At 35.8% G+C, this 71248-nt stretch overlaps 7 protein-coding genes and 2 pseudogenes across 7 annotated transcripts in view; 8 read left to right on the top strand and 1 right to left on the bottom strand.

The window, feature by feature from the left end:
- The window catches only part of LOC139884418 (replication factor C subunit 3-like), a 3145-nt gene extending 180 nt beyond the window's left edge, over nucleotides 1-2965 (top strand). Inside the window, exons 1-11 of the mRNA XM_071868453.1 lie at nucleotides 1-690; nucleotides 774-887; nucleotides 1081-1134; nucleotides 1232-1403; nucleotides 1503-1687; nucleotides 1789-1925; nucleotides 2036-2131; nucleotides 2224-2293; nucleotides 2384-2461; nucleotides 2561-2663; nucleotides 2892-2965. The exon at nucleotides 1-690 is cut by the window's left edge and continues 180 nt beyond it. Coding sequence (XP_071724554.1) covers nucleotides 1-690; nucleotides 774-887; nucleotides 1081-1134; nucleotides 1232-1403; nucleotides 1503-1687; nucleotides 1789-1925; nucleotides 2036-2131; nucleotides 2224-2293; nucleotides 2384-2461; nucleotides 2561-2663; nucleotides 2892-2965 — 1773 coding nt within the window. The remainder of the gene's footprint in view (nucleotides 691-773; nucleotides 888-1080; nucleotides 1135-1231; nucleotides 1404-1502; nucleotides 1688-1788; nucleotides 1926-2035; nucleotides 2132-2223; nucleotides 2294-2383; nucleotides 2462-2560; nucleotides 2664-2891) is intronic.
- Nucleotides 2966-12837: 9872 nt separating this feature from the next.
- LOC139884417 (probable arabinosyltransferase ARAD1) lies at nucleotides 12838-15024 on the top strand. Its single transcript, XM_071868452.1, has 3 exons — nucleotides 12838-13474; nucleotides 13624-13877; nucleotides 14470-15024. Exons 1-3 carry the CDS (start codon nucleotides 12838-12840, stop codon nucleotides 15022-15024), a joined length of 1446 nt encoding a protein of 481 aa, XP_071724553.1.
- Nucleotides 15025-15742: 718 nt separating this feature from the next.
- LOC139884416 (uncharacterized) lies at nucleotides 15743-19836 on the top strand. Its single transcript, XM_071868451.1, has 15 exons — nucleotides 15743-15767; nucleotides 15857-16092; nucleotides 16192-16337; nucleotides 16428-16538; nucleotides 16662-16763; nucleotides 16944-17244; nucleotides 17475-17643; nucleotides 17801-17882; nucleotides 17966-18059; nucleotides 18196-18292; nucleotides 18558-18651; nucleotides 18877-18949; nucleotides 19089-19262; nucleotides 19339-19461; nucleotides 19675-19836. The coding sequence occupies exons 1-15, from the start codon at nucleotides 15743-15745 to the stop codon at nucleotides 19834-19836; spliced, it is 1989 nt and encodes a 662-aa protein (XP_071724552.1).
- A 3913-nt stretch (nucleotides 19837-23749) lies between these two features.
- LOC139884414 (uncharacterized protein At5g08430-like) lies at nucleotides 23750-27740 on the top strand. The gene is made up of 9 exons (XM_071868450.1): nucleotides 23750-23803; nucleotides 24453-25173; nucleotides 25392-25504; nucleotides 25707-25766; nucleotides 25981-26031; nucleotides 26351-26421; nucleotides 26574-26977; nucleotides 27122-27211; nucleotides 27355-27740. The coding sequence occupies exons 1-9, from the start codon at nucleotides 23750-23752 to the stop codon at nucleotides 27738-27740; spliced, it is 1950 nt and encodes a 649-aa protein (XP_071724551.1).
- A 1200-nt stretch (nucleotides 27741-28940) lies between these two features.
- On the bottom strand, nucleotides 28941-29295 carry LOC139884424 (uncharacterized). The gene is made up of 2 exons (XM_071868460.1): nucleotides 29236-29295; nucleotides 28941-29084 (listed from the first exon to the last, which is right to left on the bottom strand). The coding sequence occupies exons 1-2, from the start codon at nucleotides 29293-29295 to the stop codon at nucleotides 28941-28943; spliced, it is 204 nt and encodes a 67-aa protein (XP_071724561.1).
- A 5022-nt stretch (nucleotides 29296-34317) lies between these two features.
- Nucleotides 34318-42405, top strand: LOC139884413 (uncharacterized; annotated as a pseudogene).
- Nucleotides 42406-46438: 4033 nt separating this feature from the next.
- Nucleotides 46439-57908, top strand: LOC139884412 (uncharacterized; annotated as a pseudogene).
- A 5341-nt stretch (nucleotides 57909-63249) lies between these two features.
- Nucleotides 63250-66009, top strand: LOC139884411 (diacylglycerol kinase 2-like). Its single transcript, XM_071868449.1, has 7 exons — nucleotides 63250-64365; nucleotides 64478-64850; nucleotides 64929-65005; nucleotides 65079-65198; nucleotides 65302-65466; nucleotides 65603-65740; nucleotides 65860-66009. The coding sequence occupies exons 1-7, from the start codon at nucleotides 63250-63252 to the stop codon at nucleotides 66007-66009; spliced, it is 2139 nt and encodes a 712-aa protein (XP_071724550.1).
- Nucleotides 66010-67491: 1482 nt separating this feature from the next.
- Nucleotides 67492-68985, top strand: LOC139884410 (reticulon-like protein B8). Its single transcript, XM_071868448.1, has 5 exons — nucleotides 67492-67705; nucleotides 67787-67967; nucleotides 68051-68192; nucleotides 68525-68594; nucleotides 68825-68985. Exons 1-5 carry the CDS (start codon nucleotides 67492-67494, stop codon nucleotides 68983-68985), a joined length of 768 nt encoding a protein of 255 aa, XP_071724549.1.
- The last annotated feature ends 2263 nt before the right edge of the window (nucleotides 68986-71248 follow it).

Raw genomic sequence — 71248 nt, 5'->3', positions numbered from 1 at the left:
AAGGAGTCTCTAGAAGCTCACGATAGAAGGCAGCAGCAGGCGGCAGCCGTTGTTGCTGCTGCTGCCTTCATTCATCATGACAGGAATTTCAGGAGCAGTCCTTACTACAAAGGACTCACCGATCAATCTTTAGCTATCAATAATCATGGCGGTAGGAATAATAATCTTCCGTCAAGTCCTGGACGCGAAACTTTGGCAAGTTCTAGTTCTTCAAGCTCTTTCTACTCTTTTATCTCTAAGATGCAAGTATTGAGCAGCTCTTGCTATTTCTTTAAGACGAATACTAATAACAATACAGCAAAAACTATCTCTACTACAACTGCTACTAATACTGCCGATCATGCCAAGTTGTCGACGAGAAGGAATGAGTCTGCCACATCATTATCATATCCATTATCGGCAGTAGAAGATAATTCTAGCGATAATAATGAATCTGTTACTTCGGCGAGTTTTGAGAGGAAGGAGATCAGAGATCTTAATGCTTTCTTGATTACTTGCAAAGAGAAGCCTTTGAGGGAGAGGATATATGAACAAGAGCGAGCACAACAACCGCCACTAAAAACCATCGAAACCATTACTAGTAAAGCGGATCCTGGTGAGAACGAGTTTGTATGGGCAAAAAGATATCGCCCTCAGGCCTTGGAAGAATTTATCTGCAACCATGACAAAGCTATTAAACTGGAAGAAAAGGTAAGTTTTCTGAATTTAAGGTGATTAAATTGTGTACGAGTGTAGTTAATTATATAATAGTCATATTTGTGTTTGATTGATAGCTGAGAAATGAAGAGTGTGGTCATTTCATTTTCGAAGGACCTCCAGGCGTGGGGAAGAGAACTATGATATTGGCCATGCTCCGAAAAGTTTATGGAGCTCAGGAAGTTAACCAGGTACTTTCAATTTGAATTGATTTCTAACATTCACAGACACCACAAACACTAGTTAGTAGTATATGAAAAACTCCTACAAATCACTTCTCATTCTATATATGACTTGGAAAACTGCCAAGTCATTAGGGAAATGATTTCTGTTATTAAGTCGGACAACATCTGATATGCTCGATTTGTTTTTGAATTCTGACAGACAAGGGATGCACGTAAGACGATTAACTTAAAGGTGATTCTTCTAGTCGTTCTTGTATTCAAGTTTTAAACCTCTATGGATAAACAAATTAAGAAAAAAAACAGTAATCACAATTGATAATTTCCATATTCGTGAACTTTTATATATACAGGGAGAATCCATAGGCTCTCTAAAAGTAGATGTAAGAGAATCTTCCCGCCACCTAGAGATTAACCTCAGTGATATCAAAGAATACGAGAAGAGTGTAATCGTGGAACTTATTCGTGGCAAAGACAGTAACGTAACCAACAATTCATCTCCCTGTAATCCTGAGAATAGCCGAGGTTTATATATATATCTATCTATCTCTTCAAACCGAAAAGTAAATTGAAAAGTCCGACATGATCAATTAATTCTCAATCTATTACTTTTACAATATGCAGCAATTATCTTAAATGAGGCAGACAAGTTGTCAAGCGAAGCATTGCTATATCTCAAGTGGCTGTTTGAACGATATGATAATAATGGATGCACTAAAGTCTTCTTTTGTTGCTCTGATGCATCAAAGCTTCAGCCAATCAGACCACTTTGTACTCTTGTTCAGCTTTCTCCGCCTTCCAAACAGGAGGTCTGAATTTTTTTTTTTTTAATGTTTTCGGAAAAGACGAGAATCTAATATTTTAACCAAATTTTGCTGATTGGAACAACATTTTGGCTACTTTTGCTCAGGTTGTTAAAGTTCTGGAATTTATTGCTGAAAAAGAAGGCATAGAGTTGCCTCACCGGTTTGCTGAAAGTATTACCGAAAATTCAAACAAAAATCTGCGTCAAGCAATCCGCTCATTTGAGGCTACTTGGAGAGCAAGGTACGTATATATAATAGATCAACATATCTCTTTTGATCTAGTTAAATTACTGTAACCATGAATCAGCCCACTTCTATTAAGGAATATTCATATTGGTTTCAATTATGCAGTTATCCTTTCAAGGAAGATGAAGAGATTTTAACAGGTTGGGAACATGACATTGCAAACATTGCTAAGAGCATTGTCCAAGAGCAAACCCCAAGACAGTAAGCTTAATTCAAATTTATATTCAAGTCATCCTTCTAATTCAAAACTAGATTTATTGTCTGATACTTTCCGTCATTTTGTTACATTTCAGGCTGTACGATATCCGAGTAAAGCTTCGACATCTGACCGAGCATGATATATCTGCTGATTACATTTTCAAGGTACGAGAATAAAGATCAGAATGCAATTTTGTTATTTATTTATATATTAACTTAACATATTTGAATCGGTATATATTCTGTGAAATGCAGTCTTTGGTCAAGGAACTGAAGAAATTTTTACCTGAGAACTTGAGACATCACGTCGATATGCTATATGAGGACTATAATGTATGATCATAAACTTGATCTGATTATATAATGTGCATTTAGTATCTATGTACGTAATGTATTCTATACTCATTAATGCTCTTAATTTGCGTCCTGCAGAGGGACGAAGGGGGAATGTTTGATCGCGAGAAGCCATTGGCGATTGGACGCAATCGATTAGAGCCACGGAGAACCAGTGCACAGCAGTTCTTGAGGATTGAAGGTAATGCCTCCATTTCCCACAATTTTTTATGTCTGTCTATTATTCATAAACTCTAAACTACAAGTTTTTTATTAGACAAGTATTAGTGAATTTTTTTTTTTTTATTTATTTATTTATTTTTTTTTTTCCTCTATCTGACCAAACACGGAAACGAAAATGCCAGATACAAACATAGAGTGAAATTGATGTACAGTTCTTATGATTTAATTAATTCCTTTTGTTTCGCAGAGTTCATAGCAAAATTCATGAGCTGGTGCAAGCTCTCAGTCCCGAATAACAAAACCATCGTCTCAGGATCATAATATGATGCATAAACTCTCGTTGAAGCATCGACATTACTATTATTATGCATAAGTTTGTAAACTTGTAACAGACAGCCGAAGATATTTTAAATGCATCATCATCATTTAGAAATGCAATAGAACTTTGACGTGCAAGTTTTATGACTTGCCTGACATGAAAATTCCAATTCTGTCTTTTACCCTCTCTAGGGATCTCAGTCGGAGTCTTTGTGAGAGGATAAAGATGTTATTTCATGCCGAAGTCATAAAATTTACATGTGTCAAAATTCTGTTTACATTTGCAAATGATAATGTATTGTTAAGTATGCATGAAATTGTAATATTTATGTGCCAAGGAACCTCAACCTCATGCCAGAAACATGAGATAGAGGAATCGAGGCAGCCAAAACTCACCGGCGTTCCTTTAATGTTGATAGTTTGAGTTGTGTTGTGTCTCTCATCTTTTGGTCAATGTGAATGGAACAAACACTCTTAGGAGAGCTACCCTTAAAAAGCCCGATGCTCTACAATAATTCGAAATGTACGAGGATTAGCGCAGTATTTGACTTACATAACAAAAACTATAATGTTTGTTTCATTTTATAGGAAAATTAAAGGACTCTCTATTTTTTTATTTTTCTTATATTCCCTAATACATAATCTACCCATAAATCCGAAATGCCGTCGGGCCACTGCCATGGTTGGCGGACTCTCTATTGTAGTCTTCTAATATGTGTTCAAGTTAAATCCTACACAATCGAGAAATCTAGTCTACCAAAGAAAAACATACAAGTCAAAATTCATGATCATAATTCAAACATAGAATACGACTATAACAAATTCCTGACCAGAAATTATTAAAAAAGAAAAAGAAAATCCTGACCAGACCATTACTCCGGTACTACTCAGGAAAAATGGGAAAACCTGGTATATTTTACAAATCAGAGATAGAATAAATCCTTTATTTTGCTCAATTAATTAATTAATAATCTAGATTCGATTAGGTATATACATCGATGAAGTCTTTAAGTTAAAAAGAATTTTGTTAAAAAATCGAATCGAATCAAATCAAATCCTTTGGAGGATGATTCTACAATTCTTATTTAGCTCAATGGACTCGTATGCTTTAATAAAATAAATCGATTAAGCCAAATAGAAAGATCTTCGGGCTAACACATTTAAACCGGAGATATGATTTTCAGAGCGATAACATTGGGCAGTTGATATAAATTTTGAAAATCATAATATACCTAAAGCTCCTTGACCAGTTGTCCCATCCCAAAATCAAAATCCACACAAGTCCGTTTTCTCTTATTATTTCCAATTTTCACACATTGCATATGTTGATGATATGTGAAGAAATATTACCCGACAACTTTTGCAGTATATGTGATGAACTTCAATCCACATTTGCTTTGCACCACACAACAATAAATAAACTTGAACAAAAACATTTTAGCGAGAGTGTACGTTACGAATGCATTACCAGTATTGCAAAATGTCAAGCAAAGGCATGTCAAAATGTGCAAAACACTTGCGGTTGCGGACATTTAGAGTTCAAAAACAAGAACATAAGCCTCAAAATCAGCAGGATTAGAGTACGTCAAAAGAAATTGCAGGAGATGAATCTGCCAAAAAACTGACACTCAATGTTCAATTGTGAGAATCATCATCATTGATCTCCACCGGAGATGAAGCTAAATTCTGCTGGAGCATACTTGTCGCCTTATTTCTAGACGTAGCCTCACTAGATTGAAGAACATCAGTTGAGAGTAGCTTTGTTTCTGCTTGACGGACTGTCATCATCATCGCTATCAAGGATCTCAACAACACCATTTTGATTAGAAAGCTTAACGTCTGTACCTGGCCGGCATGAGAAGCCAGAAATATTAAATAATTTCATCAGCATTGGTTCCAATATATAAAACTTAATTTGGTACGCCGGAATGCACTTGAAGTTTAGATTAGAGTGATCCAAGGGAATGAGATATAGTTCTTTCCAAGGTACTTAACATGACAAAAGATAACTCATGACAATCTAAGCTACCCAACATGACAATCTACTACTAACTACTACGGTATATGATAATTGAGTGAGTAACAAAATACCTGGAGTAGGCAAATTGTCTGGACTGGAGCTTGCGGCGGGTTGTCGTAGAATCCCTCCTAATTGAGCTAACTTTTGATTTTGGAGTTTAACTGTATCCTTGAGTTTCTGAATTTAAGTTTTAAACTCCTGAGCCTGTTTCTCAACCCTGTGTCTGTGTAACTTTTCAAAATCACACTCTACCCTCATAGAATAGTTTACATCCTTCAACACCACAAGCTCTTCCTCGGTCTTGTTTCTGAGAATCTTTTTAAAATTAAGCTCTATTTTCAAGGCCTTAATCTCACTTGTCGATTCTCCTTCCATGGAGATTAGCAGTTCGAGTGGTGCTGCTTCTGCTGTTGCTCAAACGCCTCGTCGATCTTGTGTTTGATGTCATCAAACGTTGAAGAAGCCAATAATACTAATCTGAACCAAAGAAAAATCAAAACTTTCCGACATATATTCCGCCACACAACTAACTTCAAATTAAAAAAGAAAAATCAAAATCAAAACGTTTCACATTTTAGGACAGATAACTTGAATGTTTTGCCACAATCATGCGTACATTAGTTTCAAAAAGATCAAAACTTACAAAACAAAAAAAATCTCAACTTTTCACGCTGAAAAGATGAAAACTTGAAGAGCATTTTATCACACAATACTCATTCATACGCATTTCAAGGAGCAAAAGATAGATACATTACTCGATCAGTGGTTGATAAAGAAGAACACAGTGAGATGAGAGTAGCAGGTTAGAATTTATGTTTTAAAACCCATAATATATTTGGCTTGCGAGACTGTAATTAAGTAAACGATAGTCTATTGGATCGCACAATAGATTGTCACGAATGGGCTAGGATTAATTTGGATAACCTAAAAATCGGATACAACACTATATATACTAGTGTTAGCCTAATTTTAGGTTGAGCCGTGTCAGACAGAAGAGTTCCCTTAGGTAATACATCCACCCAAAACTCTAGTTACGTAGACATAGACGTAGACGTAGAACTAGCATTCTGCTTCTCTTTCATGCAATTTTGTGTGAGTCAATAGAGAGGCGACGTTCGATTGTCGAGCGGAGTCTAATCATCATGAAATAGGAAGAAGATAATCTAAAGAGGACACTTTTAAGAAAAGCTATCAGGTTCGTGCAATTTTTCTTTGTATTATCGTGATTATGTCGAATCAAATGTTTCTGGATTTGTTTTATGAAATTATTATATATTTCTGCTGCTTATATGATCATGTTTGATGATTGAATCGCGTGTTAATTCCCTTCAATTGGTATTAGAGTAGTGTTTGATTCGCTTAGATTCGACATAGTTTTGCGTTTGTGTATATATGCGATATATATTGATTCTGTGTTGACCGAGAACATGATAATCGTTGTTTCACATGTTAGCTGAGATGGTTAGGATATATAATATGCTGTTTCTGTGTTGTTTGCTGTGTGATAACGATTATGCAGAGTTTGTGGTGATTTAATAAGGAGAATTGTATTGATATGATCAATAAGGATTCGTTTGTTATTAAACCCTAGAATATGATTTTAGGTTTTTACCCGTATGTTGAGAACATAAATATCGGATAAATCGTTAGACCGCCGAACTGCTCTGCGTAGGGTGGTTATGTGAGCGCTGACGATAAGTTGTTTTTGTTATATGCTCACGTGATTTGCATATTTGATATGCATATGTGTTTTTCCTCTTTAAAATTTTAAGTTCTATACAATTCAAATTTGAGACATCTATCAAGGCCATGATCATTCAACATGGTATTGCTAAGCAAACTTTAACCAACTTATCTTGATTAGGTAGGATGAGTAATAGTGCTGCTCACATGTTTAAATTGGTTGAACTTAATTTGGTTGTCAAAAATATTTTGAATCCAAATGCATATGATAAGATAATAACATGCTTAGACATTTGATGTCATGATCTCATAAATTTCTAAGAATTACATTTGATGTAATTTGTAAAGTGTTACATACCTAAATAATATAATTGTGAGTGACATGCCTTCGCTGCCTTGTGATTATATTATGTATGGATCTTAGCCCACTATGTTTAATATATATTTGATATTGAGAGATATTGAATAGTGGTTTTTTATGAAAATATTACTGATCTGTTTATTTACATATCTTATTGTAGTCATGTCGACTAATACTATTACCGTTAACTCTGAATTGTCACCGCGATATGTCCTTGAGAAGGAAAAGCAAAAAGAAAATGGAAATAACTATCTTGATTGGGTTAGGAACCTAAAAATTATTCTCAATCAAAAAAGTAAGTCATATGTTCTTGATGAACCGATCCCTGAGGTCTCTACCGAAGATATTGATAATAATGAGCAAGAGAAGGTCTCTAAGTATATTGTCGATTCGATCACAGTGACAATTCTCAATCAAGAAAGTAAGTCCCATGTCTCATGCGAGCCACCATGGTTCTAAAACTTTATAAGCATCTGGAATACATGGATGCTTATGAGATAAATGCTCATCTTGAAGAGACATTCCAACACATAACAAGTCAAGAGAGGTATGAGAATACCAAAGTTCTTTTGGCATGCAATGTCAGTGCTCATCTTTTGAAGATGAAAAGCTTGATTGAACAATTAGATAGGTTTTTAGATAGAAAAAGTTTGACCTTAGAATTTATTATGGATATGATCCTTAATTCTCTCACTGATAGTCATAGTCAGTTTATTCTGAACTATGACATGAACAACATGGATAAGACTCTCGCTGAATTGCATATGATGCTTAAGAAAGTTGAGCAAAGTGTTGTTAAGAAGCTTAAACCACAAGTGTTATTGGTCAACAAAGGAAAGGGGATGAAAAGTTCTGGTAAGCCCAAAGCAAATGTTGCTGGTAAGTTTAAGGGACAAGAAAATGGCACTAAGCCTGCTCCTAAGGAAATGGTTCTAAAGAAAAGTGTTTGTTTCCACTGCAAAGAATCCGATCATTGGAAGAGGAACTGTCCTCTCTACTTGGATGATTTAAAGAAGAAGAAGAAGAAGAAGAAGGGTAGTGACTCCTTATCTTCAGGTATTTATGTTATTAAAATTAATCTTTCTACTTCAACTTTTTGGGTATTAGATATCAGATGTGGATCTCACATTTGTACAAATGTGCAGAGATTCAAGACAAATAGAAAGGTTAAGAAGGGTGAGGTAGACCTACGAGTCAGAAATAAAGCAAGGATTATTGTGTAAGCCATAGGAACCTATGAATTAGTTTTGCTCGACGGGCTTTTGTTAATTTTGAACAATTATTTTTACGTCCCTACTTTGAGTAAGAATATTATTCCTATTTTTATTTTGGATGATGAAGATTTTTCATTTTGCATTAAGAATAAAAGATGCTCCATTTACAGTTATGATGATTTGTTTTATTGTATTGCTGATTTATATGCTGGCCTTTATGTCCTAAATATTGACGCACCTAATGTAGATGATATATATAACATAAGTAATAAGAAAGTCGAACATAATGATTTGAGTCCGATCTATTTATGGCATTGTCGTCTTGGTCATATAAATTAGAAACGTATTTCTAAGCTCCATCAAAATGGACTTTTACACTCATTTGATTATGAATCATTTGACTATTGCGAACCTTGTTTACTTGGCAAGATGACAAAACAACCTTTTACCGAAACTGGGAAAAGAACTACTGACTTATTAGGTCTAATACATACTAATGTATGGGGACCAATAGGCATTCATGCCAGAGGTAGATATCTCTACTTCATAACTTTTACGGATGATTTGAGTAGATATGGCTATGTCTATCTAATGAGAGATAAACATGAAACTTTTGAAATGTTCAAGATTTATCAGAATGAAGTACATAATCAACTTGGCACAACTATTAAGATGTTTCGATCAGATCGAGGCGGTGAATACTTAAGCCAAGAGTTTGTTGATCATCTAAAGAAGTGTGGAATTGTTTCACAATTGACTCCACCCGGAACACCACAATTAAATGGTATATCTGAAAGGAGAAATCGAACTCTATTAGATATGGTTCGATCAATGATGAGCCGGGAAGATTTCCCATTGTCATTTTGGGGATATGCATTGGAAACTGCAGCCTATTCTTTGTATCGAGTTCCAACGAAAGCGGTTGAAAAAACTCCACATGAGATGTGGACGGCCGACAAACCTTGTTTGCCATTTCTTAAGATTTGGGGTTGTGAAGTTTATGCCAAACAACCAACTAGTGATAAGCTAGCAACCAGATCTGAAAAAATTTTATTTGTGAGATATCCTAAGAATATTAGGGTACTATTTTTATGTTCCTTCAGGGAATAAAGTGTTTATATCTCTGAAATTTTTTTTTTTAGAGAAATAATTTCTCTCTAAAGAAAACAATGGGAGCACAGTAACCCTCGAGGAGTTTCGAGAGTCACAAGAGGATTTAGTACCACAAACAGACAACTGTCTTCGGAAAAATCACAGTGTACTCCACAAGTGGTTGTGGTGTCCATTCAACAACCTTCATAAGGTACACAAGGAGTTATGGTGCCTGAATAAAACCATGAATCGAATGTTCTACTTGAACTATAACCACAAATAGTTGTGGAACTTGAACAAGTCGAAGAACCTGTTATGGATGATGAACAAGGGCCACAACAAGTTGCGAAACCTGTTCAAGAAGCACAAGTTGAACGCAGGAATCCTGCTGGGAATCGACGTCTGCCTTCTAAGTATACTCTCCTAGATCAAGATGAGCCTGAATCCTATCAAGAAGGTATGTCGAGTCCAGACTTTGAGAAATGGCAAAGTGCCATGAAATATGAAATGCAATCCATGTATGACAATCAAATTTGGAACTTGATTGATGCTCTCCGAGGTGTAAAAATCATCTGATACAAGTGGGTCTTTAAGAAGAAAACTGACATGGATGGCAATGTGCAAACTTATAAAGCAAGACTTGTTGCTAAAGGTTTCAAACAGACTCATGGTATTGACTATGATACAACTTTTTCACCAGTCGCTATGCTTTTAAATCCATAAGGATTCTCTTAGCCATTGTTGTATACTATGATTATGAGATATGACAGATGGATGTTAAGACTATTTTTCTTAATGGAAACTTACTTGAGGATGTGTATATGACACAACCTGAAGGTTTCATCCATCCTGAGAATTCTGGAAAGATTTACAAACTTCAGAAATCCATTTTATGGATTAAAGCAAGCATATCGGAGTTAGAATCTTCGTTTTGATGAAGCTGTCAAACAGTTTGGGTTTATTTAAAATGAATATGAACCTTGTGTATACAAAAAGGTTAGTGGGAGCGATATAATTTTCCTTATCCTATATGTTGATGACATATTACTAATTGGAAATGACATTCTTAGCTTGAAGAGTGTAAAAACATGGTTAGGGATGTATTTTTCAATGAAAGACTTAGGCGAGACTGCCTATATCTTTGGGATAAAGATTTATAGAGATAGATAGAAAAGACTTATTGGTCTGAGTCAAAGTACTTACATTGACAAAATATTGAAAAGGTTCAGTATGCAAGACTCTAAGAAAGGTTTCTTGTCAATGGCTCATGGCATTCATTTTAGCAAGAAACAATGCTAGACATCTAATGAGCGTGGACGCATGAGTAAGATCTCGTATGCCTTGGCTATTGGGTCTATAATGTATGCAATAATTTGTACTCGACCAGATGTTCTGCTTGCTTTGAGTATGACAAGTAGACATAAAAAAGATCCGGTGAATGTCACTGAACAAAAGTCAAGAACGTTCTTAAATACTTAAGAAAGACAAAAGATGCATTCTTAGTCTATGGAGGTTTGGAAGAAGACTTGGTTGTAAAGGGTTACACTGATGCTAGCTTCCAAACTGGCATAAATGATTCTAGATTGCAGTAAGGATATGTGTTTTTGTTAAACGGAAGAGCAGTGAGTTGGAAGAGTTCCAAGCAGAACACTGTAGCAGATTCTACAATGGAAACTGAGTATATAGCATCATCTAAAGAAGCGGTGTGGATAAAAAAAATTATCACTGGACTAGGAATAGTTCCTATCATAAAAGGTCCTTTATCCTTTATTGTGACAATAATGGTCCTATTGCACAAGGTACGGTAGATCATACCAGCGATCCAAACACATATTCAGAGATTTTGTTACATTTTAATTAATAAATACTTTTATTACTTTTTGTTATTATCATTATTATTATATTTGTTTGCATGTTACATATATAATATGTCTCTAGTTGATCATTCATAATATGATTTTGAATGGCACAATACTAATACGAGTTTGATCGATAATTATGGGATGATTATGTGTATGGTACATATCAAATAAGTAGGTAGATGTTAGAGAATATTATACTGGACTTACCTACTGATGAGATTACTGCATGGTGACGTCATTAGTAATGCTCGTGATAATTGTGTTTGTTAATTCTTAAACTTGAGTATATCATAGTTCCTACATAAGAATTGTTATTTTTTGACATATTCAAACGTCATCTTTAACCGGATGATTATAAAGATTATGTTCGAATCTAATGTGATTTATGAAGATGGAATGATTATGCAAGATGGGATTTGTTCCTCTCAATAGAGCGAGATAACTATTAGGCCTCTCGATTAAGTGAAACTGAGAAATTGCATGGCCATGCGAGAATGAACTAATAAAGTGTTATTAGTGTTATTCGACTTGTCAGTTAACTTAGGGATTGAGGAAATACTATTTGGACAGTATATGGTTGACGTTCAACATGCTCTATGTCCAAATACGATATCATGTAACAAAGGGATTACAACAAAAGCTATCAAATAGGTTAACTAGAATTCAAGTTTTATGTTTATTTGGATGGTTATAATGTCTGGCTAGAGACCAATTATATCGATTAGGCCAATATGATATGAGACCTAGAGCAAGTGGGAGATTGTTAGAATTTATGCTCTAAAACCCATAACATATTGGACCTGCGACTAAATAAACGATAGCATATTGGGTCGCACAATAGATTTTCACGAATGGACTAGGATTAATTTGGATGACCTAAAAATCGGGTACAACACTATATATACTAGTGTTAGCCAAATTTTAGGTTGAGCCGTGTCAGAAAAAAGAGTTCTCTCAGGTAATGCAGCCCAAAACCCTAGTAACGTAGAACTAGCATTCTGCTTCTCTTTCGTACAATTGTGTGTGTGAGTCAATAGAGAGGCGATGTTCGATTGTCGAGCAGAGTCTAATCATCACGCAATAGGAAGAAGATAATCTAAGGATGACACTTTTAAGAAAAGCTATCAGATTCACGCATTTTTTTGTATTGTCGTGACTATGTCGAATCAAATGTTCCGAAATTTATTTTATGCGATTGATATATATTCCGTTACTTATATGATCATGTTTGATGATTGAATCGCATGTTTATTACCTTCATAACAACCAAGAAAAAGAAAACAAAAATGAAATTTATTAACACAGCTACATGAATATATATACCTTCACAGGGAAGGAAAGGTGCTAATAAATTTTTCCTCTTTTACCTTGTTGGTGTAATGGTGTTAAATCTTGTTTCTATAATCAAGGAATCAGATAAAACCTTTTTAAGTTCAAGGACTCAAATGAAAATTAGATCAAACTTTAAAGACCTACAGACCACATTTGCATAGTCATACACTGACATTCTGATAGTGTCATTTATCTATCCATCCATCGACCATCGGTATCTCGACAGTCTCATCCTGAATGAATGAAGCTCCAACTAAACCCTAACTTGACGAACAAACAACGATGAATCACTGAACATTCACACGGCGGCGATGCCTCTCGGTCCCAAAAGCAATGGCCGCGGCGCCTCCACTGCTCTGTGTACACTTCCGTCTCTCTTTGTTACACTCACATTCCTCTGCCTCGTCTCATTCTTCATCTTCTTCACAACCCCTAAACCAATACATACCCTTTATAATAAATCCATTGTTTCCTCTGAAACAAACTCCATCAATGTCTTCGTCGCCGACCTCCCTAGATCGCTCAGTTACGGCTTGATCGAGCAATACTGGGCCTCTGATACCGACCACCGGTTACCGACCGACCCGGATGTTGGTACCCGATCCACGACCGGTTTCGGAAAGTACCCGCCTTTTCCGGAGAATCTATTGGTGAAACAGTACAGTGCAGAGTACTGGATCATGGGAGACTTGGAAACCCCCGAGGAGATGCGAACTGGGTCGTCGTTCGCGAGGCGCGTGGGGGACTGGCGCGTGGCGGATGTCGTATTCGTTCCGTTCTTTGCGGCGTTGAGTGCGGAGATGGAGCTGGGAAGTGGCAGAGGAGCTTTCAGGAAGAAGAGTGTGGAGAATCAGGATTACTTGAGGCAGAGGGAAGTTGTAGATTTTGTTAAGAATACTGAAGCTTGGAAGAACTCTGGTGGCAGAGATCATGTTTTCGTTCTCACAGGTATGGTATCATCAAAGCTGTTATCTTTTTGAAATATCTATGAAGGAAGCAAAAGAAAGAAATAATTTGTACATACTTTAGGCAGCTTATGATTCAGTCTTTGATTTGAATTGTCAGGTTTTGTAAAAACTTGAAGCATTGTTTGGCAGACCCAGTTGCAATGTGGCATGTTAGAGCTGAGATAGCCCCAGCTATTCTCTTGGTGGTAGATTTTGGTGGCTGGTACAAGCTTGACTCTAAATCTTACGGTGGTAATTCTTCAGACAGGATTGAACACACTCAAGTTTCTCTACTTAAAGATGTGATTGTGCCTTATACATATATGCTTCCCAGATTGTCGTTGTCAGAATATCAGAAACGCAACACACTTCTTTACTTTAAAGGGGCCAAACACAGGCATCGGGTAAGTATTTTAATTACTGACACTATCTTATATATATGTTTTGCATACTTCAAGCATTTGGCATTACGAGATATGTTCTTTTTTTGTTTTTGTTTTTTCACGGCCTGAATTTGTGAATTATAATTCGATCTTCTTCTATATGATTTCATGTTTCAGTTTGTGCTGTTAGTATACCATGCTTAGTACATCTGTGGTAATATGAGAAGATTGATGCCTTATTTGATAACTTAACTGGTCTTAACACTACTCCAATGGTTTGTGTTTATATGAATACTTTAGTAGCTTGTTTCCTCTGTACCAAATGCTTAATGGACAAACTGAAAAATTGTGACATTTTAAAGTTCAATACTTTTATACTTGAATGATGGCACTTGGCAGTAATTTATCTCATACGGACAAGCTCTCCTTTTTTTTTTTCGTTTTAGACACCGGGGTGAGTTCCCAAATTGTGTGTTTGAGAGAGTGGTATTAATATAAATGATATCTTCTACATTAATCTTTCTCTCCAGTGCAGTTAAGCGAGCATCACGTGCATTTTGGTTGTCATAGTTGATTGCCTATGCCTTGTCTTCATCCCTTGTTAAATTTACAGGGAGGCCTTGTTCGAGAAAGTTTATGGGACCTGTTAGTTAATGAGCCAGGAGTTGTCATGGAAGAAGGCTTCCCAAATGCAACTGGGAGGCAGCAGTCAATCAGAGGAATGAGATCGTCGGAGTTCTGCTTACACCCTGCTGGAGACACCCCAACTTCCTGCCGGCTATTCGACGCCATCCAAAGTTTATGTATACCCGTGATTGTCAGTGATAATATCGAGCTACCATTTGAAGGCTCCGCCATAGACTACTCGGAATTTTCAGTGTTTGTAGCCGTTGGCGATGCCTTGAAACCAAAATGGCTTGTGGATCATCTTAAACACTTTTCAAAGAAACAGAAGGAAGAACTCCGTCAAAATATGGCCAGAGTTCAACCCTTCTTTCAGTACGACAATGGCTATCCAGCTGGCATCGGACCGATTCCGCGTAATGGTGCGGTGAACCACATATGGAAAAAGGTTCACCAGAAGTTGCCGGCAATTAAGGAATCCATTGTTCGAGAGAAGAGGAAACCGCTAGGTACATCCATTCCACGTCGGTGCCACTGTACCTAAATGCAAGATTTACAATTTTTTTATTTCTATTGTTATTGTATCAGCTCGCTTATTCACTGCGAAACAATGTGATTAACGATAAATCTATAAAATTTGTTATTAGTATTTGTCTGTATTGACAAGCGTGTGCTTAGGCTTTATTAATTGCAAAGTTGTTTATTAAAAATCGATCAGAATCATGTTCTAGTGAATTTTCTGCATTCAGTGCTACAAAACTACAATGCAATACCTGCTAGTATTTTAATAAACCAAAAAAAAAAGGTCCAAATATTATGCTGGGCTGGGCCAGGTCCGTAAACAATGGGCTTAGAGTGATAGTTTCGTCAATTTCGTAAGCAATATTTAAACTCGAATCAGGTCGATTTCGTATTTAGCTCGAATCGGGTCGATCGACGACATCTCTCTCAAACTAAAGTACTGTAATGTAATTAACTTAACGCTATGGCCAAGATGGGTCTCATTAACACGTAAACAGTTTTTAATTGTTTAAAGCAAGTACGTATTAAACTTGTTAATGTTGTCTTAGAAAAGGAATTTTATAATCGTCTGTCGAGCTGAGTGAGCATATTCTTGAAATGAAAAATATCTGTGCCTGCAATCGATTCATCAAATTGCCAGTTGCAAACTATAGATAGAGAGAGAGAGAGAGTAACTGAAAAAGGAGCGAAGCAAATAGAGAACGAACGATCATAAAGGTTAAGGAAGGACGATCACATTAATGGATACCAACAATTCAAACAATGGTCAGTCAATCACTCACTCGTTCGTTCGTTCATTCATTTTTAAAATCAATTTCCGATTTCAATCGTATGTAATTTAGTTTTGGATGCAGGAGCAGTTGTCGTGCCTGTCGAAGGCGTTGGAGGAGGAGGCACTGCTTATGGCTTCGAATCATCAACAACAGCAACATCAATATCCACCATATCATCAAATTTAGCTAAATTCAACAAGTCTGGTAATGGCATCAACCCGACAGAGATTCCTACCTCTGATCTGGTTTATGTTTGGACCATGCCTAGCACTGCCAATGTCGGTCCTCAAGACATGCCTCGACTACTCGACCCCCAAGTAAACTCTTTTTTTCTCTCCCTTGTTCATAATATCGATACTGGGTGGTTGGTTTAGCTGACTGTCTGTGTTTCCTTTTTTTTGGGTGGGTTTCTGAAGACGAATCTTCTAGCTGCTAGAAATGAAAGAGAGAGTGTCCAAATTGCTCTACGTCCTAAACTCTCTTGGGGGACAGCAGATGTTAGTGGTTCTGCTGGGATTGTGCAGCTTCATTTCAATGACTTAAGTTCTGCCTCTGGTCATAGGTTATTTCCCTTTTTTCCCGTCTTGCGAGGTATGGTAGTACTATCTAGTTAGTAATTATGGGAGTAATATGGACTGGCTGTTGATGACAGGCTGGTTATTGGGCAATCGATAAAAGCAAGGCGTGTGGTACCCATATTAGGTGTTCCTGATGCTCTTGTGCCCATTGAACTTCCGGTTAGCGAAATATGCTTATTTCCAGGGTAATTTACTCCCTCTGTGGGTGCTTCCATTGACTTGTTTATTTATATGTGTACAAGCAAATACCGTTTCCTGCGAACTCAGATGGTTTTGTTTTCTTGTTTTATGTTTGTTTGCTACTCAAGACAAACTAGTGCCATATGGGTTTCCATCGATGTACCAAGCACGCAGCCCTCAGGTATATATGAAGGCGAGTTGATTGTTACTGCTATCAAGAAAGATACAGAGTAATGATATTAACTTTCTCTTTTTTACTGTACTTATGTTTTTGAGGTTGAAAATTAGATGGGTATGGTCTTAAATACATCTTGGTAAACCTTTAATTAAGCTCTCAAGTCTCGATATCATTTTCACCCTTTAAATTAAAAAAGTATGTATTCTCACTGCCATATTTTTGGTCATCACAGTTCCTCTGCACAGAGTTTGAGCAGAGCTGATAAATATCAATTATTCACTGAATTAAGGAATTGCTTAGAACTTGTGGAGCCTGTTAATGATAACTCATTCAATGAAAGAGTGAACTCTGCTACTACATCTTTAAGAAGAGTTCTCGTGTCTCCATTATTTTCCGAGTTCTCTTCAGATAATGGATGTGTTGATATGATGGATGAAGATGCAATTTCAAACTTTCCCATACGTGTTAAATTAAGCTTGACAGTCTGGGACTTCGTCATTCCTACGACTCCTTCACTTCCTGCCGTATTTGGTGTATCCTTTAATTTAAAGGCTGATGATTCTGGAAATTAAATATGGGGAGAATCATCTGTTTTCATTAGTTGACAAGTATGCAGTCTGGAATATGTTTTGCCATCATAATAGTTCATCAGGTTCGAGGATTAACTGGAGCCAAATCAAATTGGATTCATCTGAAGTCATTTGTTGCTGTAATTTTTCAGTATTCCAAGAATTTCTGTTTTTTCTTCCTTAACCAGTATTAGATATCTGATACTGTGATTGAAGATCGTTTTGGTTTTGAACATGGAACTGAGGAATGGTATGAGGCATTGGATCAACATTTTAAGTGGCTTCTTCAGTTTAGAATCAGCCCATACTTTTGCAGGTGGGCTGAGGGCATGCGTGTGCTGACATATACTTGCCCATGGCCAGGTAAGCTAGAAATTAATAAGTGTCGTCATTGAAATACATGCCATACAATGTTTGGTCCATGCTTATATTTCCGTTGTTGTTTAGATTCTAGTTATCTGGTTCTATTTGATATGTTGACTAGACACTTGCTGATTACTCGTTTCTTCTTCTTTCCCAGTTGATCATCCGAAATCGGATGAGTATTTTTCAAATCCACGACTAGCAGCATATGCTGTACCTTATGCTCCAGCCATCACTGGGTATAGTCAGATCGTGCTCACTTCTATCAGGTATTTTAGTGATAAGTACTGATTAATTTATGTTGCTTCTTGATGTGCAACAGTAATGATGGAGCAAAGGATTACTTGCAGAAAACAGTTGATGTCCTGAAGACAAAACCTCACTGGAATAAGGCATACTTTTACTTGTGGGATGAGGTATGCTGGTGTTCTAATATTATAGTTTCTGTGTGGTTGCTACAATACTTTTAAAATTAAAACCAATTCTTTATTTGTGTCTTCACGATTGATCTTTGCGTTATGAAATTAACACGAGCTTACAACATTGTGGCAGCCTCTGAACATGGAACAATATGATTCTGTCCGCACCATGGCCACTGAAATTCATTCTTATGCTCCAGATGCACGGGTTCTGACCACATATTACTGCGGTATGATTTTCATCCTCGACTACTTTTCATCTCAGCTCTTACTATTGGGATCCTTTAATTTTTGCGTTTCAACATTATAAGTCTTCAAATCAGTTTTGCACAGTCAAGTAACTTATCCTATCAGTTATAATGTTTACATTTTGGATTGACTATTGACGGAAAGAGATACGCTTGCATTCTCCGTCAATATTTTAAGTATCAAGTAGTATTCTTCTATTCTCAGATTAAGGAGTTCTGTTGACTTCTTTTTTCTCATTCCATGTAGGACCAAGTGACGCACCTCTTGCTCCTACCCCATTTGAGGCTTTTGTAAAAGTTCCAAAGTTTCTCCGCCCTCATACTCAAATTTATTGTACAAGGTATTCATAGTTGATTCTTTAATGCCACTATAGGGGAAAGAGATTATAATGCCAGAAACATCTAGTGGGGTCAGTGAATTTGAAAAGCCTTCATCTGTTCCTTGGGGACGAAGCTTTAGATGAGACTATTATCAAATTTGCTTTACTGCACTTGCAAAAAACCATTAAGTTACATGAGTTTATCTGTAGCAAATGTCTTACAGTCGCATCTGTTTCCCTCTTCAGCGAGTGGGTGCTCGGCAATCGAGAGGATCTGGCCAAGGAAATTATAGCTGAGTTGCAGCCAGAGAATGGCGAGGTAATATAAAAATTCAGTGTCGTGTCGCATTGTAAAGTATGTCTCATGGGTATCGACATGAATCCATTAGGAATACACATGTTTTGTTTTAGCTTAAAATATTAAGTTTCACTGTGAAATTTACGGTCTATGTTTGCAGGAATGGTGGACATATGTCTGCATGGGACCATCGGATCCTCATCCAAATTGGCATCTTGGGATGAGAGGTACACAGCACCGTGCAGTTATGTGGCGAGTGTGGAAAGAAGGCGGAACTGGATTTTTATATTGGGGTGCAAACTGTTATGAGAAGGCAACGATTCCAAGTGCAGAGGTCTTTTCTTTAGTCCAGTTGGATTCAGAATAAGTGAATATTAAACTTTTGTTTCTGAACCCTTGCTTATGTGCAGATAAGATTTAGGCATGGCCTTCCACCAGGTGATGGAGTTTTGTACTATCCTGGTGAGGTATTTTCCTCGTCACATGAACCTGTTGCTTCTGTTAGACTCGAGCGCCTCCTCAGTGGCTTGCAGGTAAAGAAAAACATTTTTGCATAACTTCAATCTCACTCTTACCCTTTCTTTTGACTAAAAATCTTCTCAATCTTGTTTCGTACATGTTAGTGTATCTGACGCTTTGCGTGTTTACACTTTTGTAAATATCGAACTATATTTTGAATTCTACATCATAATAGTACAAGTTTCTGTTTTTGATGATTCTTACATTTTGATCGGCACTTTCATCAGGATATAGAATATTTGAGGCTTTATGCTTCGAGATATGGTAGGGAAGAAGGGCTATATCTTTTGGAGAGAACAGGGGTTTATCAAGGTCCGGAGCGCTACACAGTGGAGCACATGCCAATCGATGTAATGCGGGGAGAGATCTTCAAGTCATGCCGAGCATGAAAACATCATTGTCACCGATGGCAACCTTTTTTGGTATTATATACTTCTAGTAGTTTGTAAAATATTATTATGATGAAAACTTTTCATAATAAGAAGAATAGCTTATTTACTAAGTAGAAGTCATATTGTAGTAGATGACCATGAAAGTAAGTCGCCATGTAGATAGATGGTAACCTTATCGGTTCCACTTTTTTAATGTAAAAAAGAAAAAGAAAAAATTAAACTAATTTATTTCCCAAATTTTATGCCTCAAAACTAGTCTCTCTCCTTTCAATTTATTTTTTCTTATGAAGGCCTTAGTGTGAAGAAAAAATCTTAACTTTTGCTTAATAAAATAATAAAGATAAAATTGACCCATTTTCTACTTTATACTTGTAATAGAACCAATTTTCAATGAAAATAAAATAAACAGACTAATTTCGATAAATGGATAAAGTATACGGACTAATTCTGATATTATATTCCGTAAAGCTTGCTATTAAAATAAAACGAGAGAAAAGAAGACTATCTCCATCTTCAACTTCAGTTCATTTAATTTGTACTTTGAATTTAAATTCACAGATAGAGTCTGAGTGCGCTACAGTCGTAGGGTTTGAAACGGAATGGTAAACAGATATAGTGAAATCGAACACACTGTGTCCGGTTTTGGTTTAGAGGTAATTAACTCTCGCTAATTAGGGTCGGACACATAGTGTCCGGTTTTGTGAAGAAAAAAAAAATAAAAATAAAACATAATCGGACACTATGTGTCCGGTGTTTTCATGCTATTATGTTTTTTTTTTCACAAAACCGGACACTATGTGTCCGATTATGCTATATTTTTTTCCGTGCACAACCGAACACATAGTGTTCGTTTTTGGTCTTCCACTTAATTAATCATACATGCACACTAATTAATCATTTGACTGTATTCGGTTTTATTTCTATCAACATGCTAATTAATCACTCATGTGCATGTACATGTATATACTAATTAATCATTTGTGTGCATGTATATGTTAATTAATCACTTAGATCATGCATGATATCATGCATTTTAAAGAAAACAAATGCACCAACCATACTCCTCAAGTGATTAATTAGCATACTTGTATGATTAATTAAAGAAACAAGATCAAAAACGAACACGGTGTGTTCGAGTGATTAATTAGCAAACTCCTCAAGTGATTAATTAGCATACTTGTATGATTAATTAAAGAAACAAATGCACCAACCATACTCCTCAAGTGATTAATTAGCATACTTGTAGCATACTTGTATGATTAATTAAAGAAACAAATGCACCAACCATACTCCTCAAGTGATTAATTAGCATACTTGTATGATTAATTAAAGAAACAAGACCACGGTGTGTTCGATTTAGATCGAACATGGTGAATCCGCTTTTCGGATAGTGGAAAAACACTGAATTCGATTAAGTTTTTTGTTAATCATAATCGAATACGTTGTAATCGTTTATGTGTGGATAGGACAAATTTTGCACAAATTTTGTTGCACACAAAATCGAACACTGTGAGTCCGATTTTGCTTCACCACAAAACCGAACACACCATGTCCGACTATGGTCTTTCAAAATTAATGCAATGGTTTAATTAAGCTAATCCCTATTATAGGAAGAAGATCGAACACACCATGTTCGATCTTCTTATTTTTCTCCACCTCCGCCACAAGACCACATATTCTGTCCAGGTATTACGATAATTACATATATATGTAATTAACTCGATAGAGTCTTCTCTGCATGTCCTAATCAGAATCGAATTTGAAAGGTACACTTTCTCGTCTACTCTTCTTTCTCTATCAAGCTCGATTGTTGATGCTATTAGTAAGTTTGATGATTTATTAAACCGTTTGTTTGTTTTTCTGTGTATTTGATTGAGTTGAGTAGATGCCTGGTGGTGGTCAGTCCTCATTTTGAGTGGAATACGTCACTTCGTTGGCGATGCTGCTACCGGCGATGATGATTTGACACCTTCCACGTTTACTACCAAAAGGAAGTTTTTGAGGGCATCGAAGAAGATGAAGATGGAGTACACTGGCTGGGGTTCTACTCCCTTAATTAGATTCCTGAAATCCCTTGGGCATGATGTTACAAATAGAATCTCCTGCTCTGATGTTACCTCCCTCATTGACAACTACATCAACTCCCTTAATTAGATTCCTGAAATCCCTTGGGCATGTTTAATTATTCCAAAGACATTCCCATTTCAATCATTTCCGATGACAACTTCACTGAGGTAATTTTCCGATGTCTGTGTTCAGTTTTATGGCTAATTAGTATGCATTTGTTGTGGGCTTGACAGTTTTCGCAATATATGTTGAAACTGGATGGTTATTTGTGCAAAACCTCTCTTCAATCAGCTTTAATATCAAATTATGGCAGGGAATGAAAGTCTTACATTTCAGTAACCAATTCGATAGCTTTGTTGTTTGGTTGCAGAAGGAATGTGAAAGTTTGCATCAGAAAGTGATAGATGGTTTACTGAAGAAACCCACTATTGTATGCTCCTTTATCTTTTTTCTTGCCCTTTTAGTAATAGGTCTTCGGAACAGTATTCGTTCTGCGGTCTTAATCTTGATTATCATGTTTATGATCTATTAGCATTTGTATCCTTTCTCCCGTGATTTTGTTTGTGATGGCATTATGCTAATGTTCGCAAACCTTTCAATAGGTGGAGTTTGAAGAAAAAGTCCGAGCCTTGCACGAGGATATCACAAAGCATGTACGTTATCATATTTTGCTGTCACCCTTCTTCTACATTCTCTTTGCTCTTCCTTTATTTCTTGGGCTCATGCAGTTAGAGAGAGAGGTGGGGTAATTTTTTAGGTGTTGTATTCCTTAATCACTCTTTCTTAGGGTCGTACTCCCACTCCCTGAAGTTAAATCAAATAAATTTCCTTCTTAAGTTGAAGATAACAGTGACTTTTATAGCAGTTGGCTATTAAGAAGTGCATGTTGAAGACTTTTAACACCACATTCTGTCCATCTCTTCTCCTTATCTGACATTTTTCTTCTTCTTATATCTCTTCCAGTGGCTTGGCAGGGAGATACATTTTTTACAGAATCTAATTGACAGGGCCAACTATTGATATTGAACCAAGTATTGGGACAATTTTCTTATTATTAGATGAATAAGCTGTACAGTGGGCTTGTCTATTTATAGACAAGTAATAAGGATGAACTAAAGCAAAGTGAAACTATAGGGACCTTAGTAAAGTTCGGCTACAACTAGGAGGACTAAACTATAATAGTCCTAATACCAACGAAAAGGGATGGCGCAGAGAATATCCTTTTATGATATTTGCATGTTATGTGCCATTATTTAAATCTTGTCTTATTAAGTGTTAAGCAGTGAAACTGATTTATAAGCAATATGTTGTCAGGAGTATGCACGTTCTATCCTTGACTAGATTTTCTTTGCCTGTACTCTGTTTGAGTATATGGAGAGAAAGACGCTGCTTCAGAAACCAAAGGAACAGTCTCGGCTTTTGCGCGAGATACCAAAGGTTATAGCTGAAGAAGTGAAAGTTGGACCTATGCCGAAGCTCCTTCAGAAACCAGATGAACAGTCACGGCTTTTGCGTAAGATACCAAATGTTACATCTGAAGAAGTGAAAGTTGAACCTACACCACAGAAAAATCTTCCAGATGGGGAACGACAGAGCTCCAGGGACTCACCAGCACCAGTTCTCAGAGAAGCTTTAGAGACTCCCACTGGTGATACTAAAAAAGCAAACAACTCAACATTTTGGACCATTTCTGTGGATGAATCTTCAACATTTGCTCAACATCTGCAAGCTAATGTGAAATGAAAGAGAGTGTCCAATTTGCTCTACGTCCTAAACTCTCTTGGGGGACAGCAGATGTTAGTGGTTCTGTGAAACGACGGTAGCTCCTTACCCGTGAAAGCAAATGGCGATCGTTGCCGGAGAAGAGAAGAAGAAGTCCGTTAAGAGGAGAGAGAGAGTAACAGAATAGAGAGAGAAACGGAGGGAGGGAGGGAAAAGTTTTTTGTTCTATTAAAGTCCTTCCCCTTATTGGAGGTGGTCTTACAACGACTCGGCCTAACATCTATGATGACAGACTCTATTTGAACCGAATTAATTTCTAATCGATTCTAATGAAACTATTGACTCAACTAACAGACTGAACCGATTTACTTAATTGTTTCTAACAGTAACTTTTAATTGAGTTGAATTTAGAATCCCTAATTCACAAATGTTATTATTGTTTCTCTCTCTCTTCAAACAAAAACTACAAAATGCTTTAGGGGGCCTATGTTGTTTGGGCCACCAAACGGGGGCCCAAACATATCTTTTATCGAAGAATGTGTTCGTAACGTCACCGTTTCACTCCCCACTCAATGAAAACCAGAGAGAGGACTTTCTCCATCTTCAAATTCAATTCACTTCATTGCATTTGTACTTGGGAAATTGGAATTCACAGATAAGAATTTATAAGAGTCTCCACGTCATGTCCTAATCTGACTCAAATTTGAAAGGTACACTTTCTCGTCTTCTCTTCCGACTCAATGTTGTTGTATTGTTTGTAAGTTTTATGAATTAGTATTTAAATTGATTGTTTGTTTGTCTGTGTATTTGATTGAGTTGAGTAGATGCCTGGTGGTGGTCAGTCCTCATTTTGGGTGGAAGAACGTCACGTCGTCGGCGATGCTGCTGGCGGCGATGATGATTTCACGCCATTTACATTTACTCCCAAAAGGAAGTTTTTGAGGCCGTCGAAGAAGATGAAGATGGAGTACACTGGCTGGGGTTCTACTGCGTTAATTAGATTCCTCAAATCACTTGGGCATGACGTTTCGAACAAAATCTCTCGCTCTGATGTTACTTCCCTCATTGACAACTACGTCAATGAAAATCGTCTCCTTCATCCCACCAAGAAGAAGAGGATTGACTGCGACCCTAACCTCTTCTCCATCTTCGGAAAGAAAAACATTAGCCGAGTCAAAATCTATGACTTGCTCGAACAGCACTTTACCGAAAACAAGGAAGACTCTTCTTCGGACGATACTGGTTCTGGGGAAGATGATTATTTGCTCAACTTTTTGGATGAAGATAGTAAGGAAGATGGGAGTCATCACAAGAAGGATTCCCTACCAAAAACCGAAGCTCCTCCGAAGAAAAGAAAAGGGTTTGCGGCCATCATTCCTGAAAACATCAAGCTTTTGTATCTCAAGAGGAGCTTAATCGAGGAGCTTCTTATTAAGGACCCCTGCCCCATCTTTGAAGCTAAAATGGTGGGAAGCTTTATCAGGATAAAAAATGACCCCAACGACTATCTCCAGAAATCCTCTCACCAGCTCGTGCAAGTCAGAGGTAAAATGCAGTATTCGCTATTTTACTAAATTTGCTCAAACATTATTCCTCTTAATATTGTGCATGCGACCTGAATTGCATTTATGTTGTATTCAGATTTTTCTTTCACCAACAATATCATCAAACATTGAATTTACTTCTGGCATAACTTAAAAAGGTTTTTTCCATTCTTCACTGTTGTTTTTTATTTTGATCTTATTTTGTGCTCTTTTCTGCAGGTGTAAAGGAGATCACAGACCGACAAGGTGTAGCCCCAAGGATTGTATTTGAAGTGTTTAATTATTCCAAAGACATTCCCTTTTCAATCATTTCCGATGACAACTTCACTGAGGTGATTTTCCCATGTTTCTTTTTAGTTTTGATGGTTAATGATTATGCATTTGTTGTGGGCTTGACTGTTTTCGCAATATTTGTTGAAACTGGATGGTTATTTGTGCAAAATCTAGCTTCAATCAGTTTAATGTCAAATTATGGCAGGGAACAAAAGTCTTACATATCAGAACTAATTAGATAGCTTTGTTGTTTGGTTGCAGGAGGAATGTGAAAGTTTGCATCAGAAAGTGATAGATGGTTTACTGAAGAAACCCACTATTGTATGTCCCTTTTATCATTTTTCTTGACTTTTAGTAAGAGGGCTTTGGAACAGTATTCCTTCGGTTGTCTTTACCTTGATTATCATGGATTTGATGTATTAGCATTTTATTCTTTCTCCTGTGATTTTGTTAGCGATGACATTCTGGTGCCTTCTTTCTTGTTCGGTTACTCCTGATTATGTCATTATGCTGACGTTCACAAATTTTTCAATAGGTGGAGTTTGAAGAAAAAGTCAGGGCTTTGCACGAGGATATCACAAAGCATGTATGTTATCATATTTCGCTGTCACCCTTCTTCTACATTTTCTCTGTGCTTTCTTTATTTCTTGGACACATGCGGTTAGAGAGAGAGGTGGTGTTGGCTGAGTTTATTATTTTGTAGGTGTATTCCTTAATCACTCTTTCTTAGGGCTGTACTCCCTGAAGTTTAATTAAATAAATTTCCTTCTTAGGTTTTAGATAACAGTGGTTTTTATAATGGCTGGCTAGTAAAATGTGCGTATTGAACACATTTTTCCTTTCAACACGTCTTGTCCATCTCTTCTCCTTATCTGACACTTGTTATCTTCTTATATTTCTTCCAGTGGCTTGACAGGGAGATACCTTTGTTGCAGAAGCTAATTGACAGAGCTAATGAAAAGGGATGGCGCAAAGAATATCCTTTTATGATATTTGCATGTTATGTGCAATAATTAAAATCTTTTCTTATTAAGTGTTAAGCAGTACTTAGCAAACTGATAATAAAAGTGTGGAGTGTTAAGCAGCGTAATCATGTTGCATCCTTGACTATATTTTCTTTGCTTGTACGCTATTTGAGTATATGGAGAGAAAGACACTACTTCAGAAACCAGATGAAAAGTCACGTCTTTTGCGTGAGATACCATATGTTATAGCTGAAGAGGTGAAAGTTGAACCTACGCCACAGAAAAGTCTTCTAGATGGGGAACAACAGGGCAGCAGAGACTCATCAGCACCAATTATTGGAGAAGCTTTAGAGACTCCTACTGGTGAGACTAAAAAAGCAAACAACTCTACATTTTGGACATTTTCTGTGGCTGAATCTTCAACATTTGCTCAAAACCTGCAAGCAAATGAAAAACCGGTAGGGAGCAATATTGGCTTATCTGTATCGGTTCCCTCAGAAATTCCTACTGCTGATGACGTAGCAAAATCAAAGCCATCTCCTGTAGCTGTTATGGCTATTTCAACAGGTGACTCGTTTACGCTTTTGTCATTCTTTTGGATCTAATATGTGCATCTGTTATACTTTCAGTTTCTCTTTTACATGTGAAATGAATGATTACTTTGGTGCATATTTGCTGAAAGTTACTGATCGGTTATTTATATATTTGCAGTAGTTCCTCGTGTTTCTATTCAAGCACTGGAGAACATCCAACCATCGATACAGAACCTGAATGATGGCACGATCCTTTCTCTAAATTTAGGTACAATATGGTGGTGATTGATTTCTTTATTTACATCTTCATGAAAACAAATTATACAATCTGCTGGTATTAATTGATGTCATATGGTTTTGTCATATGGTTTTGTTACTGAATCCCACATGATTATATTTTTCTATTTGCAGATAATCCCGATGATCCTATTCGAGCGCCACAGATCATCTTCGATAGGAACGAGAATAATGACATGCCAGCTCTAAACCTGGCTGCACCAGCCAGGATCGTGATCGATTTAAGTGACGATGAAGAAGAAGGAGAAGAAGAAGGAACCGATGATTCTGTCGTTCTGGACCCACCTCAAATGGAAGACTTACAATGTTTGGAATGGCACTATGTAGATCCCCAAGGAATTATTCAAGGTCCCTTTTCTCTCATATCTCTAAAACAATGGTGGGATGCTGAATATTTCCCTTTGGATTTCAAGGTTTGGAAGGGAAATAAGTTAAATAACCACATGGATGCTGTGTATTTGATTGATGTTATTCGTACTGCATTCCCAAAGCAATCATAGCCAAGCTGTGCAGTGCGAATGGTTGACATAGTGTCATTCCAGACACTGTTCGTCTTCCAAAACAACAGGATCATCGGTTTATTCTTCATCGTGACTGAAATCGATCACGATCCTGCTTGGCTGGTGTATTTCCTGTAAAATGTTTATGAATTTCAAGGAGATAACTCCCACCTTTGTATGTATATAATGGAAATGAAGTTTTGCTTTATTAGACATCCTTAAATCAGTCTGATAGGACATCAGTTTGCCATGTTTTCGGTGCCGAAACTGATCGGACGAAATGTGTTCTGTGACATTCTTATTATGCAACAAGGTATAATGATGTTAAACACTTGAACTCAAAGTTTGGGCTTGACATTTAAGCAAACACCTGGTCTCCAGGTGCTGAGATGAACGACAAAAGGGCAAACTCGGTGCGCTAAGACACCCCGTTTTGGGGGGTATGGGGGAGGATGTCGTAGTACGCAGTTTTCTCTTTGCATTTGCAAATAGACTGATTTCGTGACTCGAATCCGTTACTTTCAGGCTATAAAAGAGCAACCATAATCGGCTGCGATTGAGTCAAGGCTCACCCTCGCTAAGGACAAACAACAAAGAAAGAAAACTGGTGACATGCGACATGTGCCCTTCGAGCGTGCGGAACACGCGCCTGACACATGGAACTTTGCTGTAAATTAACTCATCGTGCCCCCTAACGTTTGATGACAGCATCTAGAGCCCCTTAAACTCTTCTTCCTTTGCAATCAAACCCACATTATTAAACTTAACTGTCCCTTAACTAACTTCGTTTTCTTCTATATAGCCCCGTTAATTATAATTTCTTCTTCTTCTTCTTCAACAGTTCAACTGAAATGATATTTGTTCATTTGACTGAGTACAGTCTACATGATGTAGTTTTGAGAATATTTCAACCTCTCCTCCATTTGAACTTTATTAATTTATTTTATTCGTACATTGCTCATGCAAATTCAAATTCTGGAGGATCATAATTTATCAAACCATGGAAAATGTAATTATAAGAACCAGGAAAGAGGAAACCAATGAGGCAAATTAAACTTTGTTGATTTCAAATAGGATAACAAAAACTTGGTTTACATTATAAACCCAACAACAAATCCCATGGTAATTTATGAGAGGAATTTGGATGAACAATTAATGTTCCATTTTAATATACTAGTAATTCCTATCCGATTTCGATGATCATTTGTTCATGCCAGTCGCATTCTTAACCGAATCAGCAGCATTACTCGCCTTTTCTTTCATCGTCTGTCCCATGTCTTGCATCGATTCTTTCGTGGATTGAGCTGCATTTCCCGCCTTATCCATCATGGTGTTTGCCTTCTCCTGTTAAAACCAAAATCAAAATTAGAAATAGTTTTTTTGCCAAAAATAATAAGTATTATCTCTATTCATAATAGTTGTCGTAAAATATAATGTATGTAAAAATTGACAACTATTTAACACGGAAATAGTAATTACTAATTTTATTAATTACTTGAGCTTGGCCCTTGGCCTCTCCAGCATTGTAGCTCATCTTCTGGGAATTGTCTGCCATCTTTAAAAAGTTGTTTACTCAAAATGCAAATAAGAAAGAAAGTAGTAGTGAGAGATGTGTTTGTCTTGCACGATTATCGAAGAATTTATATACTTTTCAAAACTGCTCCATTGCTTGACACGTGGCACTAACTTGATTAAAATTGCAAATCTTTTTTTTTCTTTGATAATAAGCAAATCTATTTTCAAGACATGGATGGATGAAGTCTTCATGAATGTTTTTTCGCGCCTTTAGCCTAGGAGGCTATTAAAATTGGGCCGAAACTATTGAAATTGGGCCAGAGCTTGGGCTGAGAAACCCAAATCAGTAGCCCTTTTTTTAACGCCTCGATAAATCCTAAAATTTGGGTTCGCGATCAAAAGTCAATCGAGAAGTCTCGACTCAGTTTGAGAATCGGACAAATTTTTCAACCGAACCCAACTAGAATAACAACAATAACTATTTTATGGTGGCCAGCTAGCCATATATTTGATTTGATGCGAGTCGTAACTTATTTAGGGTACGTAATGTACTTGACGAAAAACGAGATTAATTAATTAGTATGATTAAGCGCGTAAGAGGAAGGCGTGATGAAATTATTTTAATAGTATTATCTTGGTTTTCTGATTTACAAGTAATATATAAATAATTTAAATAAATATCGATGAAAATTCACGCTCATTTCCAAATCAAATACTTTTTTTTTTTTTTTTCAAAAGTATCATCAGTATATTTTGATGGATATGCTATGCCCTACTCTCAAGTTTAAGATTATTCTTATAAAAATCGACTCCATAGTTTCTTCATAAAAGCAAAATATATATACATATATGTTATTTTATTTTATTTTTGAAATTGACATATATGTATTTATAATTTGTTACATTACATGATCTAATACTATTATCTCGTAATATATGCTTCATATAGAGGCAGAACCAAAATTCAAAAATGGGTGCCCGAAAATAATTTAATCGATTTTCATAAAATTTTAGCCGTACCGTATGTTTTTGTAATTGTTGTTATCATATTTGTGAGTAGAAAATGTTAAATTTATTACTATATGAATAAAATAAAATAATTTATCTTACATTAATTGAGATGTAATGTGAGGATTAAAGATAAAAATCTTCCTAGAGAATCGATCCTAGCGGGGCAAATAGTATGCTTAGCATCTTAACCGCCAGGTTTTAGTGGATTATTTGATCATTGGTGCATATAATTATATAGATTGAATTTTAAATATTTGGGAAACGCGTGCACATCTCAAATTCTTTTCGAAATCAGGATACGCCGTGGCCCACCTAAATCTAAGGTGGATCCATACTTGGTTCATTATAAGCTTGCATGTTCATATTTTTAATTTGTTACGCAATACTAAAACTAATGTAAAAGTAACTATTTGGTCTCTTTCTACATCGTCCCTCCAAATATAAAATGAACTAAATCGTCCTTCAAACGTTAACTTTTGAATTATTTAGTCCCTCGACCGTTAGTGTCGTTAAATTTTACCTACGTGTCAATTTTAGCCAATCATAACTTGACACGTGTACATGACGTGTAAAAAAATTACAGCTAGACTTTCTTATTTCGGTTTAAAATCGAATCGGACCGGAACCGGACCGGATAATCTATAGTTTAATTAATCTAATTAAACTAAGCCCCTATGTTTTTCTCTCTATTCACTTCCGTCCCTGCACATCACCATGGAAACACTCTTCCTCCCGCCGCCCTCTTCATCACATTTTTAATTCATTTTACTAACAATCGATCTTCTGCAATCCTGCATTCTTGGGTAAAGCGAACAACTTGCCCATTTAATTCCTTTTTTCAAACTGGTGTAAGCTTAGAATTGAAGATTTCCCAGCTCTAAAGCTGCATTTGAATACTTTCTAATCAAGTTAAGAGCTTTTGATATCTTCCGTCAAGTGCTCTGATCTGCATTTTGAGAAGCAACGATATTTGGGTTCACTTCTTTATTTTCTGGGTATGTTTTCTTTTCTGGAAATTTTGATTTTGATTTTCTGTATCTGACTGATTGATAGCTGAGAAAATGGGGGAAAGATAGAGTATATACATGGTCAACGAGAAAAAACGAAACTTTTTTTTTTGTGGGGTAGATCTCATATTTAGAATGTTGAATGGAATTTTTATACTGGTGTTGTTAACTTTTGTTCAGATTCCAGTTTAGTTTTGAACTTTGTTTGATTCAAAAAGCTATAAGCCATTCATATGTTGTGTGCTAGTGTGATTTATGTTTGAATGTGTTAATTGATTTTAAGTTGATTATATCCAGTTTATGATCTATTTTAATCTGATTTGGGGGAAATGGGATTTCGTGTAGGTTGAAAGCATGATAAAGAGAGTAGATGAAGAGGGCGGCGGGAGATGAAGAGGGCGGCGGGAGAGGAAGAGTGTTTCCATGGTGATGTGCAGGGACGGAAGTGAATAGAAAGAAAGATAGGGGCTTAGTTTAATTAGATTAATTAAACTATAGATTATTCGGTTTAATTGTGGTCCGGTTCCGGTCCGATTCGATTTTAAACCGAAATAAGAAAGTCTAGCTGTAATTTTTTTACACGTCATGTACACGTGTCAAGTTATGATTGGCTAAAATTGACACGTAGGCAAAACTTAACGACACTAACGGTCGAGGGACTAAATAGTTTAAAAATTAACGTTTGAGAGACGATTTAGTTCATTTTATATTTGGAGGGACGATATAGTTCAACAACGTTTGAAAGAAGGACCAAATAGTTACTTTTACCCTAAAATTAATGCTAGTAATAATATAGAGCTGTTCGTATTTGACCGTAGAGAAATATATAATGTTATGTGACATGTCGATCCGGCAATTCTTGACTCCCTGATTCATACTATTCCTCTTGCTTATTTTGTCGTCTAGTAGTATTTGGAACCGGTCCACACTCCACATATCTGTTGTCATGTTTTGAAGGAGAAACTCTTGGATGGCAATTTTTAAACAATTCATTACTCTCTCTCTCTCTACATGTTATGTTATACTTTTACGTTTTGTCTTAAAAAATAATTCTCATATATAATGTAAATTAAAATATATTCTATTTTTCAAAATTTTCTTTATTAAATCAGTAAAAGAATATAATTTAAAGAACTAAAATTTTAGATGCAGCAGGGTGCATCTTCACATCATTCTCAATTGTTTGACATATCTCTATGTGTATGTACCTTCCTATTAGTCAATTAAAATCAAATGTCATTTTTCACCTCATGTATCAACCTATTTACATTCAGTCTTTCACCTCAAAATATAATTTTATTGCGAACCTATCGTATATTATATACACACACGTATTTTTCATTTCACTAATTGTTCTTTTTGTTAATATTTTAAAATATATATATCGACAGAGACGGAAAGAAAAATAAATTAAATAATTTCAATCATACAAAAATATATTACTTTCGTCTCAAAATAAATATAAATGTTTTTATATAATTTATATTGAAAAATTTGCATCTATTTTAAAACGGAAAAGTACTAAATTTTATATGTGATCAAGATAACTTTAAAAAAAAAAAAAAAAACTATATATGTGATAAAGATAATATATATAATAATACTGTTATAGTACGTATCACATACTTTATCGTATAGGAAGTTTTTTCCAGAAGTTTCTCTATGTTTAAGGTATTTTGTGTGTTGCCCTTATCATTTTCTAAAGCAATGTTATACGCTAAATATTTCACGACCTACGGGCTACATAAGCTGATCAGCCCGTAGCATATATGGTTTAGGATAATTTACCGCTATCATTCGATTTATACTTCTATTCATTTATATATATTCTCTTCGTTTTTAACTAACTGTAAATTTTTTTATGCGATATTTTTACATTGAAAGAACAACATTTAATTAGAGATAGAAATATACAACAGTTAATTAAAAATATCCCTACTATTTTTAGGTCAATAAAAAATGCCATTGTGGTTAGTCATTTGTGAATTTTATTCCACTCCATCGTTCTTTACAAGTCACTCTTTTTTTCTTTTTCTTTCTGGTAAAGATACAATACAAGTCTTAATATAGTCGTTAGTCATTGTTTATTTCTTTTGTTAGCATATGAGCGAAGTACGCATATCAATAATATAGTCGTTGTCTCCTTGACTTAAAAACACAGCAATTATTATCCAAAAAAAAAAAAAAAGCAATTACTAATTAAATTGCAAGTTCGTATATAGTCGCATTATCATTTTTTTCTGGTGAATATTGTATTAAATTTTCTACTTAATTAGTTTTGTGAGATAGTCCAATTATTCAACTTTATAGATTAGTTTCGAATCGACAAGTAATATTAAAAAACTATTAATGATCAAAAGAAAGTCAAATCTCACATTGTTTAAATAATAATCTATATTACACAATCCTGATCATTTCCCAAATCGATATTATTCATGAGGTGCTCCTATTTGACCGCAGGGAATTACATATTGTTGTTTGTGACTAAACATGTCACACACGTCTTAAGCATGATTGTTTTTAAAAGTTGTTGTTTAAATATGTAACTTTAACATTATTAATTTGATTTTTTTTTTAAAGCAGCCTTTTCAAAGTTCAGTTTTAGAACCTTCCTAGAAAAATATAAAATGAAACAGAGTTTTTTTTTTTAAAAATAATAATAATAATAATTTGTTGACTTGTTCATGCAACCTTATGGTGTATTAATTTATTACTAGTCTAGTCTATGTTCAAAAAATAAAATAAAATAAAAATCTATTACTAGTCTGAGTATCATCTGATGAAGTATATATCGACGACACAAGGTCTTTCAAATTAATAAAAAATTAAACGCCGTTTTTTTAAAAAAGAAAAATCAAATTAAACGCCGTTGATGGTATGGAATATTAAAATACGACAAAATTAGTCTATTTCCCAAGTAAAAGCTGTAATTTGTTAAAAGATATGACATAATTCGTCATCGCACCTGTAATAAATACGACCTTACTTAGAAATGAAATACTAATATATGTCAAAGTTGTAGGAATAATTATCAAAAGGTAAAAATGAAATTCTTCTTGTTCGTCTTACTTCATTTCCTTTTCATCTTCTCGTTCTTACCCAATTTAGCAAAATCAGATGTTATTGGGGACACCATTAATGCAACTCAAAGTCTTAAAGATGGAGATACCTTAGTCTCAGCTAATGGGACCTTTGAGCTTGGATTCTTTAGTCCTGGTTCTAGTTCCCTTAAATACTTGTCGATTCGATACAGCGAAATTCCTGACAAGACAATTACTTGGGTTGCGAATCGAGAGGTTGGAATCAACACCACGTCCGGCGTCCTAAGGCTTTCCGAGGAAGGAATTCTTAACCTGGTCCAGAGTGAGAATTCCACGTCATCTGTCTGGGCGTCTAATGTTACGAGGTCTGCGAATAGTCCGGTCGTGCAGCTCTTAGATTCGGGAAATCTGGTCGTGCGCGACTCGGACGATGAAAACTCGGATAACTACTTGTGGCAGAGTTTTGATTATCCTGGAGATACCGGACTTCCGGGTTTGAAATTCGGGATAAACAAGAAAACGGGTCTAGACCGATTCATATCGAATTGGAAAAGCACGGATAATCCTTCTAGAGGAAATTACACTTACGGATTCGATATTTCCGGACTTCCACAGATAGTCCTAAAACAGGATTCGACTCTGAAATTCCGATCAGGTCCCTGGAACGGTCTTCAGTTCAGCGGGATGCCGGAAATAAGATCGAACTCGTTACTGACTTACACATACGTTTCGAATGACGATGACGTTTACTTGCTAGTGGAGATAAATAACAGCTCGACGTTAACAAGGGTGATTCTAAACTCTCAAGGAGTCGTACAATGGTACATCTACAATGCTGGAGCTTGGACTCTTAACACAGCAGCTCTAATGGATGCTTGTGACACTTACGGAACTTGTGGGGCCTATGGAATGTGTGATAACAATAACTCGCCGTTATGCAGTTGTTTGAATGGATTCGATCCGAAGAATCCTGATGAATGGGATCTCGGGACTGGGACAAGTGGGTGTGTTAGGAAAACTGAGTTGGATTGTATTAGTGATGGGTTTGACGAGGTTTTGGGAGTTAAAGTTCCTGATACGAAGAAAGTATGGACTAATAGTACGATTGACCTTGAGGAATGTAGAAGAATCTGTTTGAGTAACTGCTCGTGCACGGCTTACGCGAATTCGGACTTGACAAATGGAGGAAGTGGCTGCATTCAATGGTTTGATGATTTGATTGATATGAGAAGCTTCCCTGAAAGCGAGCAGAATATTTATATAAGGCTGGCTGCGTCCGATTTAGGTATGATATTAAATTATCCCTAAACCAATATAGCTAGGATTGTGTTAACTAATAGGGCAAACCCTTTTATGGGCATCAGAGGATGAAGTCGATGTATGCAGCCTTCCTCTTGCAATTGTAAAGAGGCTGTTTCCGAGCTAGGATTGATTTAACTGATTTTTAATTATATTTATTTATTATTGTTTTGTCCTAATGAATTATTTGCTGTGTTTGCATATATATAGCCGCAATAGGTGGTGGAAGTTCAAGTAAAACAGTTTGGATTGCTGTTGGAGTTTCATTGTTTGTAGTTTTATTGATCATAGGCCTAGCTGTTTATTTTTGGAGAAGAAAGCGTCCGAAAAGAGGTACGCCCGCCTGGAATTTCATTTCTGTACTGTGTAATGATAGTCTAATATTAGTCTGAATTACAATTGGGCAAATAATGAAGATGTTTTACTTCAGAAGAACAATTAATTATCATTTTGTATTTTCATATTCCTGGAAAAATTATATATGCAGGTCCTGTTAAAAGTATTCCTAAAGCTAGCAGATCTGAGGAAAACCCAGATGAAGATTTAGATTTACCAATTTTCGACTTGGACACGATTGTTTCTGCAACCAATGACTTTGCATTCCAAAATAAACTTGGAGAAGGTGGTTTTGGACCTGTCTATAAGGTACCAATCTCTTAAATATCCGTTTTAAGTTGCGTAAAAATCAAATTTCAAGCTCGCTAACGACTTCTTTTATGTATAACATTGTTATTATGAAGGGTGTATTGAAGGATGGACAAGAGATTGCTGTGAAGAGGTTATCAACAGAATCTAGACAAGGTCTAAATGAGTTCAAGAATGAAGTTTCACACATTGCGAAACTTCAGCACCGAAATTTGGTGAGGCTTCTAGGATGCTGTATTGAAGACGACGAAAAGATGTTGATCTACGAATTTATGCCTAACAAAAGCCTAGATTTCTTCCTTTTCAGTATGTCCCTCAGTTAATCATTCTAATTTCCTTAGAATTCTTTTTATGTTAATTAAAGAACTAACCAGTTGAAAAATTCTGAGTAGATGAAACTCAAAGCGTGTCATTAAGTTGGTCTCAGCGTTACAACATTATCAATGGGATCGCGAGAGGACTTCTCTATCTACATCAAGATTCTAGACTAAGAATCATTCATAGAGATCTCAAAGGCAGTAATGTATTGTTAGATAATGAAATGAACCCGAAAATTTCAGACTTTGGTCTTGCTAGAAGCTTCGGAGAGAAGGAAACAGAAGTAGAAACAAAGAAAGTTGTTGGAACTTAGTAAGTAAACTAAATTTAATCTGAAATTTGAAGTTTTTAACCTTGTAATGGTCCATCTGGCTTAATTTTTTTTTTTGTTATTGTTACGTGCAGCGGCTATATGTCTCCTGAATATGCCATTGATGGCCTTTACTCGATAAAATCTGATGTGTTCAGCTATGGCGTTATGGTGTTAGAGATTGTGAGTGGGAGGAGAAACAGAGGATTCAATCACCCTGATCATCATCACAACCTTCTTGGTCACGTAAGGGCATTTCTGGCTTTTTACTCCAACAATTCCTTTTTCTTTTATAAAATTAGTATCGGTCCTAGTACAAATACCGATTAATGAGTTACTACATCCGTCTCACGATATGTGATTTTTATATTTTTAAGTGCATTCAAGTATACATATCAATATATATTTGGATGCTTCTTAAAATAAAACATATCTATTGTGAGACAGTGCATAAGGTTCGCCTTATCCTTAGATACTGATCATCAAAAGTTACATTTTTTTTTATACGTACGAAACCAAATAGAATAGCACGAATAGGCACTAAATCTAAGGCAAATGCATCAGTCGAAAACGTTTGCGATGAGAGTAATATGGTGGTGCTGACAATTTTTTTATATGTAGGCATGGAGATTATTTTATGAGGACAGGCCATGGGAGTTAGTGGCTGATACAATAAGGGAGAGCTGCAACCTAAATGAAGTGCTTCGAGCAGTTCACATTGGTCTTTTATGCGTTCAACGTAGCCCGGACGATAGGCCAAGCATGTCAGGTGTAGTTCTGATGTTGGGCGGCGAAGGACAATTGCCTCAGCCTAAACAACCAGGATTCTTTACCGAACGAGATGTTGTTGAAGGTGATTCTTCAACGTCAAGTCAGAGACCATTTTTAGATAATCAGTATACTATTACAGTAGTAGAGCCGAGATAGTATATAGCACTAATACACAAATTATGTAGATAGTTGTTTGTTTAATGTTAGGTGTTTATATAGTTTGGGATTCACAACGAGATCTTGAATTTGATTCTCGAAAATCAGACATGGGATTTGAATTATTAAATTTTTTTTTCCGTTATTTTTTCTCGATGTAAGAAGAATCAGGAGAGCCTAAATCTGGGCTAGCAAAGCCTGTGACCGACGCATTGAATTTTGATGGCGCAAAAACTGATTGATGGCTATAATATTTGGTTTTTCGGCCCCATGACAAGAAGACATCTTCAATATTCATTATGAAAAAAATTATATTAATGAGGCTAACTAACTGTGTTAATACTTGGGCCAGTTTACTATTTGAATTTTGTAGGTCCTATTTTCTCTCAAATGTGTGGTCTGATTTTATATGAGTGTCAATTCACTAAATTTTTTATGTTATGGTTAACTTCTTATTTCATTGATATAAGTAGGTATAAAATCGAAATTACAATCATGAAGAAAGACAACAATTAAATAGTCACTTAAAGAAAACCGAACCAATATTACAAACTCGAATAAAAATGGAGCCGCTAAACTAATGAATTGAGGATTGTGTTGCAAGAAGCGCAAACGATAGCGCGAAATGAGCTTATATTTGGAAAGATTTCTCAGAGTGTTGCAAAACCCCATCTAATTCAAACGTTTGATAGGGAAAATAACTTCCAAATTTAAAGTTACTAACTCCAAATAGGTACGAATAAGCCCGAATACTAATACGGAAGAAAAGCAAGACCCTCAAAGAATCCCCGCCAAGAATACTTAAAATTATTATTACAATGTTTTTGTAAATATTTTACTTTAAATCTATAAATAATTTCTATAATGTACACATTATACTACTATATAATTATCTAGAGTTTAATTTTAAAATCATGTACTTAAAGAATAATGTAAATGAAATATACCATTAAAAATGGGGATTAAAAAAAAAAGTAATGAGCTGTTTATAAGAATAATCCTATAAGTTTAGTCAACCATCCATCTTGACCGCAGATGAACATTATTCACTACTGTATTGTATATGCTGATGGCTTTGGAGTTCATCTTTGACCGCCAGCCCGCCACCTCTATTATGGTCATTGTCGTGATTTCGTTTATAAATGACATCTGGCGGTCTGGTTATTGGTTTTTAGGTTGACATTTAACGGTCCTGTCCAAATACTAAAATCCAGTCCCTCCATTATTAGTTTATAAGATATTTTAGTCAAAGCTCGTGACTTGGAATCTAAGGAAAATTACAAAAAAACAGTTGATGTTGATGTTGACGTTGATTTTCCATCTGAGAAAGTTAGCTCATGGGAAAATCCTTTTAAAGAAAAAGCACTATGTAATTATTACCCCATTTAGCAGACATAGGAAATCTATGTCTGCTCTCTAACTCTTGAAATGAAAACTTGTTTTGCTTCATCACTTGTTGTCGTGCTTTACTCTGTTTCATTATTAGCCAATTTAGTAATATCTGCTATTCTGGGAAACTCCATTAACACAACTCATCCACTCAAAGATGGAAACAATTTGACCTCACCAGATTCCACCTTTCAACTTGGATTCTTTAGTCCTACTGGCTTTCCCACTCGCAGGTACTTAGGATTGTGGTACACGCAATCTCCAGACACCATCCCATGGGTTGCCAACAGAGAACTTCCTCTAAATAGCTCATCAGGTGTTCTACAAATGTCCTCTGAGGGAATTCTTCATCTTCTCGATGAAAATGGCACCTTTGTTTGGTCGTCCAACGTATCAGGACGAGCTATAAGTAATCCTATCGCGCAGCTATTGGATTCCGGAAATTTCGTGATTAAAGATGAAAATGACGACGACCCAGATCATTACTTGTGGCAGAGCTTTGATTATCCTGGAGATACTGTAATTCCAGGCATGAAACTTGGGGTTAATAAAACAACTGGCCATGATACTTTCCTTACGGCCTGGAAGAGTACGGATGATCCATCTATAGGTGAATACACTTTCGGATTCGATATTTCTACTCTTCCACAGTTGGTTGTGAAATTGAATTCTAGTATTAGGTGGCGTTCTGGTCCATGGAATGGTTACCTCTTCACTGGGATGCCAGAGGTAACATCAAAGCTTTTATTTGATTTTGAATATGTTTCGAATGATGAGCAAGTATATCTCATTGCCAACCCAATTAGCAACTCCTCGATTTCAAAGTTGGTTCTCACTTCTGAAGGAACTCTACGGTTTTTCGCTTGGACTTCTGGCACTTGGACGGAAAATGTCGGAGGCCAAACCGATGCTTGTGATTATTACAGGACTTGTGGCACGTATGGCTTGTGCGAAAACGACAATTCGCCTTTATGCAGTTGTATGAATGGATTCAAACCTAGGAATCTACAACAATGGGACTATGGTAATGGGACAAATGGGTGTGTTAGAAAGACTCAACTGAATTGTGTCGGAGACGGATTTCAGAAGGTTGCCAAGGTAAAGGTTCCGGATACTCTGAAATACTGGTCTGATAACAGCACGGATCTAGTGGAATGTAAAAATCTCTGTTTGAAGAATTGTTCGTGCACGGCATATTCAAATTTGGATGTAACGGGGAAAGGAAGTGGCTGTCTTCAATGGGTTGTTGACCTGGTCGATACGAGAACATTCCCTGACACTGGCCAAGATATTTTCGTGAGAATTACAGCGTCTGACATGGGTAAGAATTTATACATCAGTAGTGTTTTCAGCATAAAGGGAATGAATATGATTTTAGTCGACACTCATTATCCTAGACTCAATAATTATACTTTAGTTCGATCCGATGAGTGTGATGGCGGATGATCGATTATTTTTATTTATTATTTCCCTTTTTTAGGTTCTTACTTATCCTAATGAATTCATGGTGTTATTTCTTATGTGCAGAAGCAACTGCGGATAAGAAGTCCAATACAAGGTGGATAATACTCGGAACTTCGTTATCCGTGGCTGTGTTGATGATGGTTGTAGTTGTGTTTTCTTGGAGAAATAAATGCTTCAGAAAATATGGTACATCTTAACTTTTTCCATGATTTTCATTCTATTTCTATTGATAGTTTCCAATTTGATGAACTTTGAGAAGAACGATGCATGATGAGCAAGTGTTTCACTTAACTCACCCTTCATAATTTTCCTTGCAGGATTTTTCAAAACGAGTCCTAATGATGGAAACAATGACGATCTAGAATTGCCATTATTTGACATGGCCACACTTTCTTGTGCAACAAATGGATTTTCCTATGAGAACAAACTTGGAGAAGGAGGTTTTGGACCTGTCTATAAGGTAACAGTCAGATTTACCTCCTTTTAGCAAAAAAAAATATGGCATAAATGTCGTCATGTGAACCTTTTATTATACGATTAATAGGGTATCTTAAAGGATGGGCAAGAAATAGCTGTGAAGAGGCTATCGACAGAATCTAAACAAGGACTCGATGAATTCAAGAATGAAGTTTCACACATTGCCAAGCTTCAACACCGGAATTTGGTAAAGATTCTAGGATGCTGCATGGAAGGCATTGAAAATATGCTGGTTTACGAATTTATGCCTAACAAAAGTCTCGATTTCTTCCTTTTCGGTAAGTCTGCTGTTAACTTCTAAAGTAAATGTAGAAGATTCTCGACTGAGAGTTGTTGAATGAAAATCTGAGCAGATGAAGAGCGAAGCATTTCATTAAAATGGCCTCAACGCTATCACATCATCAATGGGATTGCTCGGGGGATTCTTTATCTCCATCAAGATTCTAGGCTAAGAATCATACATAGAGACCTGAAAGCTGATAATATTCTATTAGATCCTGAAATGAACCCAAAAATTTCAGATTTCGGTCTTGCCAGAAGCTTTGGAGAAATGGACACTAAAGCAGCAACAAAAAAAGTGATCGGAACCTAGTAAGTAACTTCAACATCTCTCCTAAAAGAATGAGCTTATTTTCTTAGATAGTTAACTAGTAATGGTTGCTCACAGCGGTTACATGTCTCCGGAATATGCTCTTGATGGGGTCTACTCTGTGAAATCCGATGTGTTCAGCTACGGAGTTTTGGTGTTAGAGATTGTGAGTGGGAGAAGAAACAGAGGCTTCTATCACCCTGACCACAATCATAACCTTCTAGGCCATGTAAGTATTTAATAGATTACTTGGCTCACGTAAGTTCCTGTTTGTCTTGGCAGTAGGAAGGTTTAGTCCTTTTTTTTTTTCCATCTTCAAAAGCTAATGTTAGGATTTATTGAACCGGTTTAATGGTCTGTGTAGGCATGGAGACTAGTCTGTGAAGGCAGACAGCTTGAACTGGTTTCTGAAACAATCAGGGACACATGCAATCTAAGTGAAGTGTTTCGATCGATTCATATAGGTCTGTTATGCGTGCAGTGAAGTCCTCTTGATCGGCCAACAATGGCGGAAGTAGTTCTGATGATGGGCAGTGAAGGACGACTGCCGCAACCTACGCATCCAGGTTTTTTCTCGGAAAGGGATTTGGTAGATGTTAGCTCATCAACATCAAGCAGCCAGAAACCATTTGCAAAACATGAATATACAATTACAGTGTTAGAGGCTAGGTGAATATTAAATGATGTATTGTAATTTGAATATCTTACAAACAATTACTAATCCTTTTGTACATTGGAAGTCAAGTCACGAGAGCTTAACTTTTTGTAGGTAATCCGTGTTGGCTAGTGAAATCTATTTTGTTAGGATTAGGTGTTTTCAGATTTTTCTTTCAAGAGTTTATCTAACTGCTAAAGAGACCTTAATAGAGTCGAGCAGATTGAATTCCTACTGACGTTGACAGGCAAACATATTTTGATTTCAAATTGAAGCAGAACAGAAATTCAGTTGCGTCGAAAGTTAATCAAGACTAGAGAGTAACTTCCAAATGCAAACTCGTTCGATCCGTCAAGTTTTCGTCACATTAGAAACTCTTTAAATTAATACTCGGTAAATTAATAAACTCTCTAAAATAATAAATTTGTCCGGTCTCGACTTGGGCCAATGTAAAAAATTGAAAAACTTATAAAATAATAAGATAATAATTTTTCGGGAGATTCCCTTATAATTTTCCGTTCTAAGAAAATCATAAATTAATAATTCATAGAAATTGAAAAAAAAAATATTATACTCTATTGAAATATGATTCAATATGAGTCCCAAGGTTTGTTCCAACGTAATTCTAAAAGGCATAGACTAATTCGTCTTTTTGTTTGATATGTACAGTATAATTACTTAGTTTATACGGAAATATGAATTACGTTGAATCGGTTAAAAACTCTTTAAATTAATAATTATTAATTTATCGATAAATTAATAACTCTCTAAATTAATAAATTTCTCCGATCCTGACATTATTAATTTATAAAATTTTAACTGTAATCGGTTTTGCGAGCTGAATCGACTCCTGATTAAACATGATTAAACTGACAACATTTCCATCCGAAAACGTAATCTATAAAGTGATTGTGGTGGCTGATGCATAAATATTCTCGCCTGTAAAATCATTGACGGATGCTAGAAATTTATTCCGAAATCGCGAAAGTAATATTTTTGACCCAGCGTCGGGATCGTTCATGAAATTTTTTTTAAGAAATCCGTGAACTTTAACTTTTTTTTTTTTTTTTTTTTAATTCTTATCTTCAATCCTTTTCTATTTTAATAGAACTCTAAACAGTAGATATTTTTCCTTTCTATGGTATGAATTTATATTGTGGCAATTCACTATTATCGTTACATATTTAGGTATTTATTGGTAGGTATCTACTACTTCAATATTCAAGAATCACACGATACTCAATCTAGTCTAGCTAAAACATAAAAAAAAGTTGCGATCGATCATAAATAGAATCTATGCTTAGAAATATTAAATGTCATTAACATACATGCATATAGACTCACAAACTTATAACTCCAGTAATAGATCACTTATTGAATGAGAAATATTTAACATCATTAATTAATATCTGATCCAAAACATCATTAATATAAGCTGACAAGTGACAAGAGATACATTGCTTTTTTACCATAAAAGAGTTAATCAATTACTAATCCGTATCATGAATATGCATAACAATGTATCAAAATCGATAAGTCAATCGATTACAACACTCCAATCTCCCTTTCACACTTAATACTCTATAAAAATTGCTCTATAAATATCACAAGTCAATTGGCCTTAAACACACTAAACTTACTAATTTGCTCTTCTTTAATTACCAGTCAATTTCATCATGGCTAGACCAAACTCTTCACTGCTCGTACTTTCCTTCGTGATCACTGCAACTCTTCTGATCACCCAATCCGACGCTTTATTTTGCACCGAAATCATGTCACATTTATCGCCGTGTTTAGATTACATTATAAATGGTCGTTCTCTAGTTTCTGTTACTCCAGAATGCTGTAAAGGGGCAAAGAACGTTCTAGGTTTGGACAAGGCCAAATCTTATCGGCAACAAAGTTGCGGCTGCTTGAAAGGGATATTCGCTAGCTTTAAAGGGGCCAAGGTTTCTAATGCTGCTGAAATTCCCACCAAGTGTGGATTCAAGTCTCCTTTCAAGATTAGCATGGGAACTGATTGCACTAAGTTAGTATTCGATGGACTAAATCAATCCGTTTTAACAAAATCGACGCTTAAACCGACTGAATCAATTGTATTGAATTCATAGAACTCTATTTGTTGCTATGTTCTCTGTGACAACATTAATGTTAGACCTTGTCTAGCCGGTTTTATCCTTTTATAAAAAAAAAAGTATGAACTGTTCGGTTTTTTCCAATTTAGTTGATTACTCCATCCTAGACATGCATCTACATGATATATCAATATTTCTAACTAACATGATATTGTTTTCCTTTGCAGGGTCATGAGATCAGGATGATCTTGAGGGGCAAAGATGATTCGATAAAGAAAAAATATTTCAGTAAAATAAGATTGATCAGTTATCTTGTAAATTGTAATAATGTTTGCAAAATTCTATTTAAGAAATGATACATCTCTTAGTTGTCAATTTGATGGCTCCCTTAGTCTACGATCTCTGGAATTTGAAACGTGCTCTTACTAATTAAGCTGAACGTCAAGAATACGCAGTACAAATAAAAGGAATAATTGCATGGAGGTCCTTCAATTATACCCAAAAAAACGGATGAATGCATAAAGCTATTTAACGTCACACACGTATCCATAAACCATAGATCCATTTAAAAGGGAAAAATGCTCTCACAGGTTTCTAAACATTAAGTATGTTAACCACCCGCTCCCTTAATTTCACTTACTAACCACCAAATTTCGGATTCTTAAACTTGTAACAAATATAGCCATCGAGTCTTCGACCTTAACTTTCCGTTAAATGTGCTGACATGACAACTGACGTGGTAATTTTTTTATTAACAGTTGGGTCTTTTGTCACATCACGAGTCAAGTCAAGATACATGAACCAATTTATTGAACGGTTTAACCGATTTATTTTTTATTAATCGGTTCATCTGAATCATCTCAGCAAATTGGTTCTCGCCTTTTACCCGAGATATTAAGAATCACATTTCCACCTGAAAACGTAATCTTTAAAGTGATTGTGGTGGCTGATGCACAAAGTTTCTTGCCTTCTCGGCTATAAAATCATTGGCGGATGCGAGAAATTTACTCCGAAATCGTGAAACTAATATTTGACCCCGCATCGCGATCGTTCATGAACTTTTTTTTAAGTAATCCGTAAACTTTAACTTATCTTAAATCATTTTTAAAATATAAAAGATTATTTTTTTAAATCATTTTCTATTCTAATAAAACTTATATAAATACTCCTTTCGTCTCAAAATACATAATATTTTAAGTTTTTAAATTCATTTATATTTACATATATTTAATTAAAGTTCTTCACTAAAACATATTTATGTGAATAAATCTAAAAATTTAAAATATCATATACTTTGAAATAGAGGTAGTAGTAGATATTTTTTCCTCTGTGTGGTATGAATTTATATTGTGGCAATTCATTATTATCGTTACATATTTAGGTATTTTTCGGTAGTTCTTATCGGCTTGTACATGAACAACGTTTAAGATATCTACTATTTCAATCTGCAAGAATCACACGATACTCAATCTTAAAAAAGAAAAAAAAATTGTAAACATAAATAGAATCTATGCTTATAAATATTAAATGTCATTAACATACATGCATATAGACTCACAAACTTATAACTCCAATAATAGATCACTTATTGAATGGGAAATATTAACATCATTAATTAATATCTTATCCAAAACATCATTAATATAATTAGCTGACAAGTGACAAGAGATACATTGCTTTTTTACCATAAAAGAGTTAATCAAATACTAATCCGTATCATGAATATACATAACAATGTATCAAAATCGAAAAGTCAGTCGATTACAACACTCCAATCTCTCTTTCACACTTAATACTTTATAAATATCAAAAGTCGATTGGCCTTAAACACACACTAAACTTACTAATTTGCTCTTCTTTAATTTCCAGTCAATTTCGTCATGGCTCGACCGAACTCTTCACTACTCGTACTTTCCTTGGTGATCACTGCAACTCTCCTAATCACCCGATCCGACGCTTTATTTTGTACCGAAATCATGTCACGTTTGTCGCCGTGTTTAGATTACATTATTAATGGTGGTTCTCTAGTTTCTGTTACTCCAGAATGCTGCAAAGGGACAAAGAACGTTCTAGGTTTGGACGAGACCAAATCTTATCGGCAACAAAGTTGCGGCTGCTTGAAAGGGATATTCGCTAGCTTTCAAGGGGCCAAGGTTTCTAATGCTGCTGAAATTCCCCCCAAGTGTGGATTCAAGTCTCCTTTCAAGATTAGCATGGGAACTGATTGCTCTAAGTATTCAATGTAATCAATCTGTTTGAACAAAATCGATGCTTAAACCGATTAAAGTACACGTAGCCCTTTGGTTTTTCCAATTCAGTCGATTTATACGGGACCATGATCCTATACGTGCATTACATGATATTGATATTTCTAACTATATAACGTGATTTTTTTCCCCCCATTCAGGGTCATGTGATCAGGATGATCTTGATGGGCAAAGATGATTTGATAAAGAAAAAGTATTCCAGTTAAATAAGATTGATCAGTTATCTTGTAATAGTGTTTCCAAAATAATTGTTAAGAAGTGATGCATCCGTTAGTTTTCAATGGATAGTTCCTTTATGATCCCAATATATATATACACGTGATATATCACATATTTCGTCTCTAATTATTAGTCACTTTTTTTTATGTAAAAAGAGATAGTAGTGTACGTAGTTGAACGTCAAGAATGCGCAGTACAAATAAAATGAATAATTACATGGAGGTCCTTCAATTATACTCAAAATAACGGATGAATGCATAAGCTATTTAACGTCACACACGTACCCATAAACTATAGATCCATTTAAAATGTAGGTCCATGCTTTCAATAAACGCTGATGTGGCCTAACGAAGCCGTGACTTTGTTAACGAGTTTATGTGACTTTGTTAACGAATTTCTCCACTATTCTCTCCCATTTCACTTACTCTGGCTGTCAATCTCTCTCTCTGATCTCCTTCCTCCGTCGCTCTCTCCGATATAAATCTCTGCCCATTGTTAGGCAAAAAGGACCAACTATCGGCCAACATGAATGATAATGCGAGAGGACAAACGCCGAAATAAACAATCACTAAGGCTTGTTAAGTTTAATATTTAAAATATGGGGGACCAAAATTGAAATATATAGTTTGGTTTGGCGCGTCTTTTATGAATGACACCATCACAGGCGAAGGTTAAAATATAGCTACCTGAATGACGAGGACATTAACTTTTCATTGTGCGACGACTTTCGTACCTGATTTAGATCAAAATATACTATATTGAATTTCAAAGAAATATCATATATCGAAGGGGGAGTAGTAATCCTATATGAGAAGTTTAGAACTATACTCCATGATATTAATTGACATTGTTGATGCGTCTGCTGATTGGCTTTTTAGTTCATCTAAGGCCGCCCACCTCCAATTTTTTTATCAGTGTCGTCATTCGCTTCGTCATATATATCCATAGTCAGTCAGGTTATTCTTTTTTAAGGTTGACATTAGCGATCACGTCCAAAATGAAAAAATCCAACCCCTCCACTGGTCAAGTATTTTGGTCAAACGCACGAATTGAAATTCAATATTCAAAGGGAAAAGACATAAAAAAAAGAAGAAGTTAATGTTGATTTTCATCACAAAGTCGTCGTTGAATAGCTCCTGAAAATCCTTACATAAGGCATAACTATCAGGTGATTATTTGCTAAAACTAGGAAGCCATGTCGTCTGCTCTCAAACCGGTAAAATGACGACTGGTTTTGTCTTGTCACTAACCTTGTTTTGCTATGTCTCCTTGTTGTTACCCAGTTTAGTAATATCTGCTGTTCTGGGGAACTCCATTAATACAACTCATCCACTCAAAGATGGAAACACTCTGACCTCACCAGATTCCACCTTTCAACTTGGATTCTTTAGTCCTACTGGCTTTCCCACTCGCAGGTACTTAGGATTGTGGTACACGCAATCGCCCGATACCATTCCATGGATTGCCAACAGAAAGCTTCCCTTAAACAGTTCACAAGGAGTTCTACAAATGTCCTCTGAGGGAATTCTTCATCTTGTGGATGAAAATGGGACCTTTGTTTGGTCGTCCAACGTGTCAGGCAGAGCTGTGGTTAATCCAATCGCACAGCTCTTGAATTCGGGGAATTTTGTGATTAAAGATAAAAATGACGACAACCCGGATAACTACTTGTGGCAGAGCTTTGATTATCCTGGAGATACTCTGATACCAGGCATGAAAATTGGAGTTAATAAAAAAACAGGCCATGATATTTTCCTTTCTGCCTGGAAGAGTTCGGATGATCCATCTATAGGTGAATATACTTTTGGATTTGATATTTCAACTCTTCCTCAGTTGGTTGTGAAATTGAATTCCAGTGTTAGGTGGCGTTCTGGTCCCTGGAATGGTTACCTCTTCACTGGCTTTCCCGAGTTTCTATCAAAGGTTTCATTTGATTTTCAATACATTTCGAATGATGAAGAAGTATACCTTATTGCCAACCCTGTTAACAACTCCACCATTTCAAAATTTTTTCTCCTTCCTCAAGGAACTGCAACGCTTTTCACCTGGACTGGCTCTTGGACGGAAAATGTTGGAAGCCAAACCGATGCTTGTGATTTTTATGGGACTTGTGGCACATATGGTTTGTGCAAAAACGACAATTCGCAGTTGTGCAGTTGTTTGAATGGATTTAAACCTAGGAACGAACAACAATGGGAGCTTGGTAAAGGCACATCTGGGTGTGTTCGAAAGACTCGGCTGAATTGTGCCGGTGACAGATTTCAGAAGGTGTCAAAAGTAAAGGCTCCGGATACAGTGAAATACTGGTCTAGTAACAGCACGAATCTCGAGGAGTGTAGAAAACTCTGTTTGAAGAACTGTTCGTGCACGGCTTATTCAAATTTGGATGTAAGGGGAAAGGGAAGTGGTTGCCTTCAATGGTTTGTGGACCTGATCGATATTAGGACCTTCCCTGAAACAGGCCAAGATTTTTTCGTCAGAATTGCTGCATCTGATATCGGTAAGAGCCTCAACATCCGTAGATATTCAGACAACAACTCGTTATACTAGAATCAAATATTGTACTACAGTTTCATTGAGTGTGATGGGTAAAGATAGACTTTTTCCCCGTTGTTTTGGTTCTTTCTTATTCAAATGGATTCATGCTGTTATTTTTTATCTACAGAAGCAACTGCTGATGGGAATTCCAATACAAGACTGTCGATAATACTCGGAATTTCGTTATCTGTGGCTGTGTTGATGATTGCTGTAGTTGTGTTTTCTTGGAGGAATAAATGTTTCAGAAATTATGGTGCATCTTAACTTTTTCCATGATTTTCATTCTATTTTTATGGAAAGTTTCCGAATTTGATGAAACTTTGAGAAGAACGATGCACGATGAGTAAGCGTTTCATTAAAAACTCACCCTATATAATTGTCCTTGCAGGAATTTCCAAAACCAGTCCTAATGATGGAAACAATGACGATCTAAAATTGCCATTATTTGACATGGCCACACTTTCTTGTGCAACAAATGGATTTTCCTATCAGAACAAAATTGGAGAAGGTGGTTTTGGACCTGTCTATAAGGTAACATTCTGATCTAAGTCCTTTTAGCCAAACAAATATGGCTTAAATTTCGTCATGTGAAGCTTTTGTTATACATTTAATAGGGAATCTTAAAGGATGCGCAAGAAATAGCTGTTAAGAGGCTATCAACAGAATCTGAACAAGGACTCGATGAATTCAAGAATGAATTTTCACACATCGCAAAGCTTCAACACCGGAATTTGGTAAAGCTTCTAGGATGCTGCATTGATGGCACTGAAAAAATGTTGGTTTACGAATTTATGCCTAACAAAAGCCTCGACTTTTTCCTTTTTGGTAAGATCTTCTGCTAAATTTCTAAAGTACTTATAGAAATTTCTCAACCGAGATTTGGTGAATGAAAATTTAAGCAGATGAAGCTCTATGCATGTCTTTAAAATGGCCTCAACGCTATCACATCATCAATGGGATTGCTAGAGGGATTCTTTACCTTCATCAAGATTCTAGGCTGAAAATCATACATAGGGACCTAAAAGCTGAGAATATTCTATTAGATCTTCAAATGAACCCGAAAATTTCGGATTTTGGTCTTGCCAGAAGCTTTGGAGAAATGGAAACTATAGCAGCAACGAAAAAAGTGATAGGAACATAGTAAGTACATTAAATATCTCTCGTGAAAAAAAGTTAGCTTATACAGTATATTTATAAATAGTAAAAATTGGGTTTAACGTATAATGATTACTCGCAGCGGTTACATGTCTCCCGAGTATTTTCTTGATGGGGTTTACTCAGTCAAATCCGATGTGTTCAGCTACGGAGTTTTGGTGTTAGAGATTGTGAGTGGGAGAAGAAACAGAGAGTTCTATCATCCTGATCACTACCATAATCTTCTAGGCCATGTAAGTAATTGATTTTATTTTTTCTCTTATAGGATTTTTTTATCATCAAAAGCTAATGCCGAGTTTTGATTATGCAGGCATGGAGACTAGCTTGTGAAGGAAGGCAACTTGAACTGGTTTCCGAATCAATCAAGGACACATGCAATTTAAGTGAAGTGTTTCGGTCTATCCATATAGGTCTATTATGCGTCCAGCGAAGTCCTCTAGATCGGCCAACAATGGCGGAAGTAGTCATGATGATGGGGACCGAAGGCCGATTGCCCCAACCGACACTTCCAGGTTTTTTCTCGGAAAGGGATTTGGTAGAAACTACTAGTTCTTAAATGTCGAGCATCAAGAAAAACATTTGAATATACAATTACAGTATTAGAGGGTAGGTGAAGAAGTACTCAAAATTAGGCATTGTATAGTACTGTATTGTTATTTGTTAATATGATGATAGCACACAAGCAATTGACCTTTTTGTAGAATGGAAGTCAGAGTTTTGACAAAGTCTTGTAATTCAGATTTTGGATGGCAAACAAATGAGATTGCACACACAAGTATTACAAATTCCTATGGTTATTAGAAACTCTTCCGTAAATTAATAAATTCTCAAAAATAATAAATTTGTTCGGTCTCGATTTGAGTCAAGGTAAAAAATTGAAAAACTCGATAAAATAATAAGATAATAATTCTTCGGAAGATTCCTTTATAATTTTGTCCCAAAAAAATCATAAATTAATAATTCATAAAAATTGAAAAAAATATATTATACTCTATTGAAATATGATTTAATAGTTGTCTGTTTTCTTTTAAAATTCAAGTCTATTTGGAGCTCATATCTAACTTTTCTTATTGCATCCAATAGTTCAGGTGTTGTATTTTTGTATTGTATCATAAAATTGTGAAGAGTGTTCGACGCCATAAGTGTTTCCTTTCGCGTAACAGGCTCCAAAGACACCGTATCATCTTCGCCGTCATCCTCTGCATTGTTCTCAATGATAGTACCCACAATATCTTCTAAACTTTGAACCTCCGAACATGCTTCATTTTCACCTAGATAGTTCATTAGATTGTCGATATTCATCTTATTACGATAAATTAAAATTTATTAACTCTCTAAATTAATAAATTTTTCCGGTTCTGATATTATTAATTTATAGAATTTTAACTGTATACTATTTCCGTCTCAAAATAGATACAAAATTTTAAAAAAATTTGCATCTATTTTGAAACGGAAAAAGTATAATAGTAGAAGATAACTTCTACTTGCTTGACAACTCAGCTTTCAAGGTGATTTATATGCGGCCACATCAGGATTTAAACAAGTGTTGTGTGTCCTATCTGATTTTGTAACTTTGACACTCTTTTTAATACATATTAATACTGTTAAATAAGGTCACGGCCTCTCTTCTCAACGTCTACATTAACATTAGCTTCTCCAACCAAAACGCCTTTTACATCAGAGTAAAGAAAGATATTGTAGAGTAAATCAAGAAACGCAAAAGACTATAAACCGTCCATAATAAAAGTGTCAAGCATTTCTCTAGGAAAGTTAATAGCAATTAAAAATAATTAAGTCAGGTATTTAAAGTTAATAATTAATAAGGCATAATATAAGGACTTCCAAACGGCAAAAACTTAAACATGCTTTTGGTTTTATATTGCTCCATTCAGGAACTCTAATTTCCTTCCTTCATGTGCAGATATACTGATGAGATCATCATGCAGAAGGTTAGTGGAGGGATGTTCATTGATTATTAACTATATTATTATTTTATTTTAATCTTTTTTGTTTGTTTGAATTGGTTGAGGCATATCAAGCATGGATTTGCTATACACTCAAAATGAATATATACGTGATAGAAATGTGATTTTCTTTTTCTAAGATGACAAAATCAAGTGACAACTCTTATGTATATATATCTTACTGACGAATTCAAGTTGACGACTGACAAGTCAGGGCAGGAAGCCTTGAAGCGCCGGAACCTCTTCCCCACTTCCAATTAGTGAGAGACATAGGAAAATGAAAACACTATGATCAATGATCTAATTCCATCAATTATAGTTAATACTTCAGTGACGTTTATTCCCATGTATATTCTATGATTTGTTAAACTAACCATTGCATTTTACATACAGGATATCACCCCTGCCGCTATTTGGTTGTACATAAAGAAACGAGTTTAGGGAACGCTAGACAATATTTAACCGATATGGATTATGTTATTGTATGGTTATGGATAAGGTTTGAGCACATTCACCGAACAAGATAAAGAAATGAGTTTAGGGAAGAAGAGGAGGTTGTGAGATGGAAGAAGTTAGTTGATCAACTGAATAGAATTAACTGAAACGGAGTGAGAGACTAAACGACTTTAGAGGGGGAAGAAAAGTTTTTATTAATTTTCAGAATGGTCCTCTTGTTTTCAATTGTTTCCTTTTAATACAATCGAATCGAGTGAGCTCTTAAAATCCAGAACACCATCTCCAAACTTGAGCACTCAATTCGTCCCCTAATCAACTCGGTTCACTAGCATTTATACGGTTTAACCTAAAAATTCGATCTAATCTAACCCAAATGATTGCTTCGCAAATGACGGCGGTTACAGATATGAGATTGCCGTTAGACTGACGGCGCAACTGAAGGAGGCAAGGATAGGAATTGGGGATGTCCTCATATCATATATCTTGAATTCTAATCGCAAACCGCTGTTCAGCGATGCTTTTGTTGGAAGGTGGAGATTTTTTCTGCCTTTCATTGTCGGAAAGCGGGAATAATTTCTGTATTTTGACAAGAGTTTCGAGAGACGGTGGGTGTTTGGATGTGAAGACAATGATTGTTCGGTAGGCGGTAAGTATAAGGGAGTTTGGGAGCATGAATACTGAGGATTGGAATGGAGTTAAGTAATAAGCATGATAACGTGAGGGACAAATGGGTTCAATATTTCAAATGTAAGGGACGAAGTATATAGTTTGGTTTGGCCCTTCTTCTAATGACATCATACTGAAGTCTGAACGATGAGCACTTGTTAGCAGCATAACCCGTACGGCAGTCCATACTATATTTGAACTATACTCCATTATTTGAGATTGTCGTGATTCTCGGCTGATGGCATTTTAGTCCATCTTTGGCCGCCCACCTCCATTATTTGTCGTCGTCGTCATAATTCGTTTCGTTAAATATCTATCATACAGTCATAAATGACATCCCACAGTCAGGTGATTCTTTTTTTTATAGGGTTGACATTAGCAATCCCGTCCGAAATGAAAAATCCAGGCCCTCCGTTGTTTAATACTACATCCGTATATCTCAAATAAAATAAAAAATAATACTACATCCGTCTCTAATTATTAATCATTTTTCTATACATTTAAAATTATTCGTTATTTCTTCTATACATTTTATAATGAAAAATGACTAATAATTAGGGACGGAAGAAATATACTGATATTTTGATAAAGGTCAAGAATTGAAATTCAAGAAAAAGAAAGCATAAAACTACAAGTTTATGTTGACGTTGATTTTCATCACAAAGACCTCATATGGAATAGCTCTTGAAAAGATATCATGGATGTGTTTGGAAATCACTCTATAATTACACGACTGTGTAATTACTATGATGTAATTACGTGTCCGTATAATTAGGTATGAAATAATTTATTTTTAATGTTGTTTGGTTAATATTGTATAATTATGTTGTAATTACAAATATTATATTTGGTTGTACAGTTAATATTTATAAAATTAGATCATAAAATATAAGTAATATAATAAAAAAATTTAAACGTGTAAATTACACCGTATAATTATACCAATTTTTTATGAAGATGTCGAAATTAAAACTGTGTAATTACAACCCCGAATTACACATTTGTCAAAACGCATCAAATCGTGTAATTACACGATTTTTCAATTACAAGATGGTTTTCCAACCACTCCCATATATAAAAGACATAACATATCTATCAGGGTCATTATTTGCTAAAAATAGAAAAGCCATGTCTGCTCTCAAACAGGTGAGATGAAAACTGGTTTTGCCTTGTTTTGCTATGCCTCCTTGTTGTTACCCAGTTTAATAATATCTGCTGTTCTGGGGAACTCCATTAATACAACTTATCCACTCAAAGATGGGAACACTTTGACCTCACCAGATTCCACCTTTCAACTTGGATTCTTTAGTCCTACTGGCTTTACTTAGGATTGTGGTACACGCAATCGCCCGACACTATTCCATGGATTGCCAACAGAAAACTTCCCTTAAACAGTTCACAAGGTGTTCTACAAATGTCCTCTGAGGGAATTCTTCATCTTCTCGATGAAAATGGCACCTTTGTTTGGTCGTCCAACGTGTCAGGACGGGCTGTGAGTAATCCGACCGCACAGCTCTTGAATTCGGGAAATTTCGTTCTTAAAGATAAAAATGACGACAACCCGGATAATTACTTGTGGCATAGCTTTGATCATCCTGGAGATACTCTAATACCAGGCATGAAAATTGGAGTTAATAAAAAGACAGGCCATGATATTTTCCTTTCAGCCTGGAAGAGTTCGGATGATCCATCTATAGGCGATTCAACCTACGGACTTGATATTTCCACACTTCCTCAGGTGGTTATCAAATGGAATTCCAGTATTAGATGGCGTTCTGGTCCCTGGAATGGTTATATCTTCACTGGCTTTCCTGAGGTTCTATCAAAACTTTCATTTGATTTTCAATATGTTACGAATGATGATGAAGTATACCTTATTGCCAACCCTGTTAAAAACTCCACAATTTCAAAAATTGTTCTCCTTCCTGAAGGAACTCCAACACTTTTTACCTGGACTGGCTCTTGGACGGAAAATGTTGGAAGCCAAATGGATGCTTGTGATTTTTATGGGACTTGCGGCACATATGGTTTGTGCAAAAACGACAATTCGCCTTTATGCAGTTGTTTGAATGGTTTTAAACCTAGGAATGACCAACAATGGGAGTTTGGTAATGGCACCTCTGGGTGTGTTAGAAAGACTCGGCTGGATTGTGTCAGTGACGGATTTCAGAAGGTTGAGAAGGTAAAGGCTCCGGATACAATGAAATACTGGTCTAGTAACAGCACTAACCTCGAGGAGTGTAGAAAACTCTGTTTGAAGAACTGTTCATGCACGGCTTATTCAAATCTGGATCTAAGGGGAAAAGGAAGTGGTTGCCTTCAGTGGTTTGTTGACCTGATCGATATTAGGACCTTCCCTGAAACAGGCCAAGATTATTTCGTGAGAATTGCTGCTTCTGATATGGGTAAGAGCTTATGACACCAGTAGATTTTTAGGCATTTTACTCGCATCAAATACTCTACTTCAGTTTCATTGTGTGTGATGGCTAAGATAAGACTTTTTCCCCATTGTTTTGGTTCTTACTTATCCTAATGAATTCTGCTGTTTGTTTAATCTACAGAAGCAACTGATGATGGAAATACCAATAAAAAAATGTGGATCATACTCGGAATTTCATTATTCGTGGCCGTGCTGATGATTGCCGTTGTTGTGTTTTCTTGGAGAAATAAATATGGTGCATCTTTAGCTGTTTTCATGATTTTCATTCTATTTATATTGAAAGATTCCAAATTTGATGAATGAGCATTTCATTAGAAATTTGCTTTATTCTATCCTTGCAGGTTTTCTCAAAACTAATCCTAAAGATGGAAACAATTACGATCTAGAATTGCCATTATTTGACTTGGCCATACTTTCTTCTGCAACAAATGGTTTTTCCTATGAAAATAAACTTGGAGAAGGAGGTTTTGGACCTGTCTATAAGGTAACAGTCAGATTAACTTCCTCTTAACTACACAAATATGGCTTGAGTTTCGTCATTACGGTTTGTTATACATTTTGTAGGGTATCTTTAAGGATGGGCAAGAAATAGCTGTGAAGAGGCTATCGAAAGAATCTAAACAAGGACTCGATGAATTCAAGAATGAAGTTTCACACATTGCAAAGCTTCAGCACCGGACTTTGGTAAAGCTTCTTGGATGCTGCATCAATGGCACTGAAAAAATGTTGGTTTACGAATTTATGCCTAACAAAAGTCTCGAACTCTTCCTTTTCGGTAAGTCTGCTGCTAACGTTTTAAGGTAATTGTAGAAAATATTCATCTGAGATTTGTTGAATGAAAATCTTGGCAGATGAAGAGCGAAACATGTCATTGAAATGGCCTCAACGCTATCACATCATCAATGGGATTGCTCGAGGGATTCTTTACCTTCATCAAGATTCTAGGCTGAGAATCATACATAGGGATCTAAAAACTGAGAATATTCTATTAGATCTTGAAATGAACCCAAAAATTTCGGATTTCGGTCTTGCCAGAAGCTTTGGAGAAATGGAAACTAAAGCAGCAACCAAAAAAGTGATAGGAACCTAGTAAGTACATTAAACATCTCCCCTGGAAAACGTTAGCTTACATTTATGGATAGTGGAAATTCGGGTTTAACATGTAATGATTGCTCGCAGCGGTTATATGTCTCCAGAGTATGCACTTGATGGGGTCTATTCAGTCAAATCCGATGTGTTCAGCTATGGAGTTTTGGTGCTAGAGATTGTGAGTGGGAGAAGAAACAGAGGCTTCTATCATCCTGATCACTGCCATAATCTTCTAGGCCATGTAACTAATTGATTTTATTTTTCCCCTTGTAGAAATCTTTTCATCTTCAAAAGCTATTGCTAGGATTTGTTTAACCGAGTCTTGGTTACACAGGCATGGAGACTATTTTGTGAAGGAAGGCAACTTGAACTGGTTTCCGAATCAATCAAGGACACATGCAATCTAAGTGAAGTGTTTCGGTCGATTCATATAGGTTTATTATGCGTGCAGCGAAGTCCTCTTGATCGGCCAACGATGGCAGAAGTAGTTCTGATGATGGGGACTGAAGGCCGATTGCCCCAACCAATGCTTCCAGGATTTTTCTCTGAAAGGGATTTGGTAGATACTACTAGTAGTTCTTCAACAACACCAAGCAGCCAGAAAACATTTGCACCACATGAATACCTAATTACAGTGTTAGAGGGTAGGTGAGTATCTAATGATGAATACTACATTGTACTTTTTTTTTGTATGATAGCAAACCAAGTCTTAACTTGTTGTAAAATGAAAGTCACGAGAGCTTTTCTTTCTTTGGATACTTCTTTGTAAATTTCAGATTTGGGATGGGAAACTCTTTTGTAACTTGATAAACTTTTATGTTTATATAACTTCAATCTACAGCGCAAAAAAAAAAACTAACTTTCTTTTATTTATGTCTTTTATTTATTTCCCAAAGTAGTTAATATATGTCTTTTCTTCTTAACAAGCCTATAACTCTACGAGATAGCCATGCAAAGTTTCGGGATGTGATAATTTACAAACAGAACCCTCTCAAGCCTATAACTCTGGATGCTTTAAATAAGTCTACAACCCGGGACAACTTTAATACATCTCAGAAAGAAAGCATTGAACAAGGCTGTAACTCAGAATGACTTAAACAAAAACTCGGGTTAATTTAAACAACGCTACAACTCGGTATATTTTAAACAAGGCTACAACTCGGTATAGATTCTCCAAAACAATCCTACAAGTCGGGATTTACTAAACAAGGTTGCAACTCGGAATTAGTTAAACAAGCTTACAACTCGGTAAACTCTTCAGATCTGCAACTAGTACACAAGGGAAATATGTAGTCCTTTCATCCTGTTGAATTCTTTTTTCTCATACCTAATCTTGTTACGAAATACATAAAAAATATATTATTGCTTACATTTCTATGCTTTATCAACCACGTTTCTAGACTTGTTTTTGAAGTAACTGTTAAATCTTTGAGATAGGAAGGTTTGAGAAAACTCGTTCCTTAGCTCGAAAAATGGCCGAAATCGACTGGAAGCTCACAAGAGAACTGTTTCCCTTAGATTTCAAGATATTGAAGCTAATCAAGATAGTAACAAGTCGCGAACAAAGTGTTATGTATCATCAATTGTACTGTGCATAAAAGTATTGCACCAATCCAATTAAAATATTTGCTTCATAAAAGCATCACATTCTATCCAATTAAAATTGTCTCGCCAACGAGGGATTGGCCCAATTGAATTCGATTCTATGAGTTGGTAGTTTGTAATAGGAATTAATAAAAAAAAAAAAATGTTTTGTCTCGTGAGCATTAAAACATTAAACCATGTCATACTTCACTATATATATAAATTACAAATGGGGGATTTTTATAACATGAGAAGTCAAATTATAAGAAAAATGATTAATGCTTATAAAATGACATGTTTGATGATATACAGAGATTTGTTGATAGCTGCACTGTTATTATACCTTTCATAGATTCCTAAGATGCTCCAGCTTCAAAATCAATCTTCACTTGATAATGTTATCTATGTGTAATTTGTAAACGAAACAAAATATATGAAAATCATTTCATGGTTCGATTATCCTATCACCGATAAAATTAAAGCAAAAGTCAAATATCTAACATGAAATCGAAAAGAGCATACTCGTTGAGAGTGTAGATATTGGAGATGAAGGCAGGGGTTGGCTATCCACGTACGACTCCGCCAACTCTGACTCGACGACCATTGCCACTCTTATTTTAGTTTTGCAATCTCAAAACCGTCGTGCATCAAAAGAAATTAGAGATATACATAACTATATTGACTTAATAATGTTATAGAAACTAGAGGATAAAAAATAAAGTGATTTTAGGGTAAAATTCAATTCACCCCTAAATTTAATTAAGTAGTTTTTTCAAGTTAATAAAGTAGTTTTAAGCATCCTTATTGTGATTTTTTTTTTGCATGACATACGCACGTTATTATTTATCATATATTTAAGATTTGTAACTATTATACCCACGTGGCAAAATAAACTAATATGAACATTTACAACACATGGAATTTTCACTTCTAAGTTCTAACCTAATTTCATATTTTGATTTTTGGGTTGTTTCAACATCGAAGACTAAATCGAGAAAGTTAATTTTTTTTAAGTGCATGCATATGAAACTTATAGTATAAGAGAGAAAAAGCGCAAAAAATAGTATAGAATATATAAGAGATAATACTAGAATATCATGCCAATTCCTTTTCAGTTCTAAACCCAGGTTATTGAGGAAAAAAATCAGTATCAAATTAAAACAAAGTGTTAGATATAGATCTTGGTGAAAATTGAATTTTTTTAATAACATATTAATTTTAATCAAAATATGATTTGCTGTATTGGTCTTCCATCTCCCTTATTCTTCGATTTATACTATTTATTTTTTAGTTGTTCTATCATTTCGATGTTCAAATTCAAAATATCAGAGACGAACTTTCAACTAACTTCTTTATCGTTCACATCAATAAAATCATCAAAAACAAACAATAATTAACTTTAAATATCTTAATCTTTACTAAAAAGATTATATTTATTTTTATCTATATTCTTATGCATAATAATTTTACTTTTCTCAACTAATTATTGATTATTTCGTCGGAGACTATATGTTGTTCGGTTGTCCAATCACTCAATGAAGTCATATTCGGAGTAAGTTTGGTTTATCAAGAGCGTCACATATGGACATGGACTCAACGCTAAAGTTCACATCATATGGTATTATAGTCTGAAGGAATCGATGTAAGGTAGTTCCATGGATTTAATGAGGTCTTCTTATACAACCACCACGATGCTTTCAAAGTCCTAACACAATTGAAAGTCAAGTGTCCCTCTCGTAACTTCAAGAGATCTTGAAACTAGGAAAGATATACTTTCCTTCTATTATATCAGCTCAATGAAAGTCGTAACTGATCCCACAAAAATGACTCATCGCATTCATGAAATTATCTCAAACCGTCTATACATCGACATATAGTACTACTTGACATGAACCCTAGGTTTGTCACATCGTCCACGTGTTTCATTCCGGATATTCTAAAATCACACTACATATGACTTTTTTGAGGAGAGATGTTTGACTACGGCAACAACACACAATCATAGACCGAATATAATCAAAAATTAATTGAGATAATATTATTCCATATTCTTATACTTAACAATTTTACTTCTCTCGACTAATTATTGATTATTTAGTCGGAGACTACATGTTGTTTGGTTGTCCAACTCAATGAAGTCATACCCGATATAAGTTTGGTCTATCAAGAGCACCACCCATGAACATGGACCCAACGTTAAAGTTCACATCATGTGGGATTATATTTCGGAGGAGACGATCTAAGGTAGTTCCATGGATCCAATGAAGTCTTTTTACACAACTACCACATGCTTTCAAAACCCTAACACAATTGAAAGTCAAGTACCCTCCCATATCTTGAAACTGTGAAAGATATACTTCCCTTCTATTATATCAGCTCAATGAAAATCGTAATTGGTCTCACAAACAAATGACTCATCACATTCAGGAAATTATCTCTAACCGTCTATATATATCGACATATAGTTTTACTTGACGTGAATTCTAGGTTTATATATTTTTAATCATATATATTTTAAATCAGGCTAACAATTTAAAATGAATGTATCATACTCAACAATTTAATCAACCAAATTATTAAAAAAATATATTAGCTTAAGCATTATTATATTGTTTTATAAATCTTAAATCTGTATATAATATTTTTTTATATTTTATTTTATTTTTCTAAAAATAATGGGTAGGGCCCATAGCTTATATCCGTTACTGAATTGGTGAAATTTATGAGAATACATAAAGATGAAAATGATAAAATTGATAAAGATATAATTAATAAATATAATTAATATTTTTTAAATTTATAAAATTTTGCATTTATTTTAAGACGAAAATAATATATTAATTATTATAAATTTTATGCAAATTCCTACGCCACACTCCCGTCCGTCCCTTATAGTCAGTGGCATCATTAACATCAACACCATTTGTTACATAAGCATTATCAAGACAGACACCAGCTCTGACTACGATAGCTTCTTATATCGTAGTTTTAGCCACGATCATCTACTAATTTTACGTTATAAATCAAACTTTTCATATCAAAAGAGAAAGTTTCTTATTATTTTTTTTTTTGTTTGGTTTCTAGAAATGTAAAACAAAGTAAATAAGTAGAGGAGGCCTAATGCAGTTTATATTATATTAATTAAGATTGGCAACAGAACGGATCGGATCGGATATTTTCTTAATTTTTTCGATTCGATCCGGAAAAAACATCCGGACGCTATTATCCGATCCAATCCGCGGGTATTCACAACTAGTATCCGAAGTCGATCCACTCAAAAAAATAAAAATCCGATCCGATCTGAATTTCAAACAAAATAAATTTAATCATTATAAAATGTCAAATCTAAAAAATATTTTTATTTTTAAAAATTTTTAATTATTTTTTACATTACTTTTAATTAAATTCACTAAAAATTAGAATTTATTTAATAAATTATGTATATTGTGCTATGTATTTATTGTTATAATAATAATACTATTATATTTATATTTATATTAATATAATAATATATCGGATCGGATCTTTCGGATAATAATATTCTATATCCGTATCCGATCCGATCCGCAGACTTTTCAATCCGAATCAAATTCGATCCGCAACGGATCGGATATCCACGGATCGAATTTAAATTGCCGACTATTGATGAATATGAATTTATTAATTATCAACATTTATTATTTCAAATAAAAGTTATCACGTTTATTCGGTCTTTTAAAAAATAAATAAATATCACGCTTATTCTCTTTTGTTAAAAAAGAAGGATAGGAAAAAATCGATCAAAAATTAATACTCTCTTTTAATGGGCTATGGTTAGGAGTCCAATGATGTGGGCTAATGAGATTCTCATTCGCTGTATATAAATGCACATAATAAATTCTCCATATTTTTTGACATTTTTTTTTTTTTGACAATAATAAATTCTCCATATGAAATTGCGATTCATTTAATTAATTATTAGAAGATACTTTATTATTGCTATATTTTGATTCGTCAAGATCAAACTGAATCAATATCTTACAAATACATTACCTTTTGAATGCCCTTAGATTTCGTCAAATATCGTAATTAACAAGACAGACAAACACGCTTCTCGTTCTCTCCGTCGGTAAGCTTCTAATCTCCTTTTTTGTTTGTTGTTGATGATGATGATGGTTTTGTTGATTCAGAGAGATCCAGATTTTTGTACATTTCATGGTTTTAGATTTTAGCTAGTTTTGTTATATCCAATTGAAAATGCGTCGTTTCTTCTATATTTTTTATTCTTATTCTGTTTATATTGAATATGATGATGGTGTCAGGTTCTGCTTAGTTTATTGTTATGTGATCTTCAAGCAAGCATCCATGAGATGGGACCGGAATTGGAAATCGTATCGTCGTCGTAATCTCGATTTTACCGTTTTCACACGATGTTTGAGCAACGCATTTCGTTTCTTATCAGCTTTTTGACCAATTCTAATGCCTTTGTGTTTGGATGGGTGATCACTGTCTTGTGTGGCATCGTTGCTGTTTCGTATATCTTCCTTAAATGGGAGAAGAAAACCTCTCTCAATTGGGTTAAGGCTGCTGCCAGAGCCAAGAAGGAAGTATGGAACAAGTTAAAAGTTCCTCTGTCCCATCACAGATGGATGGAAGACTATTCTTATACCCAACAGCCCTCAACTTGCTGTGTTTGTTTGACTTCCCTCGTCTCTTCCCATATCGTGGGTACTAGACATGCATCCCATAATCCTGTGCACTGTTGTGCTGTTTGTGGTGCTGCTGCACATTCGTATTGTTCCGATTTCGCGATCAGGGATTGTAAGTGTGTAGCCCAAGCTGGGTTTGATCATGTACGCCATCATTGGTCCGAAAAATGGGTTAAAATGGATGACAATGCTGACATATCTACGTTTTGTTTTCACTGTGATGAGCCGTGTGGTGTTCCTTTTATCAATAATTCTCCAACATGGCACTGCTTGTGGTGCCAGCGCTTAATACATGTGAAATGTCATGCTAAAATGGTGAAGGCATCAGGCGATGCTTGTGATTTAGGTTCTCTTAGACGGCTCATCCTTAATCCCCTCTATGTCAAAGTTGACGACAAAACTGCTGGCAGAGGAATGTTCAGTTCTCTCACAGGGGGAATCTTAGCCTCTTCTGTCCGTGGACAGGTGAAAAAAAAGCGTCAACGAGGTAAAAATGGAAATGGATCTTCTGTTAATGCTCCATCACAAAATGGCTCTGCTACCAATTCTCGCCAGGATTACATGTTCAATAGATTTTCTGGTCTGAAGAAATCTAGGAGCGAGAAGAACCTTGAGAGCTTGAAGAATAGTGCTGGAGTACACTCTTTAAAGGGAAACCACTATGGGCTAGTTCAGAAAAAAGGAGGAACCTTCCCTACAGATTTAGTCAAGAAATATGCATTGGCTGAACTGCCAAATGACGCGAGGCCACTTTTGGTATTCATTAATGCCAAGAGCGGAGGTCAACTTGGTCCCTATTTTCGGAGGAGGCTAAACATGTTGTTAAATCCTCTTCAGGTAATAATTCAGGCTCACTGCTATGAGCTTTTATCTTTACTATGATATTATTTAAATTGATACAACAATGGCACTAAACAAAGTTGGCTGGGTTATACTTTTCTTATTGCAGATATTTGAATTGAGTGCGTCTCAGGGGCCTGAAGTTGGTTTGGAATTATTTAGTAGTGTACGATACTTCAGAGTTTTGGTATGTGGTGGAGATGGTACTGTTGCTTGGGTCCTAGATGAAATTCAGAAACACAATTTTGAATCTCCTCCTCCTGTTGCTGTTCTCCCCCTTGGCACTGGAAATGATTTGTCAAGGGTTTTGCGTTGGGGAGGAGGATTCTCTAAGGTGGGCAATCAAAGTTTAAGTACACTTTTGCAAGATATTGACAATGCGGCAATTACAATGCTGGATCGTTGGAAAGTAACTATTCAAGAAGAAAACTCGGATGGTGTCCAAAGAAAAGAGCGATCCAAGTTCATGTTGAACTATTTGGGTATGTACATTAACATTACTTTTTCTTTAGCTCTTTCTCGGATCTGTTCAGAATCAGAATTACATATCACTTTTACAGGTATTGGTTGTGATGCAAAGGTTGCATATGAATTTCATGTGACTCGGCTTGAAAATCCTGGAAAGTTCTCCAATCAGGTACCTTAATATGTTTGTTATCTTTGTTATGTTTGTGACTTTGTCACGGTGTTGACCAATGTATTTTGTGCAGTTTTTGAATAAGTTACGGTATGCCAAAGAAGGTGCTAAAGATATCATGGACAGAACTTGTTCCGAACTACCATGGCAAGTGTGGCTTGAAGTTGATGGTAAAGATGTTCAGATTCCTAAGGTAACTAACTGGCACTCTAAGCTAATTCCATCTTATAGTATGATTCTAATCGTATTCACATCTGAAACTCCGTTTTTCGATTGATTTTTTACTTTTCCCCCAGGATTCTGAGGGTTTAATTGTGCTCAACATTGGTAGCTATATGGGCGGTGTAGATCTCTGGCAAAATGACTATGACCATGAGGATAACTTCACACTTCAATCAATGCATGACAAAGTTCTTGAGGTTGTTTGTGTTTGTGGAGCATGGCATCTTGGCAAACTTCAGGTCTGAGACTTTCTTTCATGATGTGATGTGGTGACAAATTAGTGGTCTATTTCTTGCTAAAAGATCAAGTTTTAAGAAAATACAAGACATGATTATGCATGCTTGTTAAATAATTTTCTTTTTCATTACTTGTCAGGTCGGACTATCACAAGCCAGAAGACTAGCCCAAGGAAGGGTCATTAAAATACATGCTTCAAATTCTTTTCCTGTCCAAATAGATGGTGAACCTTTTATACAACAACCTGGTAGCTTAGAAATAAGACATGACGGACAGGTACCATCTCCTTTTCAATTCAAGAGATAGATATATGAAAATTTAAATCAGTTAAATTAAGCTTTTCTCAAACATAACATTAAATTTTGGCTTTCTTCCGTGTATTGTTATTATTTTAGGTGTTTATGTTGAGGAGGGCCTCAGAGGAGCCAAGAGGACACCCAGCGGCTGTCATGACGGAGGTGTTACTGGATGCCGAGTGCCGAGGAATCATTAACCCTAATCAGAAGAAATTACTTCTCCAGCAATTAGCCCTCCAACTATCTTGATCGTAATCTTTTAATGACTTCCCCCCAATCCAACTAACTTTTGACATTTCATATCCGCTATTCCGGCCATGTAGGCACACTTTTGTCCTTGAAGACTGAACTGCTCATTCATAGAGAACGAAAAAAAAAAAGTTTTGACCACAAAATATTATTAGAGGAGCAGCTGACAGGAAATATATATATATATACGAGATTGTAAAACCATGCAAGTGAGAAATACTATTGTGAGCAGAGTGTATACTTTTGTTTAATTTAAAGAATTTTTGAAGCTTTTTTTCTTACATTTTATGTTCCGATGAAAAGAGGATTTGAATCAAACCAGTTCTGTCGGACTCATGAATATTCAAGTTGACCAAAATAAGCCTCTTGATCAAAATTGAACAAATTTGTATGGCTTTCAGACTCAACTTACTCGACTGACCCAATTTATGAGCTCAGTAGACTATTTTAGAAGACAGTCGAGCGGAGCCGAAGATAGTGGCGAAGCACGTGGTGCATGTCAATATTAATCAATCATCCTTTTTTATTATTTATCTTTTTGTTATCGTCTTCTTTTCTAAAATATCTAGTACGAACATTCCCAGACCAATAGCTCCAGTGTACAGAGACAGAGAGAGAGAGAGAGAGAGAGAGAGAGAGCCATATATAGCATTATAGCTACTGGTCAATTTTTCATTCAATTTCAAATAATTAAAAAATGAATTAGATTAAATCAAAAAGCTGCTCACGCAACTACTTGCAATCGGCATTTAGCTCAAAACAACCAACCCCATCACACACACACAGTGCTCCCATTCGCATTTGCGTTGTCTACTTTCTCTTGGTTTCGACCTCTCTCTCTCTCTCTCTCTCTAAGCTTTATGGTGTTTTGTTCTGCAATTTTGTGATAATCTATTTATCTTCTGCTGAATTTGATTTCTGATGCTGGGTTTCTTTGCTTTCTTCCACAGTTGACTTCCTATTTCTTCATTCAGAAAATCAAAGTAGTTTCCAATCTGGTTCGTCTCTCAGCCTTTTTTAATTGCTTTAAGTATTATTATGCTTGATTTGCTCAGATAAATAAATATTTAATTGTCTGAATTAATTATTATTGGTGTATGATCAGCTGGTTTAAAGTTTTCCTTTTTAGTTGATATTGTTGTTTATTAGCCTGCCCTTCAATAAGCTGGATCATTTACTTGTCTAATGAAACAAATGTTCTAGTTATATACTCCATATCGATAGATCAACAGCCACCGTTTATACCAAAATCCTGTCAAATCGTATAAGAGTTAAAATTGAAATGGGAGATTCTACACGGTCCTTTGTAGCTTTGTTTCGGTTCTTAACTTTATAGTCTATTCCATGAGCGATTTCATCGTATGTTTGCTGTTTATCTTTCACAGCTGCTATATTTAGCTGTGAGACTTTTAGCATAGATTTGACTTCTGGAAGAATTTGACTTGATGAGGTAATGCTTCTCCTTTTCTCCAAACAGGAACAATGCCTGAGAAAGTAACAGCCGAGAACTTTCTCAACAATCTTGTTGGATCCATTGCTGAGAATGTTCCAAGCAACCTTGTCGAAACACTTGCTGAGAACATGCCAAAGCAGAAATCTGGGTCATTCTTTGAGCAAGATAATTCAGCAAGTACCCGCTTCAATCGGCTGTTCGGACAGAAGAGGCCTGTTCACAATCTTTTGGGGGGTGGAAAATGTAGGTTCATTTGTGGATTTTGGTGCAATCCTAATCTTATATTACTCTCCAAGTAACCTTTTGCTTGTCAAAATCTTGTAGCTGCCGATGTTTTGTTGTGGAGGAACAAGAAGATATCAGCTAGCATTTTAACAGGCGCCACTGTTGTCTGGATACTCTTTGAGTGGCTTAATTACCATCTTCTCACTCTTGTATTCTTTGGTCTGGTGCTTGGCTTGCTTGCTGAGTTTGTTTGGGTAAATGCTTCAGGCTTTATTAACAGGTAAGTAAAACTTGTGGACCTCTTTTGTTGGCATAACGCATAACAGGCCCAGTGACTATATTAATTAAATTTTGTGGGAACAGGTCAGAGAGGAAAGTCCCACGCTTGGTTATTCCTGATGAGATATTTGTCCAAAGTGCTGAATACGCTGGTGCTCTGCTTAACCAAGCATTGGGGTTTCTTCAGGATGTGGCATGTGGAGGAAACTTGAAACAATTTCTTCTGGTAATCTGAGCATTTTTCCTGAGTATTCCTTTATTTCCTGTCCTGGTTTCAAAATGACTTGTTATGTCTTGGTTTTCAACTGTGCTAGGATGTTGTATTGTAAGTTGTAATTTCTAAAAGCTAGTTAAATATCTATCTATTTTCTCCGCATCCATGTGGTGTTGCATGTCGCTGCAAGAATGCATAATTTATTAGATTAATTTCAGGAAATGACATGCTTAAAAATTTCAATAGTCTTAAATGTCAAACATTATATTTTATGGGAAAAGCACTCCTGCTTTCTTTTCCTCTCGTTATTGGAAAGATTAATTCATGATGAAAATATTTTCCAGGTTGTAGCTAGCCTGTTTGCTGCTGCCGTGATAGGAAGCTGGTGCAACTTTTTAACTCTCGTTTACCTAGGTACAGAATCTTACATTTTTCTCAATTTCATCTTTTTCATCCATTAGTTTACAATCTCCAAGGTCACATTCATGCAATTTCGAGAACATGGGTAAATGCCAGCTAAAAGCTATAAACAGTTTGATGCATAATCAAATAACTCCTTTCCTATGTAGCTTCCTTTTAATTATAATTGATATTGTTTGTTTATAAAGAAAACTATAGAATTGTGTTTTTTCTTTTCCCTGAAGGTTTTGTGGCAGCACACACTTTACCGGTCTTCTACGAGAAGTATGAAGATCAAGTGGATGGGTTCTTGGACAACTTTATTGGCCAGATGCAACATCAGTCTCGGAGGGTCAACATGAGTGGCTTCCTGAACAGGATTCCCAAGGGGAGGAAGCGTGAATGATAAGTTAAGTACAGGAAATGGCCTAGAATAAAACAATTATCCATGGGGATATTGTTTGTTGCTACATAAAGAGTTGATGCAGAATTTGTACAAAACTATTTGTATATTTTAATTGATCTGTGATGTTTGTTACAATGCTTGTATTTGATCCCAACTATTAATGACAGGCCATTGTGTTGGCGCAAATTGATTGAAAGTATAATGTTTTGGACAAATCTTGGACGATTTCAGAGTTTAGGGATTAAACTGTTAAAATATAAAGTAGCAGAAATTGAGCTATGCCGCAATTCCCTTTTTTTTTTTTTTGACATTCAAAGAGGAATATTATTAACCTAAATCATGGTTTGCTAAATTTTCCATGGATGACAATAATCTACCTTGCCCATTGCTTTTGAGATTGGCAATACTATGAGCAAGTTGATTGTTGGATTTTGGGACATAAGAAATTTCGCATGATACAAAAGTGGTAGCTAATATTCTAATTCTATCTATGATATTCCTGCAGGCCAAGAAATTGGGGCCGATGCTATTTACATCCTTAACCACCAAAAGTGCATCCGATTCAAATAAAGCATGCGTCAAACCATAAGATTAAGCCAATAAGACTCCCATAAGAAGGGCTGCTGATTCTGCGAAGGTTATGTCCATGAAGCCGGTCTCCTATTTGGACTGGTAGCCGATAGATAAGCCTCTTGAATTCCTGATAACAGCTCCTAGACCCCAAGATCGAGAATTATGGAAAAGTGCAGCGTCGTAGTTAACTTTTGAGTAACCAGAGGGTGGCCTCTTCCACTTTGTGGCTGGTGGAGCTAGAAACGCTTCCCTACTAGAGCTCGGTGATGCCGAGAGTTGGAAAAAATGAGTGACTTGAAGGGCCGATGCGGATGGACTTGTGCAAACACCATTTGACAATGAATTATTGCGGTTTTTTCAGATAATCCATAAAGTCACATTGAGCAAATGCCAGCATTGCACATTCAACAGTTTATGCATTCGAAAATACCAACTGAAGAAATTTTCATTTTTCCAAAGCATGCAGTTTAACTCAGGCATTAATATTGTCCACAATTTACAAGACCAAGTGCATGACCAAAATAGATGTGCCATGTTTTCTCTCTCGGAGCCACAAACAGGACAGTAAGGGTCAGATGCCATCCCTCTAGCTTGCATGGTGTCTCCCGTTGCTATACTTTGGTGTCCAATGCGCCAAAGGAATAATTTGATTTTCGGGATTACCTGGAGGTTCCAAATCAACTTCCAAATTTCCGGGAATGGAGCAGTGTAGTCACGTTTTGATTTCAGCTCTACTGCAACGAAATATCCGCTCCTGACAGTGTAATCTTTGTTTTTAGTACCTGTCCATGCCATGAGGTCATCTAGCTGTGGTGAGATTGGAATTGTTGCAATGTTCTGGGCAGTGTTGTGGCCAAAGATTTGCTGCAGCAGACTGATGTTCCACATACCTGAATTTCTGTCAAGTAGCTGGGCAATGCAGTATGTGCTCCTTTCTGCTAACCTGGACTTTGCTTGATCTGAAATTATGATATCAAGAGCCCATTTGTCTTCAAGGACTCGAATATTGCGACCGTTCCCAATTCTCCAAATGGAACCCGATATTAATGTGTCTTGTCCTTCCAAGATACTTCGTCATGAAATCTCGTTGAGAATTTTGTAATTTTTGTTCGGACGAAGCCCAAATTCTGCTCTACTTTTATTTTCAGCAATTTCATCCCTAAACTCTATAGATAAACATCGTAGTCCATAAAATCGATTCTACGTGCCCGGATGGTAAAGATCTGGACTGGACTCGATTATCCTATCTTAAAACCAAACAGTAACGACGTTTGGTTTTTTGTTCCTTTGTAAATTGGGCCAGGAAAACTATGGTGGAGTTAAATTTTGAGGTATCTTTGTTTCTCAAAGGACCCGTTTGGTGGCCCAATTTAACGAAGAATAATCGAGTCCAGTCCAGATCTTTTAGGCTACCATAAGTGATAAGAGCCGATTTTAATATTTTATGAACTACGTTGAACTATTTCAGAGTTTAGGGATCGAACTGATCGTGAGTACTGCATAACTCAAATTTTGCTCTACTTTAGTTTTTAATGGTTTAATCCCTAAACTCTGATATCATCCAATATTAGCAGAGAACATTTTACATCCCAACCGGGATAATCTAGGACACCTCAGTACTTACTGACGTAAAAGAGATTTCGGAACCTTCGATTTGGTTAAATAAAATAGCATTTTTCACCTAATGTAT

The sequence above is a fragment of the Rutidosis leptorrhynchoides genome, unplaced genomic scaffold, assembly GCF_046630445.1.
Source record: "Rutidosis leptorrhynchoides isolate AG116_Rl617_1_P2 unplaced genomic scaffold, CSIRO_AGI_Rlap_v1 contig55, whole genome shotgun sequence".
NCBI lineage: Eukaryota > Viridiplantae > Streptophyta > Magnoliopsida > Asterales > Asteraceae > Rutidosis > Rutidosis leptorrhynchoides.
The sequence above is the reverse complement of the archived record's forward strand: the minus strand, read 5'-3'. Positions and strand labels throughout refer to the sequence as shown.

Bases quoted from the DNA above. Each gene is read 5' to 3' on its own strand.
- LOC139884417 (XM_071868452.1), top strand. From the start codon at position 12,838: ATGCCTCTCGGTCCCAAAAGCAATGGCCGCGGCGCCTCCACTGCTCTG. The intron at 13,475-13,623 runs GTATGGTATCAT...ATTGTTTGGCAG, and splicing joins TCATGTTTTCGTTCTCACAG to ACCCAGTTGCAATGTGGCAT. The intron at 13,878-14,469 runs GTAAGTATTTTA...TTAAATTTACAG, and splicing joins GGGCCAAACACAGGCATCGG to GGAGGCCTTGTTCGAGAAAG.
- LOC139884416 (XM_071868451.1), top strand. From the start codon at position 15,743: ATGGATACCAACAATTCAAACAATG. The intron at 17,245-17,474 runs GTATCCTTTAAT...AACCAGTATTAG, and splicing joins CACTTCCTGCCGTATTTGGT to ATATCTGATACTGTGATTGA. The intron at 18,293-18,557 runs GTATGATTTTCA...CATTCCATGTAG, and splicing joins TCTGACCACATATTACTGCG to GACCAAGTGACGCACCTCTT.
- LOC139884414 (XM_071868450.1), top strand. From the start codon at position 23,750: ATGGCGATCGTTGCCGGAGAAGAGAAGAAGAAGTCCGTTAAGAGGAGA. The intron at 23,804-24,452 runs GTAACAGAATAG...TGAGTTGAGTAG, and splicing joins CCGTTAAGAGGAGAGAGAGA to ATGCCTGGTGGTGGTCAGTC. The intron at 25,505-25,706 runs GTGATTTTCCCA...GTTTGGTTGCAG, and splicing joins CCGATGACAACTTCACTGAG to GAGGAATGTGAAAGTTTGCA.
- LOC139884424 (XM_071868460.1), bottom strand. From the start codon at position 29,295: ATGGCAGACAATTCCCAGAAGATGAGCTACAATGCTGGAGAGGCCAAG. The intron at 29,085-29,235 runs GTAATTAATAAA...TGGTTTTAACAG, and splicing joins AGGCCAAGGGCCAAGCTCAA to GAGAAGGCAAACACCATGAT.
- LOC139884411 (XM_071868449.1), top strand. From the start codon at position 63,250: ATGTTTGAGCAACGCATTTCGTTTCTTATCAGCTTTTTGACCAATTCT. The intron at 64,366-64,477 runs GTAATAATTCAG...TTCTTATTGCAG, and splicing joins TGTTGTTAAATCCTCTTCAG to ATATTTGAATTGAGTGCGTC. The intron at 64,851-64,928 runs GTATGTACATTA...TCACTTTTACAG, and splicing joins GTTCATGTTGAACTATTTGG to GTATTGGTTGTGATGCAAAG.
- LOC139884410 (XM_071868448.1), top strand. From the start codon at position 67,492: ATGCCTGAGAAAGTAACAGCCGAGAACTTTCTCAACAATCTTGTTGGA. The intron at 67,968-68,050 runs GTAAGTAAAACT...TTGTGGGAACAG, and splicing joins GCTTCAGGCTTTATTAACAG to GTCAGAGAGGAAAGTCCCAC. The intron at 68,595-68,824 runs GTACAGAATCTT...TTTTCCCTGAAG, and splicing joins TTTAACTCTCGTTTACCTAG to GTTTTGTGGCAGCACACACT.